This window comes from Notechis scutatus, chromosome 4 (genome assembly GCF_049901735.1).
Source record: "Notechis scutatus isolate UNSWTSFEM ecotype Mainland chromosome 4, rNotScu1.2, whole genome shotgun sequence".
NCBI classification, from domain to species: Eukaryota; Metazoa; Chordata; class Lepidosauria; order Squamata; family Elapidae; genus Notechis; species Notechis scutatus.
In genome coordinates, this window is record NC_142012.1 from 163784835 (window position 1) to 163856923 (window position 72089).

The 72089-nt window shown below is 39.5% G+C and overlaps 1 protein-coding gene across 1 annotated transcript; it reads left to right on the top strand.

Annotated features, from left to right (window-relative positions):
* Window positions 1-17589: 17589 nt before the first annotated feature.
* On the top strand, window positions 17590-56113 carry LOC148131012 (cytochrome P450 2J5-like). The gene is made up of 9 exons (XM_087965499.1): window positions 17590-17939; window positions 25764-25926; window positions 29886-30035; window positions 35867-36027; window positions 38466-38642; window positions 43953-44094; window positions 46782-46969; window positions 51329-51470; window positions 55330-56113. The coding sequence occupies exons 1-9, from the start codon at window positions 17769-17771 to the stop codon at window positions 55515-55517; spliced, it is 1482 nt and encodes a 493-aa protein (XP_087821625.1). The 5' UTR covers window positions 17590-17768; the 3' UTR covers window positions 55518-56113.
* Window positions 56114-72089: the final 15976 nt, after the last annotated feature.

The following is a 72089-nucleotide window of genomic DNA, read 5'->3' on the forward strand; positions in this document are numbered from 1 at the left end:
TTTTGTGTGGGCATATGTTGAGACAAAAGTCAATCATATTGTGGTCACTGCTGGAAAAGGGTTCTTTAGTTTGTATTCTGTAAATTAAATTGAAACTATTGCAGAAGATGAGATTGAGGCAGTTGTTTAGTCTAGTGTTGTTGGTTACTAGTTGTTCCAGTCCCAGATTTGTAACAGCATTGTAGAAGGTTGCGTGTATGGGTTCAGTTGTACATTCATTTAGGGTCCAGTCAATATGAGGTAGATTGAAGTCACCAAGAAAGATAAAAGCAGGATGCTGCCCATGTTAGTAGTGTATTTAGCTTGTTTACATGTTCGATGTCATAATCAGGTGCTCTGTAACATAGTAAAAATCGAAATGTGATATTTGAGGATAGTTCACAGGTGATGGTCTCAGGAAGAGCAAGCTCCTGGGTAACTTGGATGTTTTTTAGATGAAAGAACTTTTTATCGAAGATAGCAACACCACTTCCTCTACGAATTTCATGATCTGACCGGTAAACATGATAGTCTCTTACTGTGGTAATGGAGTCAGGGAGAGATGCATTGAGCCATGTTTCACAGACAAATATGATGTCAAATTTAGCCATATTTAGTAAGAGGAGAAATTCAGGTATTTTATTCGCAAGGCTTCTTGCATTGAGTAGCTTGCATTTAAGGCCAGCAGTAGTTGGAATTGAGGTAGTTAGGGGTGTGCGTGCCTAGTCTTGGGTGATGGTGGATTGGTTGAGGTAGGGTTGTGGTTGAAGATTAAAGCTGAGCTGCAGGTTGTGTGACTTACTTTTGATACAGGCAGCATGGTAGTCAATGTACAGGTCCTTCTCTTCATTGTCTAGACATTTTTTGAGTTCAGTGCGGAGTACATGGGAGCGGGCACATTGCTGTATGGTTAGGTCAGGGCGACAACGGAGGTTCTTATGGTTGGTGTTGGTTTTGGCAAGTGAATTTATAGTGTAAATGAATTTACGTTTGCTTGATTCATTTTTGCAAATGACCCTGCAGAAGCGTGGGGCCACAGAGCCGTCTCTGTTTTTGAGCTCTTGGCCAATGCGGGAAATGTCAAGTATTTCATCAAGGGAGATGGTTGGTGCTTGATAATCACTGATGATGTTTCGGACAGTTGTGATGTCATCATTATCATTGATGTCCTCTAGTCCAAATAAGATGGCGTTTGGACGTTTCTGTTTACGCTCAACAGCTTCTCTGATGAGGATTGGGATATCATTATTTGTCTGGCTTATGTTTTTTTGTGGATTGGGTTATGGATTGGGTTGTGGTTGTTATCTGGTGGCATAAATTTTTGTGTTAGCTTTTGAAGTTGGCAACGTGACCAGATTTGTTTTTCCACCAAAGTGATTTCTTTTTGGATTGAAGCTTCCTTATTGTTATGGGTAATTTGTTTTTTTCTGGTTTTGGGAGTTGTTATTGGTACATATAGTTTGATGACTCTTTTTGACTTCAAGTAAAAATATGTTGTAATGGTCTTCAACAATATTGCATCCAGTGAATAGAAGTTGCCAATCAAGAGATGAGAGATAATTGTCTATAAGATCATAGTTGCCTTTTTTGAAGTTATAATTGATTCCATGACTTTACAGGTGACGTAATACAGTGAGATAGGTCTGTAATTTTCTACTAGACTAGGGTCTCCCTTTTTAAAAATAGGTATGTGTTATGTCTCACCTGTATCCAAAGGTGAGATTACACAATTCCAGAGTTCAAATATTCAAGCAAAACAAAACCAGACCCAAAAGAGTTAACTGCTCTGTTTGCACAGTCCTTGGCAGTCTTCCTGGAATCTGTCTGGCAAGTCTGAATTGTCCTTAAATCACGATGGCCGCTTCAAACGTATTCTTCCGAATCCAAAAAGCACTAAAAATCCACTTTGCTTCGAGCGGGGGAGAGGCGTTAGCACGCTCCTTATAGGATACCCTGAAGGGGCGTGTCAGTCTCATTAATTAATCCTTGACTGGACGTCTCTTTTCTAATTGAGATTGACGTCTCAATTTTCTCCTAGTCCTAGCATCCAGCCAGCATCGGGCAGTTTCATCATCGCTTGAAGCCTCTGGCACACTTTCCTGATTAACAGTTAACATCTGAGGTGCAATCAGGGAGGGAGTTCCAGAAGAGGAAGACGCCTCTGAAACTTCTAATAAATCAGGCTCATCTCTCAGATTCAACTCCTCCTCCTCCCCCAGACTCCTCTCAACGTCGCTCAGCAATGCAGGCTCGAATCTCAATGCCAGATCTTCCTCCTCACTCGAGCCTACATCTGCTGACCGACCTGGTTCAAACCTCAGAGGCACAACAGGTATGACTGTGGCTAATGACCATAAGTCAAGCAGGGAGCTGGATTTGAAAGATACCTCATAGAGTGTGCTTAGATGTTTGGCTAGGGCAGTGGCAAGCTTTTTCAAAAAGTACCGTGTCTCTCCAACAATATGGCCTCCACCAATAGGAAGGCCCAGCATGATCTCTAGGCATGAGGTGAAATTAAGCCCCGCCCCCAAAATTTAGGCCTATTCAAACCATGCTTTTCCCCGCCACTTCTCACATCGTTCGTTAGAACTACACGAGGTGAAGAGAAATGGGGGGGAGGGGGAGAAAACTTGCTTTTAGGAGTGCCCTGCAGGTAGCCTAGGCGAGAATATCCCGATAGCCAATAGAAGCTCCCTGAAGGCAGAGTCCCCAGCCGCTTCAGGGCGTGGCGTGGCTACCCATGTCCCCTCGCAATTAGGGCAGTCTCTTTCGGGCAGTAGAAGCGGCCTCGCAGCGAGGGGAGTGTGTGTGTGCGCTTGCCCCAAGGCCGCTTCTACCGGCCAATCGAAGTGGCTGGTGACTGCATTTGGGGAGCTTCCATCACCCGAAAGAGACTGCCTAAAGGCGAGGGGACACGGGCAGCCACGCCTCGCCCTGAAGCGGCTGGGGACTCTGCCTTCAAGGGAGCTTTCGTCTGCCGAAAGAAGCGGCTTCGTGGTGAGGGGAGTGTGTGTGTGTGTGTGTGCAGTCACCCGAGGCCACTTCTACCGGCCGATCGAAGTGGCTGGTGACTGCATTTGGGGAGCTTCCATCATCCAAAAGAGACTGCCTAAAGGCGAGGGGACACGGGTAGCCACGCCATGCCCTGAAGTGGCTGGGGACTCTGCCTTCAAGGGAACTTTCTTCTGCTGATTGAAGTGGCCTCGTGGCAAGGGGAGTGTGTGTGTGCGCTCGCCCCGAGGCCGCTTCTACCGGCCAATAGAAGTGGCTGGTGACTGCATTTGGGGAGCTTCCATTGCCCGAAAGAGACTGCCTAAAGGTGAGGGGACACGGGCAGCCATGCCACGCCCTGAAGCAGCTGGGGACTCTGCCTTCAGGGAGCTTTCGTCGGCCGATAGAAGCGGCCTCGCGGTGAGGTACGTGCGTATGGGCCGCTCTAGGTGGGGGAGGAAATTAAGTCGTCCCCCGAAAAGACGGCCTAGCCGTTTTTTCAGGGGTCAAAAAAAAATAAGGCCCGGCCTTATTTTGTGAGAAACACGGTAGGCACATAATCCATCAGGGCCAATAGATAGGGATGGCTTTAGGTTACATAGTGCTGTTTCTTTTTTTCTTTTTAAATAAACTTTATTGAACTTTTATTACACTAAAAAGATAAAAAAAAATATCACTTAATAACAGCAATTTGTAGTGTTTATCATATACCAATGATTCGTGCTCTGTTTGCAGGTATTGATTTATGCGTAATTACATTCTTATTTTATCTATTACTTATATTTGATAACTATCTATCTTTAATCTATCTCCATTTTATCCAGCTATACCGTTGTTCCCACACCTTATAAAGTATTGAAGTTTCTTTATCGTTTAAACTCAGCATTAATTTGTCCATTTCAGCACAGTTCATAACTTTTTGTATAATCAATTTCTCTGAAGGTATGTCTGGTTGTTTCCAGCATTGGGCAAAAGCAATTCTGGGAGCAGTCAATATATGTAATAATAAGTATTTCGTGCTCTTTACATATTTTTTTTAAAGATTCCCCAATAGGAAGAGTTCCGGTTCTAGGTCTAGTTGTTCATTAGTGATTTCCTGTAACCAATCTTTGATTTTAAGCCAATATTTTCGAGCCTCTGGGCAAAACCACCACATATGGTAGTATGTTCCTTCTTTTTTTTTTTTTTTGCATTTCCAACATATGGGACTCATTTTGGGGTTTTAATTTAATAGTGCTGTTTCAATGTTAACCGCTGCAAAGTTAACATTGAAATGATACTATAGTCACTATATTCAGAATATTGATAAATATTTAATATTTGTCTGTATATGTTCCATTGCTCCTGCTATCTGCTATCCACCAAACAATGGGTCACAGACTAGCATTAGGGTTCAGCCCTGCTTTCAAACAATTTGAAAAATTCTTGAAAATTCAACAGTTGCCTCTTTAATAATAAAATGAGATTCACACCCAGTGCCCCTATGAGCCAATTTCTTCGTCCACTAGTTAAGCAATGGCCTTTTTTCAAATTGGATCTTGCCGCAGTCTGTCAACACTAAACGATCTTGCAAAAGATTTTCCAAATTATAATTCACAAGTTAGCTTTCAATAGCAAGCATATTCAATTTGGAATTTCTATGGCATTCCGTGGAATATTTTTGTGCTTCATGGAGACCTTGCTAGGGGGAATTCCAAGGATTGTCCTGTATTGTATTAATGTTTTTATTGGGGATTCTTTGGCTAAGAAACTTGGTGAGCAAGTAAAAACAATTTGACAATACAGGTGCCCAGGTAATAAAAGAAAAAAAAATGTGAATTTGGAGTGTTGGAGTGTTGAACTGATGAACTGAATTGAATTGGAAGACAAGATAAAAGCCATTCAAGATATGTGAAAACTGAAATACAAACCAGGTCATCAAACTTTCTTTCGCCTTCTAAATTTTTATCAGCATAACATAATAACAGAGTTGGAAGGGACCTTGGATCCAACCTGTTCAAGCAGAAACCCTATACAGGTAGTCCTTCGCTTACGATCACAATTAAGACCAAATTTTTTGTTGCTAACTGAGACAGTTGTTAAGTGAATTTTGCCCCCTTTTATGAGGGAGCTCAGCCTCTACACTCAGAATATCAGCACTTGGGTTGGTCTATTCCACAGCTGAATACTGCACCCATTCGGCTTAATAGCTGCCACACTAAGCAAGATCGATGCTAGACTAAATGATACAATGAGGATCATCAGTGGTTGCATAAAATCTATTCCTACTGTTCTGACCTAAGGCTTCCCAAGATCACGAAGCAGACTCTTCATCCCGATAAAACCCCTTTTATTTAGGTTAAGGTGAATTCCTCTCCAGCAAAGTCCCGGCAAACAGTCTTTCATGAGGTTTCATAACTACAGACCTTTATCAGGCTTGGAGAGTTGCCAATATTTTCCAAACGCCACGCTGTAGTAGAAATTACTTGGCAAGAGGTCAGGAACAGATCTTCACCCTAATGAATTGAACTGTCCCCTACAAACACCAATCCTGCTTTACTCCTCTTTATTCCCTATAGGAGGGGCCATTCACCATCCACCTGTGCCCTTATTCCTGAGTCGACCCTTGTCCTTAACTGTTCCCTTCTCCTGACAGCTCTGCACATGTGCACACTGGGAACAGGCTCCAGCTTTTCTTCTGCTCCACTGATCTCCGACTCTGAAGGATAATTGTCAGACGGCCCTGGCCCCATCTCTGCCTCTGATGCAGAGCACTCATCAGAGCCTTCCCCAGACTCCAAGACTGGCCCATGTTCCTCCCCAACCTCCTCACTGTCTGAATCTGCCGCCAGCTCTGCTAGCCACTGGTGGGCCACAAAACCTGTTTCTGGCTCCCTGTCTTGAGCCACATTGCACCACCAGCTTTACGAAGGCAGGAAGCTTTAGTAAAGGAGTACAACAAAATTATGAGAAATCCACTTCTTTTTGTGCATGCTGATCTTCCTCATCTATCAATTGGCAGGCTTAAATCCAGGAAGCCCTCTCTGGCACTCGCTCAACAGCTGTCTAACTTTGACATCGACACACAGTGGAAAGCCAAATGGGCTGCTGAACGCCCAGTTACAGGTAATTATGTAGTTGACTCTACACAAAAGGTGCATTGGGCAACTCTGAACAGGATTCGTACCTAACATGGTATCTGCCAGGACTCATTGTTTAAGTGGGGTCCTGTCTCTACCTCTCAGTGTGACTGTGGTGCTCCTCAACAAAATATCTATCACATTGTATCCAAATGTCCATCAAGAGTTTACACCGGCCCAATTTCTGATTTTTTTCAACATAGACCACCCTGTCCTTGAATAACTGGGTGGACTGGACATTAACATTTGATCCACTATGTCCACATATTTGCCATATGCTAAATAAATAAAATGCTCCATTTTATGATCTTTCTTGCCACAATTGTTAAGTGAATCACTGCAGTTGTTAAGTTAGTAACATGGTTGTTAAGTGAATCTGGCTTCCCCATTGACCTTGCTTGTCAGAAGGTCTCAAAAGGTAATCTGTAACATTTCAGACAAATCCCAAAGGTGCTTTTTCAAGAGGCCACTGGACTTCCACCATAAAGTTCAGTTGCCTCTTGAAAAAGCACTTTTGGGACAACCATGACCTGGATGACTGAGAATCTCCATAGAAATTTCAGACGAATGGTTGTCCAATCTCTTCTTATAAACCTCCAGTGTTAGAGCACCTAGAATTTCTGGAGGCAAGTGGTTTCGCTGACTGTTCCCACTGTCAGGAAATTTCTCCTTAATTACAGGTTGCTTCTCTCCTTGCTTAGTTTTCATCCATTGCTTCTTGTCCTGCCTTCAGGTGATTTGGAGAATAGGTTGACCCCCTCTTCTTTGGGGCAGCCCTTTAGATACTGGAATACTGCTATCATGTCACCCCTAGTCTTTCTTTCTATTAAATTAAACATATCCAGGAGAACATGCAGCTGTTCGTCATATATTTTAGCCTCCAATCCCCTATATCTTTTTGAAAAAGCCAACTTTTTGTGAAGCTTTGTGTTGCCTGCTGGACAACAGGATTATGTAGAACTGGACTCATGAACACATATTTCCCCAAGTTGTCAAGAAGTAGAAGTAAACCTCCAGTTTAAGCCTTATTTTTTTATATAATGAATAAAAAACGTTGTGTTTCACTGTTGGAAGTTCCATCAATCAATCAGAATAGAGCTGGAAGAGAACTTGGAGGCTTTCTAGTCCAACCCCCTGCTCATGCAGTAGACCCTACACCATTTCAGAAAAGTGGCTGTCCTTTCTCTTCTTAAAAACCTCCAGTGATGAAGCACCCACATTTTTTATGACGGCAAGCTATTCCACTGATTAATTGTTCTCATTGCTAAGAAGTTTCCCCTTAATTCCAGGTAAATTCTCAGCCACTTATACCTTGACAGGAGGAATACAACTCCCTCAAACTTGAAGTGCTGTGCTTACAAAGACAAAGTTGCATTGGTTATAAACTCAGGGATTAAGAAATTCCATTGCTATTTATATGGCATTTGAAATTTGCACAGATCATAAGTCTCTAGTGCGAATGTCAATATAAGATAAACCAACTCTTCCCATTTTAAAAGATGAACAGATGGCAGGTGCTTTCAATTCACACAGATTAAAATGTTTCATATACTTACAGTGTTGGAGATCCACCCATCATTAAACTGAGGGGAGTTTGGTTGTTCATGGTTGTGATTCTCATAAGAGGCTGCTTTTGTTCAACAGGTTTTATATCCCTTCCCACTCCATTCCTGGAGTTGTTTATGTAATAATAAGAGCTGGTTACATATGTTTAGTAGGAATTGGGCAGCTGCTAAAATAAAAGACACCATTGATGAATTGGGATCAGAGCAGGAAATTTCTTTCTCAGCATAGTAGAGTAAATACCGAAGGACACCTTGTATAAGATATCTCTCTTTCCGGTGCTAATTAAAAATGCAGCTGTCCTGTGACTTGTTCATTATATGATTATGAACTTTCATCACGAAAGTGGATTCCTGTAGTGAAACAGGGCTATAAATCTAAAACCAGAATATTTCATCAGGACTATATAAGTTGTGTCCAGGTGCTGTAAGAAGTAAATCCAGGTGTGGACTGTGGCGTGGAAAGGAAGTAGGATGTTATTAAGATGTAGCATTAGGTATAGTAGTTATAGTATCTTAAATATCGATTTATCATACATATAACCACCCATCTCACATTAAAAATTACCCTGGGCCATACCATATGCAAACAATTAAAAAAACAAATACATAAAACACTTGCAATTTAAAAAACAAACAAAAAGTCACATAAAGCAAGAAAGAATAACCACAGTAAGGGACCCATTGCAAAATCTACCCAGTCCCCTGGGCTCTCCAGGTCTGATAACATGTCCTGGTTTTGAGAGTCCTGTAGAATTAGTGTTGATGGGACTGTAGTCTTCTTCATGGTAATTCCTTGATTAAGCTATTGTTTATTGTTTGACTATTGTATATTGTTGGATTATTTGTCTGATTGGTTGTTCCTTGACTGGGGTATTGTTTATTGCTTGAATGTTGATCTAGTAGTCCCAAAGGTGATTTTTTTTCAAGAGGCAACTGGAATTTCTTATGCAATTGCCTCTTGAAAAAAACACTTTTGGGATAATCGTGACCTGGATGACTGAAAATCTCCATAGATATGTTGATCTACTATTAATCCCGGTCTTAATATCTGTTTATCTGGATGTTGATTGATGGTGCGGAGGTGTTTGAGTGTTTTTGATTGTCTCTTTTGAATGATATATACATGTTGTTTATCTCTATGTGGCTGTTGATTGCTAATTTGTCTGAATGCCAGGCTTCCAAGAATTCTTTGATGTTTTGGTCTTAGCTTGGTCTAAAATACTCATGGTTTCCCAGTTAAGTCTGTCAATGATGTTACATTTGCCATTTCGCATATCAACAATTCAAAGAAAGATTTAAGGTAGATAAAAAGAGTTACGGGTTTGACTTTGTTAAAAATGAATTGGGAATTCTACTGTGGGGGCAGCGATGAACATATTATTGCTAAGGTTTATAAAATGTTATTGAAATTGAATTTGGAAAGTGAACATGTAAAACATTGTATGATTCAGTGAGCAAGGCATTTTGGATATAATTTGATGCTTGAACAATGGGGAAATATGTGGACGAAAGGTTTAAAATTCACATTAAATTATAATTTAAAAGAAAAATTTTATAAGATGTTGTATTGCTGGTATTTAACACTGGATAAGGTTTATAAAATGTATAAAGATATCTCAAATAAATGCTGGAAATGTAAAAGTAAAGAAGGGACCTTTTATCATTTATGGTGGACAGGTGATAAAGCAAAGAAATTTTGGAGTAAGATTTATATTTTAATACTGAAAATTCTTAAAATGAAGATAAACATGAAACCAGAAATTTTCCTTCTGATTTAATGGAAAAAGACTTAGAAATGGAAAATGGAAAAAGAGTAAAAAAAATTGGAAACTTGATCTTATATATATCAACTGCAGCACAAAAATGGAAGGACATTTCGATTCCCACCATGGATGAATGGCTACAGAAGTTGACGGAGCTGGCAGAGATGGCTAAATTGACTGTTTTGATTTTTAAAAATGACAAAAGTACTTTTGTTGCCACATGGAGACCACTTCTGGACTTTGTGCCTGAGGTGGAAAAAAAATGAAACTTTGATTTTGGGTTTTATTGATTAGACTGATTTATTGTTATGGAAATGGCTAGTTTACATTGTTTTGGAAAAGTGAAAAGTTGAGTTATTCTACTGCAGGAGTCAGAAGGCAATGCTTTTTTTCCCTTTTCTCCCTCCCCCCCTCACTGTGTCCTAATATTTGCTTTCATATTTTTGTATTTTATTCTATTATCATGCTAATAAACAATAAAACATGTTTTTAAAAAGGTCTGTCAAAGTATTGTCCAATTAAGAAGTTTTCATTCTGTCTTCTTAGTTGATGTTCATGGATACAATCTGTTGATCTTCTACCTGTCTGTCTCTACCTGTCTTGTTGTAGTTGTTCTTATACTGTATGTTATAGATGAAGAGGAACTAAAGAGCCTATTAATGCGGGTGAAGGAGGAGAGTGCAAAAGTTGGCTTGCAACTCAACATTAAGAAAACTAAGATCATGGCATCTGGCTACTCAATTCCTGGCAAATAGATGGGGAAGAAATGGAGACAGTGACAGATTTTATTTTCCTGGGCTTCAAGATCACAGCAGATGGGGAATTTAGCCAAGAAATTAAAAGGTGCTTGCTCCTGGGGAAGAAAGCTATGGCAAATCTAGACAGCATACTAAAAAGCAGAGACATCACCCTGCCAACAAAAGCACATATACTCAAGGCTATGGTTTTCCCAGCTGCAACGTATGGCTGTGAAAGTTGGACCACAAGGAAGGCTGAGTGCCAAAGAATTGAGGCCTTTGAACTATGGTGCTGGAGAAGACTCCTGCGAGTCCCTTGGACTGCAAGGCAATCCAATCGGTCAGTCCTAGAGGAGATCAACCCTGATGCTCTTTAGAAAGCCAGATCCTGAAGATGAAACTAAAATACTAATGGCCACCTAATGAGAAGGAAGGACTCACTGGAGAAGAATCTAAAGCTGGGAACGATTGAGGGCAAAAGAAGAAGGGGACAGCAGAGAATGAGGTGGCTGGATGGAGTCACTGAAGCAATCGGTGTGAGCTTAAATGGACTCCGGGAGATAGTAGAGGACAGGAAGGCCTGGAGGAATGTTTCCATGGAGTCACGATGGGTCAGACACGACTTTGCAACTAACAACAACAACTAATGTAGATGACTCCTGGTTTTTTTCCCCTTCTGGAACTATTGGGTATTTTAGTTTAGTTTTGGAATATTTTGGAAGGCTTATGTTATCAATACTACCCATTCATCAAAAACATTTCAGAAATAACCAACAGACTATTACAATCCCATTTGTTTATATCCTTGAAAGCTCAGCTGTAGATGTTTATGCAGGTGAAGATTGAGGCCAGTGTTATGTCTGGGAGATCGGTTCCGAGTAGATCGGTCCTGGCTAGATCAGGTCGCATTGAGACGAAAGACTCAAAGTGTACATTCAGCTCTTTATTGGATATGCAGTTAGGTACAGGACCTGCGCTCAGCGCGGCTTTTCTTATAGAGCCGGCCGGCGGCTCGGCAGCCAATGACAGGGCTTTGAATCTCCCGCGATCGGCTCGGCCAATCGTGGGAGGTTCCTAGCGCACCAATCACGCCCGCTCAGTTGACCAATCAAATTGCGGCCTGTGCGGACCAATCGGATTGCGAGGTTTGGAGAATGCTAATATAGAACAGCCAGAATGAAGGATCAGAAGTTTAAGTTGATTTTAATGGTTTCTGGATGGATTAGGCCTTTCCTGGTCATAAATGAGCAATAAGATTCTTGATCTCCATCAATGTCACTGGTGTCTATATTGTCAGATTTTTCTGTCATTTGGCTAGAACATTCACTTTCCATAATGGTGTCCCTAAATAGTTCATAAAAGTGTTCCTCCCAGTCCATGCGGGGGAGGGATGGAAACCAGTACCTTAAACTCTATTGATTAACAAAATGATGAGGAGAAGAGAAAAAAGTAAATGTTGCTCTCATTATTTAGTGTAGCAAGAAACATACTAGTCCTTTGCCAACTAGTTCTGAAATATAACAAATGTAAACCTTTATCTTTTGAGCCAGATAACACCCAAGGAAATTATGTGCCTCGTGCACAGAATAATATTTTTTGTTTTGTTCTATTTCTCATTTTACAAATGAAAGATCGAACGGTGAGTCCAATGTCTCCTTGAAAGGCCCTATGAGATGTTTCATCAAGCAAGGAAAGAATGTATAGATCTAAAAAGTAAAAAAATTAAAATATTGTCAGTATCTGAAGGGGCCTTTGGAACATAGTTGTGGTTCATATGCTTTTCTTCCACAAACCTGGGCCATACTTTAGTATAGCAGAATTACCTAAGGGTTAATTTGAACTGAAAATCAGGACCAAGTTACACTAATGCACAAATTGGTTATGGACAGCCCTGGAGGCAAAGCCATACCTAATATGGGAGAGGTTGTGGCCTCTTTTTACAGACAGGTGCATATGAGAATATACAGTACATGTGTATGGATAAAGAAGCAAGATATTTGATTAGGTAAAGGCAACAGCTAGTATTCAATTGCACCATGTGCTAATGAGGTCAATATGGCTATTAAGGTGTAAGATAATGGTGTAGGATTACAAAGTAATCCTAATAGTTGCTTTGGAGAATGAAATGTGTTGCATATAAATTTAATAAACAAAAAATTAAAAAAACTAACTGGGGTTCTGAAAGTACAAGAAGGCTGTTTTCTATTAACAAATATATTTGAGGAATATAATTTCTATTGATTATCCAGAACTCTATTCATCTCCCAGTATCTCTTCCTAGCTTATTATCCTTAGCCTACCAAAAATTTTATGGCTGAGTTGATAGTTTTAGTTTCCCTAGGATAGTATTTTACATAGAGGAATAGCTAAGCCGGTGCGCTATTCTTCATTAGTAAATTACTCCATTTGGGTCCACCTGACATGAGACCATAAATTAATCACATATACTGGAGTTGTACAACACACAACTTAAAAAATATAGTTGGTTAGTCCATGATCCAACGTGGGGAAACTCAGTTCTTAGAAGAATGAAATTGTTTAAACCGAGTTGATAGATAGAGGTATAAGGCCAAAATTTATTATCTTATGCAATGGTAAATGTTTTTCTTTTGCTATATGTGGCATTCCCAAATTGCCTCCCTCCTCTTTATAAGCTACTGTCTGTCTGTCTGACTGTCTGTCTGTCCATTATCTATCTATCTATCTATCTATCTATCTATCTATCTATCTATCTATCTATCTATCATCATCTATGGCATATCCCCGAAAATAAGATCCACTGGAAAATAAGCCCTAGCATGATTTTTCAGGATGCTTGTAATAAGCCCTACTCCAAAAATAAGGCCCAGTTAAGATTGTCACCCTGATGGACACATTTAGTACCTTATTTCCCTGAAAATTAAGACCTAACCAGATAATAAGAACTGTGTCTTTTGGCCCAAAAAGTAATATAAAAAAGAAGAGAAGAGAAGAGAAGATTTGGAAGGGACTTGGAGGTCTTCTAGTCCAACCCCCTGCTTAGGCTGGAAACCCTACACCACTTCAGATAAATGGTTATCTAATTTCTTTTTTAAAACTTCCAACGTTGGAGCATTTACAACTTCTGGAGGCAAGTTGTTCCACTGATTAATTGTTCTGTCAGGAAATTTATCCTTAGTTCTAAGTTGCTTCTCTCCTTGAGTAGTTTCCACCCATTGCTTCTTGTTCTACTCTCAGAAGCTTTGGAAAATAGTTTGACTCTCTCCTCTTTGTGGCAGCTTCTGAGATATCGGAACACCCCTATCATGTCACCCCTAGCCCTTCTTTTCATAAGACTAGACATATCCAGTTGCAGCAACCGTTCTCTTTATGTTTTAGCCTCCAGTCCCATAATCATCTTTGTTGCTCTTCTCTGCACTCTTTCTAGAGTCTCAACATCTTTTTTACATCATGGCAACCAAAACTGAATACAGTATTCCAAGTGTGGCCTTACCAAGGCATTATAAAGTGATATTAACATTTCATATGATCTTGATTCTATCCCTCTGTTTATGCAACCTAGAACTGTGTTGGCATTTTTTGGTAGCTGCAGCACACTGCTGGCTCATATTTAAGTGATTGTCCACTAAGAATCCAAGATCCCTCTTACAGTTACTACTTTTGAGCCACGTATCACCTATGCTATACTTATGCATTTGTTTTTTCTTGCCTAAATGTAGAATGTTATTTTTTTCATCTCTGAATTTCATTTTGTTAGATAGCGCCAGTGTTCAAGTCTGTTAAGATCCTTCTATATCTTAAGCCTATCTTCTGGTGTGTTGGCTATTCCTGCTAGCTTGATGTCATCTGCAAATTTGATGACTTCCTTATCTACCCCTGTTTTGTTCTTGGAAACAAACACACCACAAAATGAGGCGAGGTGGCTGGCTTAGTTGCTCAGGCTTTATTTAAGCTTTGTGTGCTAACAATGCAGATTAAGCTCAGCTGTGAGGCAACAGCTGTTGGCCTCTTTCACAGCTCTTTTTATACCAAGCTGTCAAACCGGTAGCCAATCAGGTTGCAGCTGAGTGCCCCCTGCTGGATTCAGGCCAGAGGGAGAACTTAAAGAGACAGCAGATTAGTCTGGCGTGATCTGTTTTTGACAAACCCATGCTGGCTTTTGGTTATTATTTTGTTTGCTTCAAGGTGTTCACTGATTCATTGCTTAATTATCTTTTCCAGAATCTTTCCTGGTATTGACGTCAGGCTAATAGGTCTGTAGTTTCCTGGATCTATTTTTTTTTTCATGTTTTGAAGATGGAAACTATATCAGCCATTTTCCAGTCCTCTGGCAATTCCCCGGTGCTCCGGGATCTTTGAAAGATATAGTTCAGTGGTTCTGAGATCTCATCTGCCAGTTCCTTCAGAAGCTTGAGGTGTAATCTCTCTAGTCCTGGTGATTTGAACTTGTCTTGGGTAGACAAGTGTTCCCTTCCATTTTGTTCCCTGTTTTAACTTGTGTTCCTCATCTGTTTTTTGTTATTTTGCTATTTTTGATAGGTTGGACTGATTTTTCCCTTTGTGTAAAGACAGATGCAAAAAATGAGTTAAGTCATTCTGCTTTCTCCCAGTTGCTTGTCACCTTCTTGCCACTTTCTTCCAGCAATGGACCAATTGTTTCCTTGACTTTTTTCTTGTTTTTAACATATTGGAAGAAGCTTTTTTTTTTTTTTTTACTTTTGTCACAAGCCTTTGTTCATTGTGAGCCTTAGCTTTCCTCACTTCATCTTTGCAGACTCGGGTTATTTGCTGATATTCTGCCTTAGTTATGTGGCCCTCTTTCCACTTTTTATACTTGTCCTTTTTGACTTCAATTTGTCAGAAAGTTTTTTATGCAGCCATGCTGGTTTCTTTTGAGAACTGTTGTTTTCTTCTTCATTGGTATTCTGCTAGACTGGGCTTTTATAATCTCACTTTTCAAAATTTCCCAAGCTTCTTGAGTTGTTTTCCCCTTGAGGATTCTCATGAATGGAATCCTCCCCAAGTTCTCTCTAAGTTTATTGAAATTAGCTCTCTTTAAATCCAAGACTCTAATTTGACTTTGTTCTATTGCTTGTGCTTGCATTATGTTCCAATATTGCATGATCACTACCCCTCAAGGTTCCTGTAGCTTCAACACCTTCTATCATTTCATCTCTGTTAGTGAGAATTAAGTCCAATGTGGCTGATCCCCTTGTTCCCTTCTCTATTTTTGGGGAAACAAAGTTGTCTGCTAAATTTGTCAGGAACCTGTTTGATCTTCCACTTGGTGCAGAGTTTGTCTCCCAGTTGATGTCAGGGTAGTTAAAATCTCCCATTACTGTTGTGGTGTGCTTCCTACATACCTTAATTCATCTAGCAAAAAGTTCATCTACTTCCTCTATTTGGTTGGGTGGCCTATAGTATACACTTATGGCAATGTAATTTTTCCCCTTTTTACATTGACCCAAATGCATTCCAGGCAGTTTTCATCATTGTTGTGCTCTATTTCTGTAGAGATGTAGTTACTTCTTATATATAGTGCAACTCCACCTCCTCTTTTATTTGGTCTATTTCTTTTAAGTAATTTAAATCCCTCTAGCTGTACTTTCCATTTGTGGGTTTCATCCCACCAAGTTTCCATAATGGCAGCAATATCGTATCTGCCCTCATTTACTTGAATTTCTAATTCACCCTGTTCATTCCTCATACTCTGTGCATAGGTGTATATTCCTTATGCTCTGTGCATTGATATATTCCCCATAATCTGAGCGCTGGTGTATAAGACCTGGTCTTATTTTCGGGAAAACATAGTATCTATTTATCTATCTTCAGATCATTCATTGTTGATCTACTGCACTGATTCAGAGAGAATTCTGAAAGAGAATAAAGGTCTGATTGTGTAGTAAAAAGGTCCCCAACCCCTGAGCAAGCACCCACCACTCACAAACACAGCTCCATTCACATTAGCAGCTCTTTTTGCATGAGCGGCAGGTGCTTGAGAGTAGAGCTTCACAAGTGCCTGCCACTCATGTGAGTGGAACCATGCACATGAGCAGCAGGCACTTGTGCTCACATGTGAAGCTTCAGTCATGCAAGCTCTGGGAGCTTGCAGCTTCCACTCGCACAGAACTATCCCCCCTTCCCATCCCCAATACTGGCCAACAAGCTGGAAAGTTTGAGGGCCATAGTATATGGATGCACTCTGTTAAGCTTGATTTAGAGTTTCCCACAATTGCATGTAGGCATCAATGCAGAGCTATGCAGCAAAGGGATTGATGGGTAAGTGTAGGTTGTAGATGGCTGCAGGCAGGCTGCTGCATACACCTCCCAAATCCCAATTGCGTGGTCTGTCAAGGTGTGCATCCTGCACATTAATTGATCTAACTTCCTGTTATGTGCTTTGCAGTTTGAGTGCCCCCTAGCCAGAAAGAACATTCACAAATTTATAAATTCAAAAGCTATGCAACTATTTCTGAATGACAAGTGCATATGTTCCCTGATCTGCAGCACAGAGAAATCTAATCCAGCATTTAGGTCCCTTCCAACTCTATTCTATTCTAAATTTAGTTTTCCGTATATCCATGAACACCAACTAGCAGTCACATGACACGATGAAAACTCCTTCTATTCACAACATATGAGTGGGCTAAATTATATGTTTAACAAAAAAAAACACCTTTTAGCATCTTAGACTATACCAAACCCCTAAATTCTAGGTAATTCCTAGAAGCTTCATATTCAGACAAATCAGCCATTTTTCTGTCCTGTCTCATCACAGAGGTGGATTTGTGGCTGTGCAGATGCAGATAGATAATTCCACAAAACATCCATAACAAAGTACATTTATTGGTACATCAGGTATCTTCATAACTTACATTTGTGATGAAGCTCTTCTATAATGACCAATCCTTTGTATATCAGCATTGCAGGTAAAAAATTGTTATTTTCCTAACCCATCACGTAGCGATAGAAAGAAAGCTGTTATCAGTCCATGAGTGCAGGCAAGAATGGGGGGAAACCCCCCTCAACCCCTCAAGGGTCAATTTAGTGACCAATCAGGATTACAGATGTAACCACGTGACATGAACTACATTTCCCAGGATACCTTTAACTACATTTACCATGATGCATTCCCTTAAGGGGACAGCTCAGAATTCCTAAGTAACTAACCAATTCCCATAGACTGGCTGGGACAGCACAGCCATCAATAGACACACAGAGATAAACAAATGTACATATCATACTAGAGAAATACTAAAAAAAAAAAAAAAGCTAAGAAGAAAATAAAAAGTTCACACTACATTCTTCCCAGCATCCAACATCCAAATAAGCAAGGGTTACCACATGACAAACAAATAGAAAACAATGCCTAATTAAGTTAGTGACGCAGAGAAAACCCAACCCCCATCATAACTGGCAGGGCAAGTCATTACATATAAAAAGAGAGCAAACGCTATACTCATGATGTTGATCAACTAGATAATGAAATATTTGCAACCCTGAGCTACAGATAGAGGTTGACATACAGAAAAAAAGAAGTGGCAACAACTATAAGGCAATCAAGTGGTGAGAGAGAATCCAGTTCCTCTCAGTATATTAGAAAGAATCCAAGAATCGACAAGGAGAAAAGACGGCATGATAGAAATATCAGTAATTTTACTTTTTCCGCTGCTTTCTCTACTTATTCTGTTCTCCCTGAAACAGTGGTGGTCCCGGAGACACTTCCCACCTGGTCCTCCTTCTCTTCCAGTCTTTGGAAATGCATGGGCTGTCCAGACAAGAAATAATGAAGACATTATGAAGAAGGTATTTATTTCTCAGTATAGATTCAATAATTAATTAATTGAATCATTACTGGAGGCAATTTTACTTTATTTTCTTTCTCCTGTGATTATCTCCCAAGTTGGTTTGTTAGTAAAAGATTCTGACACTGTATTAGTATTGTAATAACTTGATGAATGAGAACAATGCTGATCAAAGCTTCTCAGCTTTTTAGATTTGGGTTGCGATCCAGAAATGCAGAATCCATTTGAATTCTAGAAAACAGTTCCTAATTTTAAAGGTAATTTGAGAATGGATTTTAAGATGTGGTAAACCAGAAGCTGGAAAGCCATCTTTTGGGGATTCCCTTAATTTATATTCATGAACTTAGCATCATGTTCAGCAGCTCCTTCCAATGCTACACATTTATTAGAGAGATATAAACATGATCTTGTTTCTATTGGCTAAACATTCCCCAGGTTAAAAAAAGTAGCTTGCTACAATCAAACTAAGGCTAAATATGTAGCAAAGCAAATTACAAACTTTATTTTATTTATTTATGTATTGGAATTTGACAAACAAAAATGTGAACAAGAATAAGAGAATAAAAATACAATGACAGGGACGATAGGCACATTAGTGCACTTATGCATGCCCCCTCTACAGACCACTTAAGTATGAAGTAAGGTCCATGGAAGTCAATTTGTGACTGAAACTGTGAAAATTTGTAGCTAAGACAACTGAATCAGGTAGGGCATTCCAAACTTTGACAACTCTACTACAGAAATTATATTTTTACAGCCAAGTTTAGAACAATTTACATTGAGTTTAAAGCGGTTGTTTGTGTGCGTATTATTGCGATTAAAACAGAAAAAGTCATTTACAGGTAAAACACTAGTACGTATAATTTTGTATGCAATAACTAAGTCTGACCACAAGTGACACAGTTCTAAGGTATCCAAACTGAGAATTTTGAGCCTTAGCAGCATAAAGAATTCTATTGTGTACAGAAGAGTGCAAGACTTTTCTCGTGAAGTATTTCTGAACACACTCGATGGTACTGGTGTCAGTATTTATTTAATTCTTTATTTAGTGTCTCCTGTAAAATAGGATAACAGTAACTCACAGATAAACAAAAGTGTGCTAAGGAAATTAAATGGAATGAAAACCTCTCTTTATCATGATTAAAACTGTAAGCTAATGAAAGCGATGGAGCACTCCTCTAAGCTGCGTCAGGAAGCTTTAGTTGGTCTGGGACTTACACATCTGATATCGTTCAAGAATTCCCTGCACTTAAAGCCTTATGAATAAATGTTATATATTTAGCTTGTGAATGTATACAGATGAAATTTGTCTCTCTGAACCAGCATTGCTTGTAGGTGAGCTCTGACCTCTGTTTATATTGGATTACTCCACAAAATTGCATTTATCGGTGCTGATAAATTAACTCTTCATGCTTCTCTTTATTCAAATATTTCCAAATGATGATCGATATGGTTTTCTAATCATTGCATTTTCATGCCTTTTCTAATTTCTTTGAGACTTTGATGTCTTTGTAGAAAGGCTGTACCTTCTTTGTACAGTATTTACACATTTACTGATAATTTACCACAAATGATACGTAAGAGCTTCAAAAAAATACTAATGCTAAATACTCAAAACTTCAGAGGTTTTCTCTTTCTGTTCCTCCTTACAGTCAAGAAAGTAATTGTTTTAATTTAACAGATTAGCCAGACATAGAATTACTTACTGTCTACTCATTGAATTCAAGACTTCAAGAAGTTCCAGAAAAACAAGCATCAGAAAAATAGCAAATCTTCCACAAAAAAAAAAATGCTGTCAATGGTAAAAATATAATTCCAGTAAGGAAGTTGTCAGTAGCTTCGTACATTAAACTAAGGTTCTCTCCACATATGGTTATAACACGAGACATCATAACTTTCCGCCTTAGCAATGTAATGGATTTTGTGAGAGGCTGTGTAAGCTAAGGTAATGAAGATAATTAATGTTTTATTTCTTCATCTTAGAGCCATAAGCAGAATTGTGTAATGTTTCTTTGACAGCTATGTCGTGGGTAGATTTCTTATTGGGCACTCCCCAGTGGTCGGTTTCCAAATTGTTTCCTACCGGTTCTAGGAGTGATTCTATATGTGTGCGCTTAAGCGCATAGAACTGCTTCATGCACGCTCTCAGTGCTCAAAGGCCGACCTCTATGTGAGCTGAGTGAGGTGAGCTGCGCTGTTTTTTAGCTTAGCTGAGGAGCAGCAATCCACTCTGCCCACGCGAATCAGCTAAGCCAAAAAACAAGGGAATATAGGAGAGGAAACAGTGGGGGCGGGGGGAGGGGGCAACCAAAGGTGGTTTTTGCCAGTTCTCTGAACTGGTCAAAATTTCTGCTACCGGTCAGAACTGGTCTGAACCTGCTGAATACCACCTCTGGTACTCCCATAATGTCCCATTTCCATGATCCTCAGTGTTGCCCTTTCCTCCTCAAGATAGGGGTGCATTGTATTTTGTCCTATGTCTCAGATGAAAAACAGAATATTATTTTTTGCCTATTTTTCCTATGTCCATATGGAAGGAAATCTGGTTTAATTCCTTGAGTACTTAGGTGGTTTAAAGTGAGGGATAGTGAGGGCAGTGTGAGCGCAGCCAATTTATGAGCAGGAACGAAAAGTGGCAGTGGCAGTGTGTGGAAATACATAGAGGGTGGATTAAATCAGCCTACATTAGGTGTTGGTACCTCATGAGTCAGCATGAAACCACTCAGAAGCTGACCCTCTTGAAGCATTTACAGAATACAGAATAAAACAGTTGGAAGGGCCATCTAGTAGGCCTCTGCTCAAGCAGGAGGCCCTATACCATTTCTGACAAGCGGCTGTTCACTCTCTTCTTGAAAATGGAAAAAAATTCTCAAATTTTTCACTTGCTTCTCACAAGCGTATAATAAGACAAATCAAGGCTCTAGTACAATACAGAACATCCTTGACTTACGACCACAATTGAGCGTTGCTAAGAAAGACAGCTATTAAGTCAGCTTTGCCCCATTTTACAACCTTTCTTGCCACAGTTGTTAAGTGAATCACCCCAGTTGCTAAGTTAGTAACACGGTTGTTAAATGAATGTGGCTTCCCCATTGACTTTGCTTGTCAGAAGGTCTCAAAAGTTGATCATGTGACCCTGGGACATTGCAACCATCATAAATATATGCTGGTTAGCAAACATCTGAATTTTCATCACATGATCAATTCTATTACATCTTCAACAACACTTTCAACTTGTTCCTGATTTTATTAAGCTCACCTTCCCAGGTGTTAAGTATATATGACCTTTCCCTAATTTTAGCTATTGATTTATATTTTTCCCATTCCCAAATCCAAAAATTGCTATGCAAATCAATTCTTAAAACAGTCTTCCATACCTGCAGATATATCAAATATGATCTTGTATATATTGGAGTTTCTATCTTATTTTTCCTGAAATTTGAAAATCTAGTAAGTGTATTTATTCACTGTTCTTTGACAGATGGTATTGATATAAAATGTAAAATCTGATATATCTGCATCCAAAACTCTAAGTATTGTCTTACTTGTATTTGTTCTATAGATAAAAATGTGGAATCTGAAAAAGAATTTTGTTTAGTTCTATATTGTTCCTTTCTATTCAGTTTCTTAAATTAATTTTGTTTAGGTTAAATTAGTTCATCTTTATTGAAGAAGTAAGAATGGAATATAAAACAAATTGAAAGTAAAGGTGCTGACATCAATTTATTTTATTTTACCATGGCTTCTACACCATAACCACAGGGGTGGGATTCAAATTTTTTAACAACCGGTTCTGTGGGCATGGCTTGGTGGGCATGGCTTGGTGATCATGTGCCTGGGTGGGCATGGCTAGGTGGTCATGTGACTGGGTGGGCATGGCCAACTCGACATCACTCATGTTGAGAGATGCTGCTTCTCCTTGTCTGGCCTCTGGTGACCATGGGAATGTTGCAATGGTTGTAAGTGTGAAAAACAGTCATGTCACTTTTTTTCAGTGCCATTGTAACTTTGAATGGTTACTAAATGAATCAAGGATTACCTGTACACAAATGCAAAAAGCTTCTTTGCTTGCAAAAAGCTCCCTAAATGCCAATCATTAGATTAAAAAGACCTGCAAGCCAGAGTTACAAGTCAGGCAGGGTGCCAGAGCACCTTGAAGAATTAAAATAGTTAAAATGCAATGATAACTATCAGCATCCAACTCTTGCTCATAAAGTGAAACCCTTTAGCGGAGAGGTCATCTAAACCTGTCATTGTACATCATGTATACAACGAAATTGGTTTAGCCTCTACTGGTGCTGTCCATACAAGAATACAAGACAACATGAGTAATATAAAGAATAATCCTTATACATTTAGTTAGTGGGGGGGAAACTAGTCATACATTTCCATATGTACGTCATATTCTGTGCAACATGTATATTACTCTGGTGTATGAACTTATATCATGGTATATGCATATTATACACTACACTGGCACCAGTTAAATTCGTCATATTAATCTATTTGTGGTGCTATATTGCATTTAGGAGTCTGACAGCCCATGGATAAAAGCTCTTTTTAAACCTGTTTGTCTGGCTGGCTATACTTGTGTCTTCTGCCCAATGGTAAAAGTGAAAAGAGAAACTGGCCAGAGTGTGAATCTTCCTTATTCTGCTGAAACAGCAAAACCTGGTGAGGTCATCCAGTGGTGTTAGGGGGCAACCAATGGTTTTGTGTGCCAAATTAATCACTCTCTGTAGTGCCTTCCTGTCCACGGCTATTAAACCAGCGTACCATACTGTTATAAAGTATGTGAGGTCATTTCTGTTATGGACTGATAGAAAGAAGTCAACAGCCATTGTTCCACCTGATTTCTGAAGTCTCTGTTGAGCCTTACTAACCAACAGGGACATGTTGTTTTTCAATTAGGTCTTGACTAATGAGCAGTTCCAATAATTTAAAAGAAAAAACCCTCTCCACATGCCCCCCGTTGATATACAGTGGGGCAAGTTCCTCTGTTTGCTTCTGGAAACTGTATTAATTATTGCTTCCAGAATTATATGAATTATCTTGAGCCTTGGATATATACCCAGTGATGGTAGTCACCAAACCAACTTCCTCACCCCAAGGAGATCAAGTTTCCAGATATCCATCCAGATTGGCCTCTCACTTTATGTAACACTTCAGAATACAAAGTTTGTTCTAGTCCAGTTGCTTGCCGACTGTTAATGCTCAAAAACAGTTCACACTCCCTGATCTGATGGACTGATAAAAGCAGTAAAATTATGGCACACCCTTCCAGCCTGAAGCCAGTTACTATTTCACAAGCATGAACAACCTTCAGATAAGAAATAAAAACAGTTCATAGCTTCTGACAATAAGGCCCCAGAGCCTGAGAAAAAAAGCCAAAACCTCAAGACTTTCTGGAAAGAAAACAGCAATGAGGCCATCCAATATTCAGGAAGTGTAGCATGTTATGCTGTATAGGATGCACCAATACTTTTTATTTTTATTTTATTTTATTTGGTTTGTCAATTGCTTACAAGATAATAGGTATAAGTAAAAAACATAGTTATGAATACATGGATACATATAAGAAAAATAAAAAAATAAAAGAAACAATAGGACAGGGACAGTAGGCACGTTCGTGTGCTTATGCAGACCTCTTAGGAAAGGGGTGAGGTCAATAGTAGACAGTCTAAGGTTAAAGTTTTTGGGGTTTGGGGAAGAAACCACAGAGTCAGGTAGAGTATTCCAGACATTGACTGTTGCTGAAGTCGTATTTCCTGCAATCAAGTTTGGTGCGATTAACCTTGAGTTTGTATCTATTGTTTGCTCTTGTGTTGTTATGGTTGAAGCTGAAGTATTCATTGACAAGTAGGACATTGCAATGTATGATTTTATGTACTATACTTAGATTGGACCGAAGAATACAGAAAGAATAAATAAAATAAAATAAAATAAAATAAAATAAAATAAAATAAAATAAAATAAAATAAAATAAAATAAAATAAAATAAAATAAAATAAAATAAAATAAAATAAAATAAAAAATAAAATAAAATAAAATAAAATAAAATAAAATAAAATAAAATAAAATAAAATAAAATAAAATAAAATAATAAAATAAAATAAAATAAAATAAAATAAAATAAAATAAAATAAAATAAAATAATAATAAAATAAAATAAAATAAAATAAATAAAATAAAATAAAATAAAATAAAATAAAATAAATAAAATAAAATAAAATAAAATAAAATAAAATAAAATAAAATAAAATAAAATAAAATAAAAAAATAAAATAAAATAAAATAAAAATAAAATAAAATAAAATAAAATAAAATAAAATAAAATAAAATAAAATAAAATAAAATAAAATAAAATAAATAAAATAAAATAAAATAAAATACAAGAGTTCCAACTGGGAATGAATGTGAATGACTTTGTCTGTCTACAAACACCCCTGCGTGGCCCTGAGCGTCATTATCTGAGCTCTTCTGTCCCAGGAGAGTTCAGGTGATCCTGAAGCCTGGCAACATTCTACAGATGCAATAAGGATGGTGAAATAATAGTGTTTTACTACTCTTAGCTCCATGAGGTAGCCTTTAATAGCAGTTCTAAATTGTGTCTGGTTCTATTCACCCTTTTGTTTTCCTCCAGCAACACTCTATGCTCCTCTTGGCCCTTTTCAGAATCTGCAGCTCCTCTGTGAACTACAGGGGAGTGTTAGAAGTGAGATGAGTCAAGAGAGGCCACACAGGCTTGATCCTACCCAAAGCCTTGGTTCTAGGATGTAACCAGAGCTTCAGCAAGACCGTGCAGCAAGGGACATCCCTCAGTTCCCTCTTGAGCCCATTTTGGGTCCATCAGTCATCAGGGTGAACTGCTTAAATGGGCCCAGCCTCCCTGCAAAGGGAAGCGGCATACGAGAATATCAAGGACACCAGAGCCATTACAAGGCAGATCACAACAGATTCCCCCACCAGATCACGTTGTCATTGCTTGGACAAGAACATCTTATCTGGCTTGTGATCACTGTCCAAAGTCAGGAGCAAGATGATTTGGGATAGGCATATGGCCTTCATGGTGGCCATGAACGCCTGGACCACTTCTGAGGCCAAACCCAGAAATGACAGATTAAAATCCCCCAGGACCATAAGCCTGGGTGTAGTGTATTTAAATAGAGACTTCTAGGGCGATGTTCCTATTGGTTAACAGAAGCCACGATACGATTGGTTAGTAACGTTAATACCTGATTGGCCGCCGATAGCGGCGGGAAGTTTAACTAAATGTCATTGGTTGCGAGCCATGGAGCAGCCGCTATAAAAAGGGCTGCTGCGGGTCGACTGCAGTTGAAGTTACTGTTATTATTAAAGAGCTGGATTCAACTCCGGTCTGCGAGTCTCTTTACTGGCAACAGAACACTGGGGAACTCCAATGCCGATCCTGAGATGGTCTCCAGCAGCTCAGGCAAAAAGGTAGTCATGCAGCAGCAGGGAGATTGGTACAGTGGCAACAATCCTGACTGATCCGATGAGCCCAGCTTTAGAAACATGGTTAATTGTCCATCCTTTCACTAAGCCTACCAAGATATGGAAATATACCTTTGGAACTACATAGATGTTTAAAAAAAAATCTACTTCTTTTCCCCTTAATATTCCATTTTTATTTCCTAATAAAGTGGCAGAATTTTAAGGAAAAAACAAAATGATTAACGGTGGGGGAGTTGAATATGAAAATAATTATCTGAATTGAGGAATAGAAAAAAAGCTGATGGCGACAAAGTAATCTTTATTTTATTTTATTGTAAATTTTTCTTCCCATTTCTGTTTTGCTTCACAGCTGGCCAAGAAATATGGAAATATATACACATTGTGGTTGGGGAATCAATCTGTAGTGGTGCTGTCTGGATTCAAAGCTGTAAAAGAAGGTTTGGTTGGATATGGAGAAGAATTTAGCGGTCGGATTGTAAGTGCTTTCTTTTCATCTCAAGGAAAAGGAAGGGGTAAGTTGCAGAAAGTAAGGAATTACAGCATTCTGTTTATGCCAGTCCTACTAGAAAGGCTGCAGGAATTTGATATGTCTAGTCTAGTAAAAAGAAGGACTAGGGTTGATATGACAGCAGTGTCCAATATTTGAGGGGCTACCACAAAGATGAGGGGGATAATCTATTTTTTAAAGCACCAGAAGGCAAGCAAGAAACAATGAATGGAAATTAGTCAAGGAGAGAAGCAACCTAGAACTAAGGAGAAATTTCCTAACAATGAGAACAATCAACCAGCGGAATGGCTTGCCTTCAGAAGTTATGAGTGCCCCATTGCTGGGGGCTTTTAAGAAGAGACTGGACAGCCATTTGTCTCAAATGGTATAAGGTCTCTTACTTGAGCAGGGGGTTGGACTAGAAGACCTCCAACATCCCTTCTAACTCTGTTATTCTGATTCTGACAGACAAATCAGATCAGAATCAACTCCACACTAAGAGCAAAGCTATAATCTATTGAGATGGAATAAATAATAGACTCTTGTAAATCTGATTATACTATGCTTCCCTCGTTTTTACACTTCTATTTCTGAATATTATCTTAATGATCTCATTATCTTAAAGAACTTAATGAATGTTTGCCTTATTCTTGCACAGTTCTCTCAGGGTCACTTCTATTACTGTCTATAGCCATGATGGCAAACCTACGGCACGCATGCCATAGGTGGCACACAGAGCCATTTGTGCCGGCATGTGAGCCGCAGGCAAACTTACCTCACTGCGTATGTGCACGCCTCACAGCTGATTTTCGGCTAGTTTGAGGCCTTTTTCGGCCTCCCAGGGCTTGAAAAAAGCCTCTGCAGGCCGAATAGGCCCATTTCATCACTTCCTGTAATACCGGTAGTGACAAAATGGGCCTATTCGGCCTGCAGAGGCTTTTTTCAAGCCTCTGGAAGGCTGAAAAAGGCCTCAAACCAGCTGAAAATCAGCTGTAAGGCACAGTGCAGGTAAGGGGGGGGCACGGCAGGGGTGTCGGGGGGATTGCACATGCATGCACGGGGGGGGAGCGCATTGCCTTCTTGGTGCTGACATGTGAGCACGTGCGGACCAGCGCACACACAATTTTTGGCACAGGAGCCCAAAAAGGTTAGCCATCACTGGTCTATAGTTTGTCAGAGTTTTACTAGGCTCCCATAAAAGAAAGTGAACTGTCTCACTGTAAGTGGAAACGTGCCTCCTCCACTCCCCAGAAAATTCTAGAATGGCAATTGTGTGAATTCCCCCAGCTTTGTCAGTAGGTACCACAATTACTAGCAGGTAATTTTTATTACAGTCACCCCAATTACTAAATGTAAAACTTTCTTTCAATTTATTGATTTTAACTTATTTGTGGTATCCTGTCAACATGTTTTGCCTGGTTGTTAAATTCGCCCATTTTCCAGCTTCACACAATATCCTGAACCAGAAACTAAAGAAATTATTATAAGCCAGATACAGTATGTACACATACACAAACAGCTGACTAAATACCAAACAAGCCAATACCATTTGTGTAAATGAAACTGCTTGGTTATTTGATGAGATGGATTATAGCTATTTAGGTGTTAACTATTTAGGTGTTGTCCAATCTGGCTCTTTTACAATGTATAAACCATGCCTAAACATCTAGAGGAAATGTGGGTGGATCTGAGAATGAAAAACAAAGATATTTTTTTTAAAAAAAAAATTTTTTATTGGTTTTTAAAAACAAACAAAACATAAAACAAAAACAAAGATTAACAAGAGTTTGCAAGGTTTGTTGAAAGAAAAGAAACAGGCAAGCCAACTCTATGGCATAGTGGCAGATAAATTACTTTGTGTGGATTGTTGCCTAATCTAAACTTATGCCAGTTTAACAAGTCTGTTCCCAGTAGGCAACAAGATGAGTAACAGCAAGTATTTTGTTTGTTTCTTGCTTTGAGGGCTTAAAAACGAGAACATTTGTCTCTAGTGGTTTCTGGCCATAATTATTTCTGCAACTGTCTGAATACGGAGTACATATTATCCTCTATCTTAATTCTTATAAATGACAAATCAGATAAAACTTAAAAAATGAGTGATTATGTAATAACATGATATGTGCTGTAACGCTTATTAGGTAACTCTAGAGATTGGAATTGAAGGAATTTGTAGAGACAAAATCACAGAATCATAGGGCTGGAGATCTTCTAGTCCAGTGGCCGCCAACCTTTTTTGTGCCATGGCCCAGTACCGGCATCACAAAATCATCCACGGCCCAGTACCGGCATCAGCACGCATGGCAAGGTGAGCCGAGCAACCGGCCAGCCAGCCATCCCCCGCTTCTCCCCACCACCTTCAACTCCTCCTTTGTACCTGTGTCGATGGGCTTCGGGACGGCTTCGGGACGGTCGCTCGGCTCGCCTTGCCATGCGTGCTGAAAGAATCCTCGTGCCTTAGTTTTGTTCGAAGCCGCCCCCCCTCGATGAAACTAAGGCGCGAGGATTCTTTCAGCACCCAAACGCCACTTTCTACCCGGAAAAGCTCACCGGAAGCACTTTTTCATCAAAACAAGATGGCGGCGCCCAGAAAACCAGCAGCCCGGTAGAAATTGTTCCACGGACCGGTACCGGTCCGGGGACCGGTGGTTGGGGACCCCTGTTCTAGTCTACTCCCAGCCCTTATATCATTCCACACAAATGGTTGCTCAATCTTTTCTTGATGGTGCAACTACAATTCCAGGAAGCAAGTTATTCGATTGGTTAATCGCTCTCCCTGTCAGGAAGTTTTCCCTTAGTTCCAGGTTGGATCTTCCCTAAATCAAGGGCTTCCTATATAATCTAACATGTATTGAACATTTTAGCATTAATGTCTTTTCCATTGTCTGGGCAAAATAGAAAGTCTAATTCTTTTTTCCATTCAGTTATTATTCAGCACTAATACAATGTTATAAAGACAAAAATTGTAGGTTATATTACATCAAAACCTTTAGCAATTGCACTATGTGCTTCCGAGAATGAAAAAGTAATACATTCCAACTAGTTATCAACAGATGCAATTGCAAATGCTGACACTGAGTTACATCAGACAAATATGTGACTGGAAAAGGATAGCAAAGGTATCATTTTCATCTATTAATGGATCTAAAATATAAACATTGCTTACACCTACCTTTTCCCTATAATAAATTTTAATTCAGAGAACTGGATCATCCAAGAGTATTAACTTGATCATTTCATTTATCAAGTTAATGTTGACTCTTAGTGACCATATAGATTTCCTCTAGGGAAGTATCAACTTAGTTTGACAAAAACCAATGGATTCTCTGTGGCCTTATTTAATACCAAGATATTAGTTAATAATAGAAAGATAAATCTATGACCTCGAAGACCTGCTATTATTGCATCTTCTGAAAGAGTTGTCTGTACATGCAGATTAGGCATGGGTGATTATAGCAAAACATGGTTATCTTTTATTGAAACTTACATACGTACATCTGTGTAAGTGTCATGGTGGTGCAGTAGTTAGAATACAACATTCCAGGCTAATTCTGTTGATCACCAGCAGTTCGATCTTGACCAGCTCAAGGTTGACTCAGCCTTCCATCCTACCAAAGTCAGTAACATAAGGGTCCAGATTGTTGGGAGCAATATGCTGACTCTATAAACCACTTGGCTGGAAAGCCCTATGAAGTGATATATAAATCTAAGGCAGGGGTATCAAACTCATGTCATCACATGATGATGTATCGGGACTTTTTCCCCCTTCACTAAACCGGCATGGGCATGGCCAGCACATGATGCATCTGGCCCATGGCCTGGGAGTTTGACAGCCCTAGTCTAAGATCTATTGCTATTATATAAGCATATATGATCTGCCATAAGGATGTTTTCTTCTACAATGCTAATTTGTCCTTTTTTAAAAAAAAAATGAACAAAAATGAATGGAGTCATTAATAATTTCTCCTTGATTTATTTTGTATACAGGTATTGTGTTTGCAAATGGTCACATCTGGAAGAAGCAGCGACAGATTGGTAATACTTCTTTGCGGTTGTTTGGACCAGGGAATAAAAAGATTGAGCATCATATTAAAGAAGAAGCCCAGCAACTTATAGAAATCTTTACACGTACAAAAGGTAGGTAACATTACCAACGAGAGAGCTCAGGGGGTAACTAAGGCTTATTGGGTCTCTGTCAAATAAAGTAAGATTGACTCCATAAAGCATAGCCAGTAAGAAGAGCTGGCACAGAGGGCAATAATAACAGAAGCAACTAAACCAAAGAATTTGTTTTGTTTTGTTTTGTTTTGCACTTTTAAATGCAACCTTAGTCCCAGAGGATGAATAGTGAACAATCATAATAAGTGACCCATCAGTGTAAGAAGCCAAGCCAAATCTATAAAAATTAAACAGCAGCTGTAGTACTATCTTATTATCTTCCGTACAAGCAAACAAAAAAGGCCATGAAATCAGTTCCTCCTCCTGTTTCCTTCTTTGTTTTCTGACTAGGCTGTGTAATCTGCGGACTGGACTGTCCATCTTGCACTGTGTGTTATACAGACTGAGAACCAATACCCTTAGTGAAATTCAGTTGTGTCAGTGACTGGGGGCCAGCAAACACCAACCTTGGCTCTGTCCAGGTAGAGATCATGGAAGCAGAGTTGCAACTAATGCTTGAACAATTACTAATTCCTGAAGCAACACTGATGATATCACCTAGTTTGGGTAATGAAATATCTGCAAGAAAACAACCAAGCTCAGAGAGCACCGTGAACCTTTCTTTCTTTCTTTCTTTCTTTCTTTCTTTCTTTCTTTCTTTCTTTCTTTCTTTCTTTCTTTCTTTCTTTCTTTCTTTCTTTCTTTCTTTCTTTCTTTCTTTCTTTCTTTCTTTCTTTCTTTCTTTCTTTTTTCCATATGGTGATAATCTTTATCCTATAGAGTTGTTAGTCTTGCTTAGGGCAAATCCATATCTCTTTGAAACAGTGTCCCACTAATTGTTATTTGAACTTATGCCTCCTTTTGCATTTATGTTTTCTCACTGCTGAGGTTTAAAATAGTGTTTTACCTATTATTCTGACCCAAGATACTATGTGCAAGAAAAGAAGGGTGTGTTGATGTATATTGGGGAAGAGGCCTGAAAGGGGATGCAACTTGTTCTGTTGATTTGCCAGTTCCTTTAGTCTGATCCAATAATTTTTATCCATCCCTGCCCCACACTTCACACTAGAATAACAGAATTGGAAGGGCCTTTGGAGGTCTTCTAGTCCAACCCGCTGCTTAGGCAGGAAACCCTATACTATTTCAGACAAATGGTTGTCCAACATTTTTTTTAAAACTTCCAGTGTTGGAACATTCACAACTTCTGGAGGCAAGTTGTTCCACTGATTAATTGTCAGGAAACTTCTCCGTAGTTCTAGGTTGCTTCTCTCCTTGATTGATTTCCATCCATTGCTTCTTATCCTGCCCATGTTGGTCTTAGGGAACGGTCAGCTTCCACATTCATTCTCACTGCTAAACTGTTTCTGAAATCCAGCTCCTCGGGTGTCTATGGAGATTCTCAATTATCCAGGTCATGGTTGTCCCAAAAAATGCTTTTCTTGGAGAAAGTCCCATTGCCTTTTGGAAAAGCACTTTTTATCCACTCCTTTAGTAGCACTTTTCCACTGGCTGCATCTGGTTGTACAAAGCTGGTTGACCATTAGAAGGCAACCATGGCCTCTGTAGAGAACTGCCTTGCAGCTCTTAAAGTAACCCATTCTTTGCTTGGAGTGATGTGTCAAAGGAATGAAGATCTATAGTGTTCCTCTAAAGAATATTCTAAGCCTTAGTAGAGCTATGTCCCATCTGGTCGGTTAATACTTCCTGGGAAGTAATGTATGGTTGGATCCATGCAGTGGTAATCAGTTGTTTAAAGCTATAAAATTCAATGACTCTCAACACTGTTTGTGTGTGGCATTTATGAAGCTTGGTTTCGTACCTCTGCAATAGAATGGCGAGCTCATTTTCCATCACAATTCACACAACGACTGATTACCAATATCTATTAACAGTTAATTTGATAACTTTGAGTGTCAAAATACATCCCTAAAATTGAGATTGGCTTATCTGTGGGTGGATGTATTGATGAGTATATATGATAACACTTTTAAAAAGTACACGTAAAACGTAGGTACAGTGGAACTTCTGGTCACAAATGCTTCTGACCGCAACCAAATCAGGTTCCGACCAAAAAATCCACAACATTTTTGAATCGGGTTACAATTCAAAAATCGGGTAGCGAACAAACAGGGCTGTGGCAGATTCCCTTTCCACGCCAATTTCCCCTTCTGCACCATTTTTTTTGTAGGCGCATGCACAGTGTCAACTAAAAAGATACTCCTTTGGTCTTTTTAGCTGCCAGAAAAAGGGAGTGGGAGGAAACAGTGCATTCCTTAAGTGCCTGGATAATCGCCCAGGCAGCCCAAAGTTGTCAGAGTGCAAGAAAATTATTGGAGAGCATGATTGATGACTCTTGGGGATGGATGTGTCCCATTGCAGAATACACATCCAGGAAGTGGGGGGAAGACCAGGGTCAAGGGGGAAATGAATGATATATTTTAGTATCTGCTGCACCCAGCTAACACCAACATGGCCACTTCTAATAAATCAATTTTCTTTTCTCTGAGATGCGGCTAGAGACTTATGATTTGAATGGGGGTGGATTAGTTGGAGTCCTGACACGCAGACAGTCTTGTTTCTGGTCACGACCAAATCGGGTTGCGACCAAAGTTACGAATTGCGGTCGTGACTGGAGGTTCCACTGTATTCTGTATATAATTGAGTATAAGCCTATCTGAGGAGAAGCAGACCTTTATCAAAATGCCATGTAAATTGTGCCACTATGGATAAAGGCAATTGTGAAAGAAATAGAAGAGGACAAGCTGCAGCAAGCTGAAAAAAATGATGACATCATCAATGCAATTATGCAAAAATGCAGTTATGCGTGTCAGTTGGAAGAAAGGTCCTTCATATCCTGTATACTATTTATCAGGTCTGGAATTTTAACTGAAGGAATACCTATCACAGACCTTGGAAGGTTGAAGGTAAAAGCTGAACAGTGGGGACAGAGAATTAATGGATTCAGAACATTTCTGTCCCCAGCAACCTAAAACTAATAAGGATACCAGTGCAGGCAAAATAGATGTTTGTGCAGGTAAGATTATCAACCTTGATGCCAACCAAAACCAAGCATTTAATAGTGAGTGCCATACCATGTGCACTAATCAAACAGGTGGCAAGAAAGTAGGGGCAGGCAGGCACAACACAGGTTATGTAGACAGTAAACACAGTGTCAGACATAAAGATCTGAAGTGCCTATATACAAATGCACAAAGTCTGGGGAACAAACAGGGTGAACTCGAACTACGAATACATGAAGGTAAATATGATATAGTTGGAATAACAGAAACTTGGTGGGATGAAACCCATGACTGGAACATACTGGTAGAAGGATACAAACTATTCAAAAAAAACAGACCCCATAAAAGAGGAGGTGGGGTTGCACTGTATGTAAAGGACCACTATATTGCTACAGAAATGCATGAAACCAAAGATGAAAACCTCCTAAAATGCATATGGGTCAATATAAAAGAAAAAAAGAATGACATGGCCATAGGTGTATATTATAGGCCACCCAATCAAGCAGAAAATATAGATGTCCTTTTTGCCAGCCAATTAACAAACATATGCAGGGGGGGAAAAACAATAGTAATGGGAGACTTCAATTATCCTGATATCAATTGGAAAACTAATTCTGCACCAAGTGAGAAATCAAATAAGTTCCTAACCAACCTAGCTGACAACTTTGTTGTCCAAAAGGTAGAGGGTGAAACTAGAGGGACAGCCATACTGGACTTAATTCTTACAAACAAAGAAGGAGCGATAGAGGGAGTTGAAACTGCAGGAACCTTGGGTGAGAGTGACCATGTCATACTAGAATTCAACATAACACAAACACAAGCAACAGAACATAATGACACCAGAGTCTTGGATTTTAAAAGAGCTGATTTCAATAAACTCAGAGAGAACTTGGGAAAGATTCCATGGATGAAAATCCTAAAGGGGAGAACAACTCAAGAATCTTGGGAAACTCTAAAAAGTATGATCATAGAAGCCCAGACCAGCACAATACCACTGAGAAAGAAAAACAAGAAATCCAAGAAGAAACCAGCATGGCTGCACAAAGATCTCTCTGGCAAATTGAAAGGAAAAAAAAGACAAGTACAAAAAACAGAAAGAAGGACATACAACTAAGGCAGAATATCAGCAGATAGCCAGAATCTGCAAAGATGAAGTCAGGATAGCAAAGGCTCAGAATGAACAAAGACTTGCAACAAAAGTCAAAGATAATAAAAAAAGTTTCTTCCAACATATAAATAACAAGGAAAAAAATCAAGGAAACAGTCGGTCCACTAAAGAAAGAATATGGCAAGGAAGTAACAGGAAACAGAGAGAAGGCAGAACTGCTTAACTCATTCTTTGCCTCTGTCTTCATGCAAAAAGAAACTATAGCCCAACCCACCAAAAACATAACTGTAAAAGACAGACCAGAAATAAAAGTTAAAATAAGCAAAAGAATAGTAAGAGAACACCTGTCTGATCTTGATGAAAACAAATCACCGGGGCCTGATGGATTACATCCCAGAGTTTTAAAGGAGCTGGCAGAGGTCATCTCAGAACCACTGCACCATATCTTTCAAAAATCCTGGAGCACCGGGGAACTACCAGAGGACTGGAAAAGAGCTGATGTGGTTCCCATCTTCAAAAAGGGGGGAAAAAACAGACCCAGGAAACTATAGACCAATCAGCCTAACCCGGGAAGATTCTGGAAAAGATAATAAAAAAACAGATCTGCCAACATCTAGAAACAAGTAACATAATAACTAGCAGTCAGCACGGGTTTGTTAAAAACAGATCATGCTAAACCAATCTTATTTCATTCTTCAACAAAGTGACTAAATAAGTAGATCAGCAAAATACTGTGAACATAATATATTTAGATTTCAGCTTGGCATTCGACAAAGTAGACCACAACCTACTTCTTAGTAAGCTAGAAAAAAGTGGAATAGATAGCACCACCACTAGATGGACTCGCAACTGGCTGGCAAGCTGTACTCAATGAGTAGTCCTAAATGGATCTAAGTCTACATGGAGGGAAATAAGCAGTGGGATGCCACAAGGTTCCGTCTTAGGCCCAGTACTCTTCAATATCTTCATTAACGACTTGGATGAGGGAATAGAAGGGGAACTTACCAAATTTGCAGATAATACTAAGCTGGCAGGAAAAGCTAACACCCAAGAAGATAGGCTCAAGATCCAGATGGATCTTGACAGACTAGAACACTGGGCCGTATCTAATAAAATGAAATTCAATGTAGAGAAAAGTAAAGTCCTACACTTAGGCAAGAAAAACCAAAAGTACACATATAGACTGGGTGAAACCAGGCTCAATAGCAGGAACTGTGAGAGGGATCTTGGAGTCTTTGTGGACATCCAGGTAACGCCTGCTGCATCCAGGTAACGCCTACATAGTCACTCCTAATAAATCAATGTTTTTACTCTGAGAAATGCGGCTAGAGACATGATTTGAATGGGGGTGGATTTGTTGGAGCCCTGACACCTGATTTATTCCACATTTGTAATAAGGGTGGGCACCATATTTACAATGGCACGATTTCCTGCCAGCTCCATGATGGGAAGGGTGTAGCAAACATCTAGGTGGATATGACCTTAGTAACTTTGGCGCGTGTGTGATAAGTTGCTTTGCAAGTCACCATTCATGGTCTCTATCTGAAAATTGATGCATTTTATGTGATTTTCTATAAAAATAAAGAAATTGCCTTGGGACTCCAGTTGTCCCTGAGTTCTCATCACAAGTTCTCAGTATTAACAGGGGAAGCTCAATTAATGATATATATTTTCATCTTCAGGGCAGCCATTTGATCCTTCATTGCCATTGATCTATTCAGTCTCTAATGTGATGTGTGCTTTTAACTTGGGGCACCAGTTTGCACACGAAGATCAAAACTTCCGGAAGTTGGTTGAAAACATATTATGCACTGTAAGAATGACAGGTCGTGCTTTTCATCTGGTGAGTGATTTTTTTTAATACTAGAGCAGGGGTGCCCAACCTTTTCTATACCCCGCACCCCTTCTACGCTTCTAATATATTCTTGCACCCCTTACAAAAGTAAATAATTATATGCATATAATCATGCATATACACTACAATTTCGAAACTTCTAAAACCCAAGGTTTTTGCAAAAAAACCCACCCCAGGAATATCGTCTCACACCCTCTCGGGATGTGAGCACCCCAGGTTGGGAACCTTGCCTAGAGTCACTTCTGACAAGATGGCAGCATACAAGCTTAATAAATAAATAGATGATAGACAGAAAGATAAGATAAGATAAGACAAGACAAGACAAGACAAGACAAGACAAGACAAGACAAGACAAGACAAGACAAGACAAGACAAGACAAGAAATTTAATTGACATACTTGCTACTGACAACTGTTCAATTAGTGAACCTAAAACAAGGAAACACTCTCGGGAGAATTGAATTCCCAAAAGTAAAACTTTATTGGATTGATCATGTTGGTACTGAAAAAAAACGAAATCAGCTCTGGTTTCCTGCTCAGATGCTTGCCCAGTTAAACAATATTGTGTCTTTCTCGCTTCCCCTGGATGATCACATTGTCCAATTATGAGAATGTCTTTTGTTATGAGAACAGTCCATCTCTTTCCCAGGCACCTGCAGCGGTGACTTTGCTGGCTCCAAGCCTCTCGCAATCCCTGCATACATTTTTCCACATTAGATTTCCCCCTTCCCGCCCCACAGTTTATTGGCAGGTTGAAAAGCATTAGGTTTTGAACAAAGCAACGCGATTCAGTCTTGACCGTTATTATACTGACCCTTTGAAAAAAATGAATAGTCCCACCTGCAGTGGTCCAGTCCCTCTTCAAGAAAGAAGTCATTGCTAGATCTGGTTGGCTGATAATTTCGATCCTGTCTCCAACCTTTCTTTCTTAGCTAAGTTTGTTGAAAAATGTGGTTGTGCGACAGCACCAAAATCCTGGGTATGAATCACATTACAGATAATCCTCGACTTACAAGAGTTCATTTAGTGACCGTTCAAAGTTGCAACAGCACTGGAAAAAAGTGACTGATGATCATTTTTCACACTTATAACTGTTGCGGCATCCCTGTGGTCACATGGTTAACATTTAGGTGCTTGGTAACTGACTCTCATTTATGACAATTGCAGTGCCCCTGAGTCATTTAGTCCCATTTTCCAACCTTCTAACAAGCCAAGTCAATGAGGAAGCTTGATTCACTTAACAACTGTGCTACTAATATAACAACTGCAGTGATTCGCTTAACAAGCATGGCGAGAAAGGACTAAAACGGGGCAAAATTCACTAAACATTCATTTAATTTCAGGCTCAGTTGTGGTCATTAAGTCGAGGATTACCTGTATTTGGATCCCTTTCAGGGAGGCATCAGACCTGGACACAGTATGAAGATGGAATGGTCATGCTTATTGGTGACTTGTAGTGGAACTGGGATGGAGGTGGTGCATTATGGTCCTCGTGGATGTCTTGGTGGCCTTCAGTACTGTCTATCCTGAATCATAACTCAAATTCACTGGAGATACAAATCCTTTGAGTAAATAAGTAACCCTTATTCTGGATATGCATTATACTTCATAGAGCAGCTATGAAGCCAATATGTATCTCTACCTTCTCACTATCTCTCCTCTCTCTCTCTCTCCCGATCTCTATTCCCCCCTCTCTCTCTTGCACCCTCCCTCCCTTCACACTAACCCTTTTGCAGAGGGAAAATTATTTATTCTAACTATTCATAATACCCGTGTTTTCCACAAAATAAGACCCAGCCTTATTTTCTTTTGGGGACCAAAGTAAGCACTAGGGCTTATTTTTAGGGGGTGTCTTTTTTCCATGTACGGGAGGCCCACTTCTTCTGCTTGCTCGCAGCAGGGCAGGAGGCCACGTGGGGCACCAGTGTCACTGCCATGAGGTGAGGATGGAGCTGCCCCACACACCCCACACCAGCTTACTTCAGGGCTCCCACAGCCAGGCCACCCATGCCCCAACACCTGAAGTGGCGGCTCCAACAGCCCTCTCCAGCAGGACCCTGCATGGCCTCCAGTCCACTTCTTCTGCTTGCTCGCATCTGCAATGGAGCAGGAGGCCAATTAACATGCTGGTGCCATGGTCAAGAGGCAGTTGTTGCATCATGGGCGGCCTGGCTGCAGGAGCCCAGAGGTAAGCTGGTGCAGGGCACATATGGCATGCCGCCACCTCTCGCCTCACCTTGTGTCAGCGGCACCACGAGCAACCAGATGGAATGGGTGGCTGGCCCGCCGACTGTGCAGGCACTTAAGTAGGGCTTATTTTTTATAAGGTGCAGGCGTAAAACATGCTAGGTCTTATTTTTGGGATAAGTCTTATTTTGGGGAAACGGGGTAGTAAGACATGATGGATTTATTTATTTGTTTATTTAGGTTTATGAGGCAATCCCTTGGTTGATGAAACATCTTCCTGGACCTCACCAGAAGGCTATAGAGTCTGCCGAGTTTATCCTTTCATTTGTAAGGCAAGAAGTAGAAAGCCACAAGCAATATCAATCTCTGCATGACCCACAGGATTTCATTGATTTCTATCTACTACAAATGGAAAAGGTATTTTGCCTATTTACATACACATTTATTTTTTGTTTATCATATCAAATTATGCCACCCATTTTTCCTTAGGATCCATGACATGATGGGATATGTATTTGGAAATTTGTATTCATGGAATGCATTTAGAATTTTCTTATTATTTGGGGACTGGAGATTGTTGTGGATGACAGGTGAAGGCAGTTACCCCCATTTAAATCATGAGTCCTGAGCCAAACTTCCAAAACTCAAAAAGGATTTATTGGGAACTAAACTGTCTGGCATTGCCTGGATGTAGCCAACTCTGAGACACATAATTCATTGTCACCCTTGACCCTGGTTTTCTTCCACCCCCTGGGTGTATCATAATCCATATTCTCCAATAGGGCACATCCATAGCCAAGAGTCAACAATCATGCTCTCCAGTTAAAATTTTACGTGTCAGAAACTTCAGTCACCTAGTTACTATCTTTGAAAACATTTATAGAATGCAGTTTCAGTTTGCAAGCGGCTGCACAGCTCCCCCTCCCTTTCTGTTGACAACTCTAGAAAGACCATAGAAATATTTTATGAGTTGACATGAAGGCTGTGGAAATTCAAATACAGGGCATAAAAAAATCAAGGCTCACTATAGGGTTTATTAGACATAATGGAGGGGCTCTTCTCCAGGATCTGTGACAATTTGCCACGGCCAACTCACCATGGCCAACTTGCCACAGCTGCAGGACAACTTGCCATGGTCATCTCACCACAGGATTGCTCACTGCTGGACAAGAGTTACACTAATACCAAAGAAATGGTGGAACACAATCATTAAAGAAAGGATGCAAAAGGAAGGACAGAATGAAATGTGAATAGCAAAAATTAAAATAATTTTTACTTATTTTAAATAATTAAATAGAATTATTAAATTGTCTCACAGCGAGTTGGCTGTGGTGAGTTGTCCTGCAGCAAGTTGGACATGACGGGTTGGCTGTAGCAAGTTGGCCATGGCAAGTTGGCCATGGTGAGTTGGCCATAGCAAGTTAGTTGTGGCAAGTTGTCCCATTCACCTCCTCCAAAAGAATACATGTAGTTCTCAATTTACAGCACGTTCATTTAGTGGCCATTCAAAGTAACAATGGCACTGGGGAAAAAAATGTTTTATGAGTGTTTTTCACACTCATGACCTTTGTAGCCTCTCCGTGGTCATGTGATCAAACTTCAGACACTTGGCAACTGGCATATATTTGCGATGGTTGCAGTGTCCCACAGTGATATGATCACCCTTTGCGACTTTCTGACAAGCAAAGTCAGTAGGGAAGCCTGAGTCACTAAAGTGGGTCAAAATTCACTTAACAAATGTTTTGCTTTGTAATCAAAATTTTGGGCTCCTTTGTGGTAGTAAATTGAGGAGACATACAATCGTATATGCATTTCAGAAAGGAGCGGGAAATGATTCATATGTACACATTGCAAAGTAATAAAGTAATAGATCTCAGATTGCTTCATGCCCTTTTGTTTTCTACAGAGAACAATGGTCTTAGAAGAAATAGCTGCATCTTAAGATTCAAGGGTTGCTATGGTAATGTTCTGATAAAGCTTGCATTCTTATGTCTCTATTCCAGTGGTGGCTAACCTTTTTGGACTCCTGTGCCAAAAATTGTGCATGCGCTTGCACGCTCGCACTTATGTGCCAGCACCCAGAAGGCAATGCGTGCCCCCCCACATCCCCTATGCATGCGTGCACAATCCCCACTCCCTTCCCACCCACCCCCACCCCCTTACTTTCACTGTGCCTCACAGCTGATTTTCGGCTAGTTTGAGGCCTTTTTCGGCCTCCCAGAGGCTTCTGCAGTCTTTTCAGGCCAAAAAGTAGGCCTGTTTTGTCACTTCCGGTATCTCTGGAAAAACAGGCAGTAACAAAACGGGCCTAGTTGAAAAGCCTGCAGAAGCCTTCCTGAAACCTCTGGGAGGCCGAAAAAGGCCTCAAACCAGCCAAAAATCAGCTGTGAGGCACAGGCATGTGCAGTGATGTAAGTTTGCCTGCAGCTCATGTGCTGGCACAAATGGCTCTGTGTGCCACCTGTGGCACGCGTGCCATAGGTTCACCTTCACGGTTCTATTCTATTAAACCTTCCCATTCATCTGAAAACTGATTTTCCTCATGAGGCATAGGACATAAGACCATTAGCTGTGTGATAGAAGATTAGAGAGAACAAAAAAAAGCCCACAACCCTTGTTGACAATGCTAGAGCTGGGAACTAGCTCCTTGTTTAACAAGACTAGTTTAGCAATTGTTCGAAGTTACAATGGTACTAAAATATGTGGTACTTAATGCTGGTTGTTAGGAATGATAGTCACGTAACAGTTGGGTTGGCAATATATAAACCAGGATAGTTATTTAATACTGTTGTATCTTTAAGAAAGTGCTGTAATTGTGATTGGCTGAGGTTCCTCCAATGGCCATAAGATGGAGCCAGAAACCTGGTTTGTTCTCTTCTTGCATTTTACCTATTGCCTTTTGCCTGATCGTCATTCTGCTTGGATTGCTGTGAGTCTTGCAACTGTTAGCAAATTCCGTTTACTGAACTTTGTTTATGATACTGAACTTCGTTTTTGGATTATCCCTGGACTGATTGTATTGAATACTACCTGTATGATTTGGACTGTTTGTTGGACTTTGTTTACCCGTTTACTGGAAGTAAAACCTACATTTTACTATTCAGTGTATCTGTGTGCTGGTTGTGTGTTATTCAACACCACTCTCACTACATTTCCCTGTGCACTCATTCTCCTAACGGGGAATACCTCAACACTGGTCCTCATGTTCTGGTTGGTTCAACGTGCCTCTGATCATATGATCACCATTTGCAATTTTCTCTGCTGGCTTCCAGAAAGCAGTGGGGAAGCTGTCAGGAAGTTCCAAATGGTGACAACTCAAAGTGCTGGAACCACCTTCCCTAAACAGCACAATTACATGACATTATGCTTTATGACTGCATCATTTAGTGGTGAAAATTCTGGACCCAATTATTGTTCCTAACCAAGGACTACCTGCACACAGAGACAGCCTCCAAGTTGTTGCTCCTCTGATGCAGGCTGGCTGAGCAATTATGGGAGTTGAAGTCCACAAGTCTTAAATTTGCCATGGTTGGAGAACACTGCTCTAATGTATAAAAATCTTCTAATTGCTGATGTGCATTCCTGTAGTTCTTGCTCCTTGCTCTGTACTTGATATTTGATATTTGAACTGGTTCATGAAATTCTCCAGTGCTGAAATCCTGTTACAGCTAATTTTTATGGCACTATCTTTGCATTTTCTTATTGTTATAGACCTTACAAGGGAATAGACTTTTTGTCTTCTTTTACGATCAGAAAGTTTTACAATATGGCAATTAAGTCTTGCAAACTTTATTTGCAAGGATTGGATAAAAATTAATGCTTGCCTTATTATAAGTCACCAACATATGGTAGCATTCCTCTTTTTAGAAGCTCTGATGTGTTCTCAAGCATTTGTTCTTTCACTTCAGGCAATCATTTCTATGAAAAAAGGTTGTGTTTCTATTTTTGTGAAATGGAAGCCTCTGGTGAGTACTTATCAGTGCACTAAACAGAGGTGGATTCCACCAGTTCAGACCGGTTCTATAGAACTGGTTGTTATGATTCTGTGGATTTGTGTGCATGCCTGACATTGCTGACTGCATTCTCCCTGCCCAGTAACTCCTTAAGGTATTTCTCCCCCCCCCCCGACGATCAGCTGTGCCGGGATTCCCCTCTCTGTCTTACGGCTTTGCCCAGGAGGCTTCCCCGAGGCCCAGGAGGCCCAAAAATGGAGCGTAGGGGAGTGCTGTGCGGCCCCCACCAAGCTCTGTTTTTTTGCCTTCCTGGGCCCCAAGGAAGCCTTCTGGAAGCAAAAACACCTCCAGGAGGCTCCCCTGAGGCCCAGGAGGCAAAAAAACCTGGGGGGGGGGTTGCACCACGCCCACCCAGTCACGTGGCCACACCCACCTAGCCACACCCACAAAACTGGTTGTTTAAAAATTTGAATTCCACCCCTGTCACTAAGCAATGCACCATGACTGAACTTTTCATTGTCAAAGGAGTCCCTCTATTGAAAACGCTACTCCTTTATGATCATGACTGCACTGATGAAAGTATTGTACAGTGTAAATATGGTGAAGAGCTGTTTATGTGGACACATAGACAAACACTTGTTCAGATATGGAACAGAAAAGAGCACTTTTCAATGGTCTTTGGCAGGAATGGGTTGGAGGTAGTGCATTTTTATTGCTGTTCTTGACCTCTTTGTTGCCTTCAATGCCATCAACCATAGCATGTTTTGGGTTGGCTTTGGGAGCTAAGGGTTGAGGGCATAGTTTTGTGCTGGTTCCCCTCCTTCATCTGAGGCCAGTCCCAAATGTTGTTGATAGGGAACAGGAGGCCTGCCCCAATATGTGGGGGTGCCATAGGGCTCAGTACTATCTCCACTCCTTTTTAACATCTACATGAAGCCATTGGGTGAGATCTTCATCACTATGGGATGAGGTATCATCAATATGTAGATACTATCCAATTGCACATCTTTGTCCTTGTGGATGCCCTTTGGCAATGTTTGGAGACTGATGAGGTCTGGCTGGAAAACCACAGGCTGTTTTGTGTCTGGAGGTTTACCATTTTTGATCTTATATGGGACTGCCCCAGACATATTCAATAAATAATCTGGGAGTCCTCCTGAACTCACTATTCCTGCTTGGGGAGTTGACAGTTGTGGCTTTGCTCAACTTCATGTTGTACTCCAGTTGCACCCTTTCCTGGGTTTAGAGGCTCTTCTTTCTGACACTCATGCCCTAGTAACCTCACAAATAGACTACTGCAATGCACTTTACACTGGGTTATCCTTGAAAAGTATCCTGAAGCTCCAGCTGGTGCAGAATGAATTTGGCATGAGGAGATTTGGGCATCTCTGACACTGTCATGCCCCTGGTGGAAATGGGCTTTGAGGGAGAGGAGGAACCACCAACAGGGAGCGGAAGTGTGGCTCTGGAGGTTGTGGAGGAGACTGGGGAAGGGCAGAGGCCGGCTGGGCAGTCAGAGGAGGACCCAGGCCCATCCCCTCTCCATCCTAGGGCATGCAGGGAGGAGAGGATAAGGGAGAGATGTGGTCTACTGGGGAGGAGAGGGCCTTGATCCTCTTCATGGGCTGCAGCTGTGGCAACTGGATAAGAGGATGGACATGTGTACGGGCGAGTGCTGGAAACAAAGCATGGAAATATTTGTGGGTAATAACATTAAACATATTGAAGGAAGCCTAAAATTTATTGTAAGTTGAATTTCTCATTTTAAACATAGAACAAGGATGACCGCAACTCTGTCTATAGTGAAGAGAACCTGGCTTGCTGTCTGCTTGAATTGTTTATTGCTGGAGCAGAAACAACCTATTCTAGCCTGATGTGGGCAGTGCTTCTCTTGGTAAATCATCCCGACATCCAAGGTGAGACAACTCTGGGAAGTGGGAACAATGAACAGAGTGGAAAATACACAGGAATTCTTTGACATCTCAATAACTACTGATATATTCACAATAATATTATATGGAAATTTAGAACCCAAAATAAAGATTATTAGTTTGCAAATTAAAAGAAACCCAATGATATAAATATAAAAAAAATATTAAACAACACTGCTGTAGTAATTTGTATAGGTAGTCCTCAACCACAATTCACAATTGAACCCAAAATTTATGTTGTTAAATGAGACAAGTTAAGTGAATTTTTGCCCCATTTTATGACATTTCTTGCCACAGTTGTTAAATGAATCACTGAAGTTGTTAAGTTAGCAACCCAGTTATTAAGGGAATCTGGCTTCCCCATTGACTTTGCTTGTCATAAGATTACAAACAGTTATCACATGACCCTGGGACACAGCAACCATCATAAATATAAACCAGTTGTCAAGCATCTGAGTTTTGATCACATGACCATGGGGATGCTGCTGAGGTTGTAACTGTGAAAAATGGTCATAAGTCACTTTATTCAGTGCCATTGTAACTTTGGATGGTCACTAAATGAACTGTTGGAAGTCAAGGACTACTTGTGTTATTAATTCTATGTAGTAGTATGGAATGATGATCAGGGGATTGACTAATTTTTCAATATATTGAATAAGTTTAAGTTTTCATGCATTCCGCTGTTATAGACTCAAATCTGCACTTAATTCTGAAAATGATGGAGGAAACATACTTGTAGTAGTTTTTCTAAGCCTACTCTACCTCCTGAAGTTTTTGTTCATAAATAAACTTATAGGAAATAATTTAACAAAACCAGATATCTGTAAGAGATTATTCAATCATAAATGGCAAGGAACAGAGTGACATCGCAGCAATACCAGTCACAAGGGATTGGAGCTGTCCATCCCTGTGCTGGCTTCTTCTTGTTTATGGGCTTTTTAATCAGCCAAAGCCACCCTGGAGGGGCAGTGAAGCAAAAGAGAGGGGTCCTGAGAGGTTCCAGGGGAGAATGCTACTCTTTTTTAGAGCCCCAGGACTTTCTAAGCCCTCTGTGCCATGGCAAGAAGAAGATGCAGCCAAGATGGCTGCTACACAGCTGGAGACAGCTTCGTAACCAAGAAAAGTGCTGGAGCAGAGCTGGTGAACAGTGTCTGGGACTGGGTGAGAAAAATCTTTTGCATGTAAAGTGTAACCCCCCCAACAAAGAAGATTCAGAAAAAGAGACACTCAGAACTATTGTTCAAGTGGTAGCGGCCTAACATTGTGAGTATTTTAATGTTTAAAACTTTAAGATTTTAAAATGGAAAAGAAAGGAAGAAAATAGAAAATCCGCTTAAAACACAGAAAATTGGAAAGTTAAATTGGACAGATGTTGGCTTTGGATAGGCATTGTAAAATGCTGGAACCATTTTAATTTTATATTAATATTTTGAAGAATTTGCAGAATTTGGAAGACAAGATAAAGTGAAAACTGATGCAAGAGCACCACCTGCTATCAAAGGAAGGCACAATATATTCCCAAAATACAGGAAAGGAAATTTAAAAGACCCCTGAAAGTCTTTTACAAAGACTTTATTATTAAAAAGACCCCTGAAAGTTTCAATATAGACTGAATTGTAAGGAAGTTCTATAAAGGTTCCACTTTTGGATTATTCAGAAAACAAACTGATTAACCAGAGGATATAAAGACTCTTGGACATCGAATTCGTTGTTTAAGAAGTAGATTTAGTTTGAATAAAAGATTGTTGGATTTTTGGACAAAAAGAAATAAAATAAATAAAAACAAAGATGATTGGACTTTGGGAAGAAATTGTGACAGAAATTTAGGATATGAAGGACACTTTGACAAGAAGATGTGAAGAAATTTTGAATAAAATATAGAGCATAGATGAGCTGGAAACTAGGACACAAATGACAAAGAGAAAACAGGTCCCATATTCCAGAGCTGCAGTAGTCATAGGACTGGCCCTTTGGTCATGCTGCAGCAGCTGCTCCTCCACCCGGGTGCACCAGCCTGCCATGGACTGGAAGAGCTGATCTGGAATAACCAAAGGGCCAGTCTTCTGACTACTGCAGCTCTGGAATATGGGGCTGACTTTCCCACCAAGGTCCGCAAGCCACCCTGGGGTGGATTTCTCTCCCCTGCTGTTGGTTTTACCTTCCAGTTCCAGCTCGCATGGCTCTACTCAGGGTAAGTTTTGCACTCAGCTGAAGGGTGGGGCCAGCAGGTGGGCGGGCCATGTGGGCGTCTATTCCCGCGCAGCCTGGATTAATTGCTTTGGGGGGAATGCTTTGTGTACAGACATCTCTGTAGACCACCAGTGGTCCTCGGCCCACCAGTTGGCGACCACTGTATTAAACACTACAAATATGATTAATAATATTTTATCTGTAGCAAAAAAGGGATATTTAGAATATGGAAATTGACACAAAAATAAGATACTGAAATGGTAAATAATCAAATAATATATGTGTATTAATATGAAAATTTATAACATTGTCAACTGTATTGAATATGAACAATATTGTCATATTTTTCTTAAAATGTAAGACACTCTGGTGCCACACTGTCCACACAATGATATGCAAACAAGAAAAAATAAAATATTTATACAAAAAAAAATCATAAATGGCATCATTCAAAATAGATTTGCCTTTCCCTCCCCTCACAGAAAAAGTCCACAAGGAGATTGAAGATGTCTTTGGTGCTTCAGGATCAATTTCCTATGATGATCGGCACAAGCTGCCCTACACCAATGCTGTGATACATGAGACCCAGCGAACAAAATATGTTTTATTTATACCAATACCTAGACAAAGCCTAAAAGATGTGAAAATGCGGGGTTTCTACATTCCAAAGGTAGAGAAAGGAGAAGCCCAACATGGCAATTGCGGAGATGTAGTTGGAAAGACAGAGGCCATATGTCATAGTGGTCAAAGCTATTAAACTAACAGTGGGGAAATTTGGTTTCTAGACCTCACATGACCATGAAAAAGAAAGAGGTAGAATATCCAGGAGAGATCATATAGAATATCAGTGAATAATAATAATAATAATAATAATAATAATAATAATAATAATAATAATAATAATAATAATAATAATAATAATAATAATAGGCTTTACTTGTGGAAAACTGACAAAGAAGATTGTAAATATAATGATGCAACTGCAGGACACTAATTGTGAGCCAGTTGCCAGGCACCAGAATCATGATCATGTGATTACAGGGATGCTTCAACAGCAACAATTCTGAGGACCTGTCATAATTTCTTCTTGTTCAGTGCCATCATCACTTTGAACTTGCTAACCTAAGGATTACCTGTATTGCTCTGTAGAAGAGATTATTTATCCATAATGCATGTATAGCTTACTAACCTTTGCATTGCAAATCCTCCATATGTATATGAGACGGCATCATTCTGCTTTAAATCACTATCATCTATGAACATTTCATTTATATTGCTATTTGGAACAATGGTTTGTTCCATACTTAACAATCAAAATAAAGTGGACAACAAGTACCCCTAAATCTAAGGAGAGGGAGCAGTGGCTCTATACAAGAAACCATCCCCTCCTCCAGTAATTCTTAGCAAACAGTCATTTGTGGGGGTTTCCAAATTATTAACCAGAGATGTCATCAAACCATCTACAGATATTGGTTGCTAAGGACCCCTCTTTCTTTAAAACAATATCCCTGGCATTCAATAAGTTTCAGTTATGACCAAATCATGACAATATGTGCTACCTAGCCATTTCCAAGTGTTATTGTTTCAATTCCCTGTCTCTGAAGAAAAATATTAGAAGACGGCAAAACTACATAGCCACGTGGAAGTTTGGCATAGACCCAAATCCATTTCCTGCCATTCTTGTGGCTGTTGGCAAGTTTGTAGAGATATGGGGTAGTATATCTTCATGTCTGTGACTCTCCTACGGTAATATTTACTCATTCAAATACTTTTGGGCATTTCAGCCTCATGTCGGACTGTTATTGCTAAAACCTAAAGACCTATTGGTGGCCCCCTGATGGCAATTTATGGTGGCAGCAGAATAAGTAGATGATACTCCACAACCAATGAGGACAAATAGAAGCCCAGCTCTGGTGGCCTAGAGGTCAAGCTCTTGCCTCGCAATCAGGAGGCTGTGAGTTCAATCCTGGGTAGAGGCTAATATTTGGAATAGACTCTCCTGCTTGAGCAGGGGGTTGGACTGGATGACCTCCAAGGTCCCTTCCAACTCTGTTGTTCCATGATTAACTATAAAAAGGAGGAATAGCCAATAGACTATGGATGACCATAGCTCTCTTAGGTTCGGCCCTTAATTTCTGAGTTTTTTCTGTAATGTTTTTAGGAATTTACTTTTCAAATGGTTCAGATTTCCCAGTTTAAACCCATTCAAAGAAAATGTCTATGGAGCTTCTCAGTCATCCAAGTCATTGCTATCCCAAAGGTGCTTTTTTAAGAGGCAACTGGACTTTCTTTGTTTTTCTTTGAAGAAGTTTCACTTCTCATCTTCAAAGAAAAACCAGAAAGTTGGCTTCCAGTTTGAAGTCTCTTCGGCAACAGACAGAAATCCATGATCGTGCGCAGTTTCATCTGGGCTCGCCGCTGGAGTGCCCTGAGCCGGCTGGTTTCGGGGCTAAGCCACCCCGTAGAGGTGGTGAAGAGGGGGTAGACTGCCAGCAGGGTTGAGGAGAGCCGCATCTCTCCTCCTCGGCTGGCCATTATTCCCTTTCCCGAAGGCGGTTGCAGCGGTGGTCAGAAATGGCCACCACAAAGAAGAACTCGACTGGAAAAGAATGTGCAGGAGGAAGATAAGAAGTGAAAGTTTTGGCTGACCGGGTTAAATTGTAAAAGCAATAACTAAGGTACCCTGGAATTTAAACTTACAAAAAAAAACATCGCTCCCAAAGAAGAGTCAGAAGCAGCGAAGGAAAGTGAAAAGGGAAAGGTTTGGTTTTTTTTTCTTCTCTCCCCTTCCCTATACTGACAACTAAGAGACTTAAATAAGAAATCGGAAAAATCCGCTTTGACATCAACAGGCAATTAAACTGAAAATAAAGCAAAATGTCAAAGGGATAATAAAGATTTCTGGACACTAAAAAAATTTTTTCATAAGCAGGAAGGGAGAGAAAAAGAATAAGGGCAGGATCTAGAAGAGGGAGGAGACTGCCTGGAATTAAAAAGAATCTACAGTAAAACTTCAACAAGACTTCTAAAAGATACATTTTAACTGAAACTTTGTAACTAAACAGTAACCCCAGGAAGAGAAAGTGAAAAAAAAAAGAGCAAAAAGAAACAGCTTCTGTGTATTTGGATTATTTGGTGATCTTTGGATTCTTGGTTATTACATTTGAATGACTAAAATTAATCGGGTGGTTGTTTAAAAATTTATACAATGGCACTACTTCTGGATGAATTGAAAATGGAACTTAAAAAGTACAAAGAAGATGCACAAGAAGGGAAGGGTTCTTTTGGCTTCGTTTTTCAATTCTTAGAAATGGAGATTTGGAACTATGAGAAACAATAAGAAACGTCTGCAAAACAAGAAGACTGGGACAAAGAAGAAGCCATCTTTAATGAACAAGTAATTTTATGTGGGGAAGAAAAAGGAAAGGGGGGAAAGAGAATGGAGAATTTAAGACTTAAAAAAACAACCAAAGAAAAGAAAAACAATTCAAAAAATAAGTATAATACTGGAAAGCAACAGAAAAGGGGAATACAGAAGAGAGAAATGGAGGTAGAGAGGCAGGGGAGTAAAAAGGGGAGAGAGAAGAAGAGAGGGAAGAAGGAAGGAAAAGAAGTTACAAAGGACCGGAGCAAGATATAGAGAAACAGGACCTATTTAGAGATAATGGGTGAAAATCTAACTGAAAAAGGGATTCTGTAAAGGTACATAAGATTGTATTGTTATATTAGTAATAGAAATAACTTTAGAAAATTGGAAACAATGTATGATTAAAATGAGGGATAAAATAGTTAGTGTAATTTAGTTAAATGTTTGTGAATAAAATAAGTGAAATAAAATAAATGAGAAAATTGAATTAGGAAGGAACGGGAACATTTTAATTAGTTAATGTTTTATAAAATATAAGTGAAGAGGGGGGGAATTAATTATGGAAAGCTTATAATTGTTCCCATAGAAGTATGATATTTAATTGAAAAGTAATGTTAAAGATGTTAAGATTTTAATGAATATTAATATTAATGATAGAATTGAATTGGAATGGAATGTGTTGTTTTAATCACATACATTTATATATTTTTTCTTTTTTTAAGAATATAGTGTGCATTTTAAGAATGCACCAAGCAGAATCCGAATGGAAGTTATGTATTATATTGAATGTTATAACTTTAGGGTATATACTGAAGCCTAAATAAAAGTTAAATGGATAAACTTAAAAGATATAAAGGCGTCATACTCCAATCAGTAACTACAGGAGAAATTTTGTTTAATGAGAAAAGATAATAGATAATTGAAACAGGACAGACAAAAAATATAAATATAATGATTTGAATTGAGATGAGATAATTAAAATAAAATTGAGAAAATTAAAAGAGGGGAGAAACTATGCAGAAAATGTAAAACAGTAATAAGATATGGAATAGAACATAAAAATGAGCATGAAGTTGAATTTGTGTCTGTACGGAGAAATGTAAACCGGGATTATGCTACTTTCAAAAAAGATGTTTTATTTGTATTTTTTTTTCTTTGTGAAAACTCAAATAAAATTTACAAAAAAAAAGAAAGAAAGAAAGAAAAACCAGAAAGTCCAGTTGCCTATTCAAAAAGCACCTTTGGGACATTCAAAGAAAATCATATATAAGTTATTTTTGCACATATTGTTTGGATTGCAATTCTTGAGCAGACATATCTCCATAACTCCCCTGCTCCAGTTCTTTCCTCCTGCAAGAATATAGCTTGGGAGGACATGCCCTACATTACCATCTTTGATTGGCAGATTCATCACACCCTGGTAGGGAAGAGTAACAAATGTGAAACTAGCCCTTTCTTTTAATGGATGAACAAAAACCTTCATTCTGTAGATTAGTTGTTGCATTAAAAGGGAATTTGGAAAAGCTGAGAGAGAGAAAAAGAAGGAGGGAGAGTGATGGTGGTCTATTGCCAACAAATGCTTCCTCTACAAAAATTTTCTACTTTCGTGTATTATGAAACAGCTCACGTTAATTTTTCCTTTCTGTTCCGCTGTTATTGAAGGGGACCGTTATTGTGAGTGATTTACGCTCTGTTCTTCTGGATCCTGAAGAATGGGAGACACCTGAAGAATTCAACCCAAATCACTTTTTAGACAAAGATGGGAAATTTCAGACTCGAGAAGCATTTATGCCATTTGGCGCAGGTAAATCCAACTATTCAAGGCAGTGTGTGATTTATAGGCAATTTGTAATGTTTTCCCGGAAATTTAAAACCACTCTTTTCCATTTCATTGACTGCCAAAACCTGAAACTATTGTCTGATCTTAATCTCTGTTTCTTCTAGTTTGAGATGTGATTGAAGTTTCTATTAGCTTTACATTGTGGACATGTGAATAGCTTGCTGCAAAGAATGACATTACCTGGACAATACATGTACTGGGTGAAATCATTGTGGCCAGAATCTAGAGCAAAGTTGACCTGTTCCAAATAGAATCCAAAAACCATGATTGCTTGGTCTGAAAAAGACTCCTGGAGTGTGTTATTCCACTGTATTTGATCTAATTTAACCAATGTTGCTTTATCCTGTGATTCAGAATGTTAAATGTTAATATCTTTTGAATTCATTTGTCTAGGCCAGTACAACAGCAGAAACTGCTAGACTAACCCAGCAGACTGGATTACACTGGTGCTTTTGTGGCTCACAAGTGGTGGCCTGGTAAACTGCCCAATTATCTGAGTGCCTCTGATGAACTCTGATCCTAGAAAGAGTGCAGAGAAGAGCAACAAAGATGATAAAGTGTCTGGAGGCTAAATCCCATGATGAATGGTTAAGAGCAGTGGCCCCCAACCTTTTTTGTGCCACGGCCCGGTACCGGCATCACAAAATGATCCGCGGCCCGGTACCGGCATCAGCACGCATGGCAAGGCGAGCCGAGCGACCGGCCAGCCAGCCGTCCCCCGCTTCTCCCCGCCACCTTCAACTCCTCCTTTGTACCTTTATCGATGGGCTTTGGGGTGGCTTCGGGACGGTCGCTCGGCTCGCCTTGCCTTGGGTGCTGAAAGAATCCTCACGCCTTAGTTTTGTTCGAAGCCGCCCCCCCTCCCTTCGATGAAACTAAGGCGCAAGGATTCCTTCAGGACCCAAACGCCACTTTCCAACCGGAAAAGCTCACCGGAAGCACTTTCTCATCAAAACAAGATGGCGGCGCCCAGCAAACCGGCGGCCCGGTAGAAAATGTTCCACGGACCGGTACTGGTCCGGGGCCCGGTGGTTGGGGACCCCTGGTTAAGAGAACTGGGCATGTCTAGCCTGATGAAGAGAAGAATTAGGGGGAACATGATAGCTGTATTCTGATATTTGAGGGACTGTCACAGAGAAACACCTGAGGGTAGGACAAGAAGCAATAAGCAGAAGCTCGTTGAAGAGAGAGCCAACTTGGAACTAAGGAGAAACTTCCTGACAATGAAAACAATTAATCAAGGGAATAGCTTGCCTCCTAGAGTTGTGTGTGTTCCATCAACGGAGGTTTTCAAGAAAAGATGGACAACCATTTATCCAGGTGACCGGAAAAGAAGATCTCCAATGTCCCTTCAGCCCATGATTTTATGATTTGTTGCTTCTTAAAACAGCCCCTTTTTCGTTTGAAAGGAAACTTTCTCACCAATCTAAAACTCTTTTTTACCTACAAATAATAATTTTCCCCCCTTACATTTGTTTCTACTTGGTTTGTGAGTTTAATGTCATTAAAAAAAATCTTAGATTAGGAGCCGATGATGAGAGGGTCAGGAGAAAAAGCAGGTGCCTCTTCCTGAATCTGAATTTGTGACAAATGTTGGAAGGGCTGATCTAGAGAAACTAGCAAATTGGTATCTTCCCAGAGCCTACCAATCCAAGAACAGTATGAGATGGAAATATGTAATAATATATCTCAAGACCAAATAGCTTGTGTTGGTGACTCACAGAAAGCCATTGTCTCTCAAGAAAAGCAAAATACCAACATATTTTGATCTGATGACCAGATCTTTCATATCCCACCTCTGCTAGCTAATATTGCCTTCCCTTCAGTAGCACGACTGAATGAGGATTATTTTATATAGCAATTCAGTGGAAACTCAGGAAAAGCTGTAGTCTAGCACATCTCTTTCCCTTTGCATCTCTCTAAACTGCCTAAAACCATAGAAATACAGTAAGTGATCGGAAAAGACTTCAAAGATCTTCAACTCCAATACCCTATCCAAAAATGGGATCTTCAAATGATCCAACTCAAAGTGCTACCCAACTTTTTCTTGAAAACTGATGGATTATCCATGACTCCAGGAGGCAGGCTGTTCAACTGTTAAATAGCTCTTGGAATCAGGAAATTATTCCTTGTTTTTAGTTTGGATCTTTTTGTGTAAAACGTCTGCCAGGTTTCTTGTCCAATCCTGAGGAATTTTGAAGAATCCACATCCCGGACAGGCCTTCAAATATTAGATGATTGCTAATGGAATGATGGTCTCTCTCAGCTTTTTCTTCTTTATGCTAATTACAATCAGTTCCTTTAAGTTTTTTTTTTTTCATGGAATTAACCTCCAAATTTCTCATCATTTTTCCCCCTGCCCTTCTTCCAGTTCCTCAGTATCTTTCTTGTATTGTGGCAACCAAAACTGGAAATAATGGTCCAGATGTGGTTTGACCTGTTCAGTGTAGAGTGGAAATATTACTTCCCATGATCTTGACATCACACCTCTCCCGATGCAGCTCAGGTTTGCACTGGCTTTTTGGCAGCTGCAGTACACAGCTGGTATGTAAACGTGGGCGTACAAAATTTTAAAAGACGCAAAAGTAGCCTGAGGGGTAAATGAAAAAAAAAAAAAAAAAGGAGGACGGGGGGGGGGTTTGTGCGGGGCCCCCGGCGCCCAGGAGGGGGGGGGGGGGGGGAGGGGAGGGGAGAGGTGGGGTTTGGAGTTTGGGGGGGGGGGGGGGGAAGGGGGGGGGGGGGGAGGGTATTATGACATTCACTATTTTATGTTGGAAGTTTTTCCTTAAAAAAAATTTGGGGGGGTATGTATTGTGCCGTTTGGGTGGACCAGAATACCCAAATTCTTCATAAAAGTACTGCTACAAAGTTAGTTCTTTTTCCAGTTCTTATTGTGAGGTAGTTGAAGACTTTAAGGGTTCTTGTTTGTAATCCAATATAAGAGGTTTACTTGGTCTGCTCCCAAAACTTCAGCTGTCTGATATAAATTGAGTGAATTGGCAGTTGGTCAACTTGAAGGAAAACTATGAGGTATGGGGACAGTTCTCCCTCATCACAGTTGCTTTGCTGAACAATAGGACTAGCTGAGACCACAGAGGCTCCTAGAAATAAATGGCTTAGATCTTTTGAGGGGTTTGTATAATTTTGCAATAAAATATGCATCAATTAATCACACATACAAAGCCAAATTTGACAGTGTTGTGTACTGCATTTGCAAAGTTTTTGAACCAAAATTTCCAGACAGCAAACATTTCAGCCTCCCAGATTTATAGAAGAGAAAATGTGTCCTATGTTATTTGGACCATTTAAACATTTTATTTTATTTGTTTTTTTTTTATTTATTTGATTTGTAATACCTTACAAGATAATAGGTATAAGTATAAACATAGTTATGAATACATGAAATGGATACATATAAGAAAAACAAAAAGAAACAATAGGACAGGGACGGTAAGCACGTTGGTGCGCTTATGCATGCCCCCTACAGACCTCTTAGGAAAGGGGTGAAGTCAATAGTAAACAGTCTAAGGTTAAAGTTTTTGGGATTTGGGGAAAAAACCACAGAGTCAGGTAGGGTATTCCAGACATTGACCACTCTGTTGCTGAAGTCGTATTTCCTGCAATCAAGTTTACTGAGATACCATGAGCATGTCTTGGGGGGGAGAATGTCCTGCTTTGAAATGCTTTCTCCAATTCAGCAAAACGTCAGGATATCCTTAACAAATGCTCATCACTTGTTTACTACAGATTCATCTTGGAGCCAAAGTGGTATTTCAGTACAGATTATTTTCCATTTTCTGTCCTTCCCATGTCTCTTCCACAGGGCAACGTGTCTGTTTAGGAGAAAAGTTGTCAAGAATTGAGATGTTCATCATACTAACCAACCTGCTGAGGACTTTCCATTTCCAGCCGCCCGAAGGAGTGAAAAAGCTTGATGAGAAACCTATAATAAGTATGGGATTAACTCCACATCCTTTTAAAATCTGTGCTGTTCCATATTACACATCATAAAATCCATTAATTGAGTATTAGTATCTTTCATTTTAACAACACTTGAACTTTTTCCCTTAATATTTATACCCTGTTTTGAAACTCATTCATTTTGTTATATGCTGAAACTACTTTATCCAAATGGCTGCTTACATACAATCAACTAAGCTCCTTCAGGTTTGCCTTTGGTTATGCTTTCTGTAAAAAATAAATATCTTGATTTCAATATACACACTTTCAGTTGTGGGGTAAATCAATTTTCAGTTGAATGGCACAGTTTAAAACAAACTGAAACAGAAAGAATTGGCCTTGCAATGTCTAGCTCACAGGAACCTGTTGTAAGTTTATCTCAGAACATTTCCTGAATCTCAAGATGTAAATGTTTCTTTCTTCACTAAGGTTTTTTTTTTCAGAGTAGGAAGTAACCAGAAACATAGTATGTTGTTATGAATGTGTATTATTTGCACATAAATATTTGTACAAAATTTTCTCCATCTTTCTGAACTGTATAAATATGTGCATTTCTTTGATGGCAAGGTATCTCACTTTGCTAACTCTGTTATTCTATGAAGACATTCCCACCTCCCAATGCATTTAATAAACATGGGCCTTGATCATTACTTTGTGGTCCGTCGTTTTCATTCCACATACTTATGTGTGTACTTTCTTCTCAGAGGTGTAGTCTGACCATGCAGCGTAGAGTGAAACTATCACTTCTCATGATCTCAACATCATACCTCTGTTCATCCAGCCCAAGATGAGAAATATTTTAAAATTACAGGAATAAACAGGAGTAACCCTCACTATACTGACTGCCATGAATAGCTGACAATATAAAAAACCTGGATGCTCTGCCACTGAAAGTCAACACAATGAAACAACAAGACTATGATTAAATAAAAAGATCAAACGAATAACAATAGTTTCAGCAATTAGCCTTAGCATCAATAAGTGATTGACAGCTTCTGCCTTTTCTGATCTAGTATATTTTATGATCTAAGATAACAGTAAAGGAATCAGAAGACAAAAATATATTCTGCAGACTTGCACTTAATAGGCTACCAATGAAGTACTAGGAGAAGATATTCAGATACCATATTTTTATAATTACAAAACTCTGGTTTTCCCTGTCGCACTCTGGAAGTGAAACTCTGGCCTTTGAAGAAGCAGGATAGAAAGAATATTGCTGGTTCTGATATTTTGTGTGATGAGTAGGAAAAGGACAACCAGTAACAAAGTACATGGGCACAATTAGAGAGAAAAGGGATCACCATTGGAGGATCTGAAGTGCCAGATTGGGGACAGATCAGAATAACAGAATAACAGAGTTGGAAGGGATCCTGGAGGTCTTCTAGTCCAACCTCCTGCTTAGGCAGGAAATCCTAAACCATTTGGGACGAATGGTTATCCAAATGGTTCTCCAGATCACTCTGGAGAAGCTCTGTATATCTGGTTACCAAGAATCAACCTTAATTTGATGGCACATCATAATGATAATTGATCTTTAGACTTACATATATATTATACTTTGTGTGTGTGTGTGTGTGTGTGTGTGTGTGTGTGTGTGTGTGTGATCTACACATATATTAAAATGCTATAAGAAGTAAGAGATGCCTATGTGAAATTGTTCCCAATTTCAGAATGTAAAAATAAGGTATCATTACCTTTAGCCTTGCTTGTATGGGCTAAGACCAAATATATATAAGATACATCCAACATTCAGTATGAGCACAGGATTGAACCAAAACATGAGGGAAATAGTCTTCAAATATTTGTGGTCAGTGTTGACTATAAACAGCTTGCTATATAAATGTAAATAGCCACCAACGACAACAGTAACTGCATCCACATTTGATTCAACTTTACTGGCATAAGCCCATCCTACTCAATCTATAGCCCTTGGTTGATGGACATGGCATCTACAATAATTTATATATTCAAGCACAGTATTGAGACCACTCATTTGCACCATCCAATAGTTGCCATATGTGTGGGAATAAACTTTGACCTGAGCTTGAGCAATGATTAATATAATGCTTTATACATACATGCCTGTCTAAAGGTTACTAAGGTAATGCAAAGAAAAGAGAACAATAAGGACAAATACAAACAAGGAGGCAACTTAAACAACTGCAAACAAGCCTTTACTATATCTAATTATTAAGCCACGATGTAATTATGCTGACTATGTACTAAATCTCAATAAAAGGAAGCACTAGAAATTATTCTGGGCTTCCATCCCAAGTACACACGTTTGTGTCTCATTCTTTCCATGGGAGACCACCACACATATGTGTCCAAAGAGTGATCAACTGCAATATATCAAACTAAGAATACTTTGAAGTTGGAATTTGAGCTTCTCCCTGACATCCCAGAATTCATATCCAAGTATGCCTTTTCTCCCTTCATCCCAGAATTCCTCATAGCTATCTTTCTTCAATGACCACACAGAACAACAAAGCTTTATAAAGGAAATCATCATTGCTGACGTAGCCAAGGCCTCCTGGTGAGGGCCTGGGAGGTATGTCATTATTTCTGGAAAGAAACTATACATCTAATAGAAAAGGAAAACCATTCCAAACACATTAAAACATGGCAGACAGAGCTTAGTATCAGATCTCAAAAACCCTCCAGAAAAGCTTGTAGAAATTGTTAAATTAGTAATATAGTGATATTAAAAGACAGATAGATTATTATAAAGCTATAAAGAGCTGTGGTGGTGCAGTGGTTAGAATGCAGTACTGGAGGCTACCTCTGCTGTAGCATGCACACAGATTAGATTTTCCTTTCTGTTCTGTTTTTGAAGGGAACTGCTATTTTTCCAGACCTGTGTTTTGTTCTGCTTGATTCTGAACAATGGTAGACACCTGAAGAATTCAACCCAAATCACTTTTTAGACAAAGGTGGGAATTTTCAGACTCAAGAAGCATTTATGCCATTTGGCGCAGGTAAATCGAACTATTCAAGGCAGTTTGTGATTTATAGGCAATTTGTAACATTTTCCAGGAAATTTAAAACCACTCTTTTTCTTTTCATTGACTGCCAAAACCTGAAATTATTGTCTCATCTTAATCTCTGTTTCTTCTAGTTTGAGATGTGATTGAATAGGTTTCTTTCCTGAGTGGTTTCAAGGCTGTTGATCTCTGATTTCAGATAACTTAAAACCTTCAATTCTCTCACCGACACTGTTTAACATTTACATGAATGGTAGCACAGAGGCAACACAGAGACGATACCAAGACATACGAGGGCTATCCACAAAATATATTACGTGTTCATCTGTAGCAAGAAGGGGCGGAGCTAGCGTGGCTATCTTTGGTCTGTGCGTCCGCCGCTCAGTCTGCATCTAGTCGTGCTAGTGGGAGGTTTGTATCATTGCCCGTTATTTCACAGCAAATGTTTGAAATGTGTGCTGCAATTGAAAATCCCGTGAGTTGTGAGGTGCGATCAGTGATAAGGTTTTTGTTAGCAAAAAACCATAAACCGATTGAAATTTTTCGGCAACCGTGTGAAGTGTACGGGGACAACATCATCACTGAAGGTGGAGTGCGCCAATGGTGCATTAATTTTAAAAATGGCCGAACTACGGCACTTGAGAAGTCCTGAATGCTTTCAAGTGGGAGATTTTTCCTCATCCGCCCTACAGTCCCGATCTTGCACCAAGCAACTACCACTTGTTTCCGAGGATGAAGACCTGGCTTGGAACACAGCGCTTTGACGCCTGAGATTTGAGCCAGTCAGTCACGCCCGCCCGCAGTTCCGCGTCATCAAAGCATATATATGGCATATATGTGGCATATATATGGCATATATATGTATACACACACATCCATCCATCCATCCATTTGGATTGCAATGGATGGATAACTGCTACAACTCACATCACAGACTGTATTATAATGGTTTCAATCTTAAGCCAATTATTTACTATTGAAATTTCCATTGTGCTGTAACTACATTAAAAACTTTAAAAAAAAAAACAGCACCACATATTATGGTACATATAGAAATATAGGCATTAGCAGAAACAACAAAAATAAAAAATGGATGCAAAATGGAATCAAAACTTGAAAGAAAGTTAAATAACAACAATGGAAAAAATAATGGAATATGGCTATGTTATGACTGTTGGAATTAGGGGTTGTATAGCGCAGATTATTTCTCACCTCATTCAAAGACAGTTAAAATTTAAAAGGAAAATATCTTCATCTGGTTCAACATAGTTATCTAGGTGATATCATATTGATTGAGATTATTTTATTTTATATACACAGTATATTTAACAATCCAATGGTGTTGGATTGTAGAGAGTTCTCTACGAAAATCATCCTTCATGTTCGAATACTCGTGTCTGAATATAGCTTTGTTCTAGATTCATTTGCCATTCCGATAATGACAACTTGCTAAGTTGTAAGCTGCCAGCCCCATTTTATCTTTATCTAAAAACTTATGAACACCCAGGTATGGGGTCAATAGCAGCTATTCTATTAATTTAAACTTCATGATTTGAATAAAAATTTGAAATATAGTTTATTTTTTTAATGAAGATGATGACGGGGATGATCTGATTTTGTGAACTGAAGCTTTTTTATGAGATTATTTATAGTAAGAGAATTATTATTTATTTATAGTAAGAGAAAACAAAATATATTTGTTGGTAATCTTTACTATAATATCAATTTGTAGTAAAGGACTTTATTTATATCGAATGGTTAACTACAAAAGTCAAAATCCTAAGAAATACATTCATTCAACTTTCTTTACATTGTTGTTATTGTTTTGATTTAGAACATTTTGCAAATCTAGCTGTTTGTAAGAAAATGAGGTAATTCAGTAATAAATGTTTGGGGTCAATGCAGTCAAAGTGTAATTATACCAGAAATGAGAAAGCAGCAGGCACTGCACATTTAAAGAGAAAAATGTTATTTTTCTTTCCACCACTGCCTCTCCTAACTTTCTCTCCAATCACCATTCACATTTGGTGACTTGACAGATAACTTTGTGGAAGTATAGACTTTAAGAAGGGAAGGAGGGAGGGAACAGAGGTGGGATTCAAATTTTTAACAACCGGTTCTGTGGGCATGGCTTAGGTGGTGGGTGTGGCTTGGTGGTCATGTGACTGGGTGGACATGGCTTGTGGCCATGTTATTGGCTGGGTGTGGCCAACTCAATATCACTCACATCGAGGCATGCATCTCCTCACCTGGCCTCTCATGACTGTGGGGATGCTGCAACAGTCGTAAGTGTGAAAAATGGTCGTAAGTCACTTTTTTCAGTGCCACTGTAACTTTGAATGGTCACTCCGTACAAGCAAAGTACCAGCAAAGGAGGGGGAAAAAACTCCAGAAAAGTTCCAGAGACAGGGAGTCTAGTCCTGCCAAGAATGTAATAAGGGTTAACGAGAGGCTGTTTCTGTAAGCAACACCAGAATGTTTCCTTCCTGCCTTCCTTACAGGATTAGGCCAGTAATTTCTTCTAACAACCGGTTCTCCGAACTGCTTAGAATGTTGGCAAGATCTTTCTGTTTTGTTTTATTGTTTTCTGTGTTTTATAGTCCATCTTATCGTTAATTATTCCATTAAAGTCCCCCAACATACATATATTGTCATATTCTAGGTCAATTATTGTCCTGTGTAGTTTTTTATAAAATCCTTCTTGATTGTCATTTGGAGCATAAATTGCAATTAAAAGTAATTTCACATTATTGTCTATTATCTCCACCATCTACTATTGACCTCACCCCTTTCCTAAGAGGTCTGTAGGGGGCGTGCATAAGCGCACCATCGTGCCTACCGTCCCTGTCCTATTGTTTCTCTTATTCTTTTATTTTTCTTATATGTACCCATTTCATGTATTCACAACTATGTATACACTTATACTTATTATCTTGTAAACAATTGGCAAATCAAATAAATAAATAAAATAAATAAATAAAAATAAAAAGACTCTTCCATCATCGTCCGTGTAAATTTGTTTTGCTGGAATTGTATCTTTAATGTATAAGACTACTCCTCTTTTCTTAACTCGTGTCAGTGAAGTAAATATTTTCCCTAATTTTGGCTGCACCAGTAGTTGTTCATATTGTTTTTTATTAAAGGGATTTATAACTTTGTAAGATAATCAGTGACTTGACTTCTGGGTCAATCAGATTTTAGGGCAGGTTTTAAAGGCAGGGTTTTAAAGAGAGGTTTAAAAGTAATTGATCATTATGTTTTATCTCCTGTGACTTCAACAACAGAGACTACACACATATGTTAATCAGTTCATTAAATTTTATGCATTGCCACTATTATTATGATAATAACTATTCTTATTTCTCATGTATTCCACATACTGCTGGTATCCTTGTTTACAATTCTTCCTTTTCCTCGACTGTTGGTACACTATCTCAGAAAAATATTCCATGCATCTAGTGAAACAATCTATGGGAAATTATGCTACAACAATTAGGGAAGATATTTACAGTTTTTTACTTCTAATAGACACCAAAGTTTTATGCAGGATGTGTTATGAAATAAAATCATATTAATTAACAGTAATACCTGTTTTTTTAAAAACATCTGTCAACTTGATATTTTAGTGCACAGATTTCAACTCTTACAGAGAATGGGCAAAAGTAGAATCTGAACTTCATGAGCTACATATTAAATCAGTTTGCTTAACCAATTCACAAAATACAGTATGATATACTCCTGTACCTTACCATTCTAGGTAATTAACAAATAAGTACAACAAAGAGAAGCAGCCAAATAATTTCTCAATTTACTTCCAAAGAAACCATCTTAAAACCTCAGTTTGAAAGTAAAAAATAATTAAGTAAACTGATAAATAGCCAAAACATTACCAATTGGATTCTGAGCCCCCAGAGAGGGGCGTGGAAACTACTTCCAATGGCTTCCAGATCAGCAAGAATAATGTCGCCTGCCTCGGGTTCCCACTTCATGGACTGTGGGCACACAGAATAACTCCTCTCAGTTGAAGGGCACATACAAGTGGGTACACACTCATAAGGGCTTTTGGGTCTATAGGTTTTTATTCAAAATGCAGCAACCTCACTTCTTCTGATTGTTTTGTTGTTGTTTGCTAGTGCATTAACCTAGCAAAGCAAAACAGGTTTTCATTCCTGGCAATGCTTTCATCAAGTCATCTGAACTAAACAAGCCAAATTCTTTTCTCTCTCCTCTCCATTCTTTCCTACTGATAAAGAGCCACAAAGCACCAATTCAAACCATAAATCAACATTGAACCAACAAGTAATATAGTTGCCAACAATTGTGAAGCAATATTCCTTTTCAACAAGCAGAACAAGGATTCCTTTTTCTGATAAAGTCTAACTTTTCATGTTTGCAGTCCAGAACATAGGCTAAATCTGACCAGTTTGTACTTCTATTCTGAATTCCTAGTTTGTACTTAGAAATAAAGAGCCTTATTGCATTGGCTGACCCTTTTTCCCCTTTGGGCTGCAAGTTGCTTTCTCTGGTTGGCTGGATATGATGTCCCTCAGTTTCTTGGCTCAGGATAGGATACATCTATCCCATGTGGAGATACATACATACATACATACATACATACATACATACATACATGTTTTATTTGTAATTTTCCTTTAACAACTATACATATTTTGTAGACAGTGTATTGACTGAGTCAATATACTTTTTACACAGTGCTAACAATAATAATACAATTAAATATATATAATCTTTATCTTCCAACTTTTAATGTTAAGATACATATTGTAATTATAATAGATTCTTTTATATATCAGTGTATATATAATACTATTTTCCCAGTTTATACTCAATTTTTTCCATTTGTTGGGTTTCCTGTACATTCACATCTTGTCTTTAAACAATACCATTCTTTTTTTATGATTCTTTATCACTTTTTCCATAAATACATTTAAACATCAATAACATTTCTTCATAGAATGTATTTGTTGTCCTCTACTAAATCACTAATATTTTAACATTTTAAAAATTGCTCAATGTGCCACCATAATTCCAATATCTCAATTTTCTAGAAACATCAATAAGGCCAATTATTAATAAGGTTTAATCAGTCCCGGGATTATATCTCTAAGTCCCCTGAATTTATAGTCCTTGAAAGCTATAAGTTTCTATATATTTTTACACACTGTTAATAATAATATTAATATTATTATTATTATTATAATAATAATAATAATAATAATAATAATAATAATAATAATAATAATAATAATAATAATAATAAGTCACCAGATATCAGGACTTGAGAATCGAACTGCAGAAACTCTGGCATAAACCAGTGCAAGTGGTTCCAGTGGTAATCGGCACACTGGGTGCTGTGCCTAAAGACCTAGGCAAGCACTTAAAAACAATTGGCGCTGACAAGATCACCATTGGTCAGCTGCAGAAGGCCACCTTACTGGGATCTGCTCACATAATCCGCCGATACATCACACAGTCCTAAACACTTGGGAAGTGTTTGACTAGTGATTTGTGATATGAAACCCAGCATGTTTATCTCGTCTGCTGTGTATACTGTCATTTTTTTGTGTAATAATAATCATCATCATCATCATCATCATCATCATACATTTAAATATATCTAATCATAGTCTTCCATCTCCTAACCTTAATATGCTTGTGGTTATAATAAATTCTACTATATGTCAATATGTGTACTACTATATTCCCAATTTGTACTTTCTATTTTTTTCTATTAATTTTGAATACAGTCACTGTATTGCAAGATATTTTATCTATATCCATCATCTCTTAAACTTTTTAGAATTTCATCATTTATTGACTTTTTGATAACTCTTTTATATTTCTCTCTTGGAATCTTAAATTTTTTTCTAACATTTTTGCACAGATTGAATGCTCCCTCTGCATTACCCCTTGTCTCCTTCTGCTGTATCATTTGAATACCCATCCATAACTCTTTCATTATTTTGGGGAGATCTTGTTTTTCTATGTTCTATTGTAAACTCTTAAATGATTATTTATTTGATTCTTAATACTTATTGTTACTCTCTCTTCAATGTCTTTGTCTTCTTGTAACTTATTTTGTTTTGTCTTCTCCATCGCTCCTTCTAATTTCTCATCAGTCTTCTGAATATTATGTTCATCTTTTTCCTCCATTTGCTGAGGATCTTCTACACTCAAATCTTTATCTTTGAACAAACAGCCAATTTTCTTTAGAGGCCATACTGTCTGCCACCTAAAGTACTGTCATTGCTTCTCCTTCTTTCCAGCTATCCTTTATTTACATCACCAGCTTTCTCTTCCTTTATCAGCTCAACAATAACATTCTTTTCTTATGGTATAGTGTACAAAAACATGTTATCTCTTCCATGCTCAAATAGAAAGAACAATAAATTTATCTGGATGTATATGTGATAAGTTAATCTAGAGACATTGACAATTATATGCTATCTCCCATACATATACAAATAACATGCAAAACTTATAATGTGTACCCCAAACCCAGTTGTCCTTAGAATACAAACAAAGGACCATTATCTCTTATTACACATGGAGTGGCTGAATGTTATGCGTCTATTTATATTTTCTAACACTATAAATAGAACTGTTATCTTTTTTCACAATATACTTTTTCCCACTTTTGAACCTATGAAATCTTCTTCTATCTTCTCTGGAACAATTACAAATTATGAACTACCAATCTATTAGTTTACCATTCTATTAGTCAAGAGTTGCCCAGGGCTAGGATAAAAGTGAGCCAGCAAATATTAAAAAGTTAATGTGATGTTGCAGCGCATTGGTTGGGATGGGTCCAGGATAATTCGCCAACTTGCTGTGGGGAAATCACCATCATGGCCAGCTTACAGTGAGACAACACACCATAGGACAATTCAACACGGTATTGTCATTCAGTTCCTTTATTATTTGTGACCACATTTGTGTTGAAATTATTTTAACTTTTGTATTTCTGGATTGACTTTTTATTTTATTATTATTAGCCATGGTTCTGTTGAAATTAATTTAACTTTTGTATTTCTTGAATTGTCCTATCGGTGAGTTGCCTGTGGCAAGTTGGCCGCGGTGAATTGTCTTCCAAAAAGTTGACCATGGTGAGTTGTCCCATTCCAGGTTGGGATACATAGTGGTTTTGAAAAGTTTGGTCTGTTTTATTTATTATTTAATATTATTGTAAGCCATCTACAATTATCTAGGGGAATTTTTTCCAATGTAGCTATTATATCATTGGTTGATGCTTGTAAAAAGGAATAGGCCAAGAATCGCAGTGTGGTTTCTCTTGAGTAGCCTCTTGCTGTTGGCTAATCTCAGGGAGAAATCCTTGGTGTACTGAGAACTTCCATAAGATTAAGCAAGAGAAGAGGTGCATATAGAATATAGATGAAGAGAAATGAAAAATAAATTAATCACTTATTCAAACATGCATAATATCTAAATCTACACTGTAATGGTTAGAGCAATGACAGAATGACATATGTATATTTCTCTATCCTTATTGCACCAGAAGCTGGCCATCCAGCAGCCTTCTTCAAAGTTGCCAACTCCTTCTTGGGGAATGCTAGGATGGAAGAACTATCATCTAATGTATGTGCCCAATTAATGCAACACTTCATTGTTTAGCAAGTTGCTGTAATAGTGACTCCTTGTAGCCACAATCTGACATAATGCCTGAAGCAAAGTTTGGGGTTGAAGCATGTGAGAATTCCTTTGGACTCTGGACTCTGATGAAGTCAAAAGAGTCCATTGGTTCCTCTGGTCAACGACCTGCATTGTGATCTGGCTATGCACCACCCTTATTTTATTAGGGGCATGATATTCCCATCATTTTACTCTTACCTGATTAATCCGTACTAGTTGGTGACAATGGGCGAAGAGAAATTGACTTGATGAGTCCTCATTTGCACAATCCTGAAGAGGAAATCTACCTCTTTAGTAGATATTCAGCTACATCTGTTTAACCTGGCACAATCCAGTTATGCTGTGTAAGTTTTGAACCTGTGTCTGGATGCTATTTCTGCACTGGGATTGAAAATCAAATTTTGTGGTCAAATAAATTTGAATTTCTGTTTATACAGAAGGGATCATTGTAAATAACTCTCAAAAATGTGGTGCCTCTTCCCAACCGCAAAGAAAGAAGTAGCAACTTGGAGGTCTTTCTAGTTTCATGGTTTATTGATAGGTTAATGGAAGTTGTGGCCAGTGAGTCTATGCCCAGAATTGAGTGTTGAGCTAATTATGACCCAGTTGGTGTAACACGTTAGTCTTTAATGGAATATGGATTTGATTGAAAAACTGGGAAGGACATCTCAGAAGGGGTATCCAAGTCCTGAGAAAGAGACTCAACACTACTTGCCTTTAATTATGTTTGATTCAAGTTAAAGTAGAAAGGAGCATTAACAGGCTTTCCAAATTCTGTTATCATAACTGGTCTATTGATATTGGAATTTTTAGGCCCAGAGAAATGTTGTGCATTATGATCATCATTGCCATCTTAGGTTTCTATTGATGATGTTTAGTTGGTTTTAATCTTCTGTGTTCTACCTAGGTCATGGATATGTGATTGGTAGCTATACTTAAACAAATAAACATACTGTTTCCTGACTTGGACAACTGAAAACCTGCCACAAATCACAGTGACTAAAGCTCTTATCACCATCCACTTGGATTATTGCAACATGTTCTATGTTAAGTTCCATCTGCAGATTACTTGGAAACAGCACAGCATACTTCTCTGGGTCAATTAGAGGCCTTCTGCCTACATCCTGATTGCACTTTGTGGTTTAATATGTTGCTCAAGCCAGGCTTTAGTTACTTCATGTGTTGCACAAATCCAGGACAGGGATTAATTTAACATCAACTTCAATGTACAGTATTAAGACTCCTGGGTGTGCTGGGATGTAGGGTACTTATGTAAGCAAACAGTCAGGTTATAACTTATTTTTTTTAGCCCAAAACAATGTAATGACAAATCATGTCCACATGGTTGCCAGAAAACCTCAAGGTTGTGTAGGAAGTCAGCACCCACCCCTCTCCTAGAAAAATGAAATATCCTGGGAAATATTTAAAAAGCAGAATATTTCCTCTAAAAAGAGTAGAAACTCAGAAGCAGAAGCTCACCCCCAACTTTGTTAATGGGTGGGCCATTAAGGCCTGGGCCAGAATATTTTACATAACAAAGATCTCCAGGTAAAGTTATAGCAAATGCTCAAAAGCCTTTTCAGTGCATCATCATCCAGCAAGGCTCAACCAAGCCTGAAACTCAGGACAGCCTACAGAGTTGCCCCTGCGTGGCCTCATGGGAGTCTGACAACCAATCAGAATACAAGCTCCAATTCAAATCCCAACAAAGGTTACCTCAGCCCTTTCTTGATCTTTTCCTTCACCTTGAAGCATGTGATCATCCTTCCTTTTCACTCTGGAGCTTCAAGCTTCACTCTTTCTGACTAATTTACATTCACTCGCTAATAAGATGGATGAAATACTTCTTTTAAATAGATGCAATTCTGATTTTTACAACTCAGCAGCTCTCAGCAGCAAAGCACAAGTGAGCATAAAGTGGCAGCTGACACCTTGTTTCTTGTTGGATTAAATAGTGCAAAAGACATACCTTTCTGAAAGTCATCTCTGTTATGGAAGTATCAAATCAGCGCCACATGCTTCCTATCAAAGGAAGTGGAAAAGGCCCTGGTGGGTAGCATTTGCATGACCAGATCAGATACAGATAGGAAAGCATCCAGCGTGGAATCCAAAGAATCAGAAAGAACAGTGGCTTCAAAATCCTCCTGCCTTCTCACTCTCCAGCCCTATATAATCTGTTGTAGAGCTTGTGCCTGGAATGCTTTTCTCTGTTGGTTCTTCACTTTCAGAGATGGTGCTTCTTATATTTTTGCTACCAGAGTTTTCTGTATTCTCTCCTCATTAAGAATCTTCTGCTGTCTCAGTCACTGGACCATGACTGTCTCTGGAACATTACTTTTATTGCTTTATAAAGCAAATAGAACAAAGTATACCAGTTCTAGAACAATCAGGTGATTAATCTTAAAAGTCACAATTGTTCAATACCATCTTTGCAGAGGAGTATCTAATTAGAGATGTATTACACTATGTTACAGATCCTTTTATGTCCAGAATCTTCCAGTATTCATCATCCCAGACAACTTGATTCAATACCTCAATTTGTGTGGGGGACAGGGAGGGAATAATAATACAATCCTAAATTGCATAAACAGAGGGATACAATCGAGATCAAGTGAGGTACTAATACCACTCTATAAAGCCTTAGTAAGACCATACCTAGAGTATTGCATCCAGTTTTGGTCACCACGCTATAAAAAAAGATGTTGAGACTCTAGAAAGAGTGCAGAGAAAAGCAACCAGGATGATTAGGGGACTGAAGACTAAAACATATGAAGAACAGTTACAGGAACTGGGGCTGGCTAGTGTAGTGAAGAGAAGGAGCAGGGGAGACATGATAGCAGTGTTCCAATATTTGAGGGGCTGCCACAGAGAGGAGGAGGAGGTCAAGCTATTTTCTAAAGTGCCTGTAGGCCAGACAAGGAACAATGGGTGGAAACTGAACAAGGAGAGATTTAACCTGGAAATAAGGAGAAACTTTCTGACAGTGAGAACAATCAACCCAATGGAACAGAAGTTGCCCTCGGAAGTTGTGGGAGCGCCATCACTTGAGACTTTCAAGAAGAGATTGGACTGCCATTTGTCAGAAATGGTGTAGGGTCTCCCGTTTGGGCGGGGAGTTGGACTAGATGCCCTACGTGGTCCCTTCCAAGTCTGATTATCTGTTAATCTGTTAAATAACTTCTGCAGCTGTTTATTCCCTCCTGCCACCAACTTCTAAGGAAGACAAAGGGGAAAAAGAAAAAGAAAATAGAAAAAGGGCGATTTCCAATTTTCTTCAATATACTTATAAATATAAAATACAGTATATTAGGCTCTTGATCTAAAAATCAATATTGCACAGTGTTTCTGTAATCATTATTTCTAATCATCAGATCCCAAAATTAACAGATTAACAGAATTGGAAGGGACCTTGTAGGTCATCTAGTCCAACCCCATGCAGGTTGGACCAAGCAGGTGGCCCTACACCATTTCTGACAAATGGCAGTCCAATCTCTTCTTGAAAGCCTCCAAGGATGAAGCTCCCACAACTTCCGAAGGCAACTTCTGTTCCATGGGTTGTATGTTAATTAATGCAATATTTATTTGGGTTTTCAGCAAAAATCCAAAAATGGTTTTTATGGAGCTAGAAAAAGTCTTTCCCTTAATCAAGGTTCTTAATTTTGCCATCTCGGCCAATTCCATTAACCAACATCCATTCTTCCATTGTGGGAATCTATAAGTCTTTCCACCTCTGTGCATATAAAAGTCTCAGTGCTGTTATTTTATTGTATTTTTATTTTATTTATTTGTATCCCAAATAACAAGCCTAAAGAGGCAGGGATACAACTATATGTTGCAGATGCAAGTGATGATGTCACCCTGAGGGAGAAAATCCCACTTTATCACCAGCAATAATAATTTAATTCCTGAAAGGGATGGGTTTTTAATAGGTTTAAGGAGGTGTGAGAGGATACTGTGTTCTTTTATAATAAGCTCTTGAAAGTTACTTAGAATGCTGAATCACAAAGTTTGAGAACAGCACAATAAGCAAGGGCTGCATATGTTGACGCCCAAAGAAAATTGACACACCAACTTCAGGTATGGGTTTATGATCTCCTTTTCCCTCCCCAATAGGGCGGCACAACGTGGTTAAGACGCTGGGCTTCTCAGCTGGAAAGGTTTAAGACCTGGGTGCCAAACAACGGGGTGAGCTCCCATCCTTGCCACAGCTCCTGCCAAGCTAGCAGTTTGAAAATATGAAAATGCAAGTAGATAAATAGGTACCACTTCTTTTTTAATAAATTTTATTAAACATTTTCCACCAATTTAAAAACCTCCAACAACATTACAGCATCGTCAACATTCATATTCATGTATTAATCACTATGTTACTTTTATGTCTATTGTCTAACCAGATATACCAGACATCCCAGACCAAATAGCACTCCATATCATTTCTAAGGGTCAGCCTGTGCATCTCTGCACAATCCAGAATCTTTCTAATCACTGTCCCCTCAGATGGTATATTTTACTGTTTCCAGTACTGTGCATACACAATCCTGACCACAGTTATTATATGTAAAATGATACATATGTCTGTCTTAGTATGATCTCCCCTTAATATTCCTAAAAGAAACAGTTCCAATTTTAGATCCTTTTTCTGAGAGTCTATAAGATTTTTGGCTAATATCTTAGTTTTATTTTTCTTTATTTTATTTTGGTTGATCTTCTCTGTACTTTCTCTAGAGCAGGGGTGGGCAAACTTTTTGGCTCGGAGGCCGCATTGACTTTTAAAATTTGACAGACGGGCCGGGTCAGCACAAAAATTTTTGGGAATCGCCCCCCTTTCCCCCCTTTTCTCCTCCTTCCCCTCCCCGGAGGCCCCCTGAGTCAGGAGTTGCTACTGCCGGCGCGGCTCCGTGCGGCTCCAGTCCCGCGTTGCCTCGGGAAGGGAAAGGCAAAAGGAAGAGCCGCGGCGGTGCTTTGCAAGGGCAGCAGCAGCACCGGAGGCTCAGGCTCAGCAGCTCCTGGTGTTGCCTTTTCCTTCCCAAGGCAACGCAGGACTGGAGCCGCGCGGAGCTGCGCCGGCGGTAGCAACTCCTGACACCTGAGCCGGACACCTGAGCGGAGCCCGGGCGGAACTGCCTGTTGCTGCTGCCGGAGCATCACCGGTCGCCTCCTCCAAGCAGCCCGCCCACCCGCCGGGCTTCCCCGCCCGTGCAGCTCGGGGCCAGGCGCGAGTGCCCGCGAGTTAAAGGAAGCCGAAATTGCTGGGAAGTTGCTCGGGTTTCCGGGGCTTCCAGGGCTTTGCAAAGGCAAAGTTTGCAGGCTGGAGCATCTGGCCCCGAGCCGCACGGCAGCCCGCTCCAAGCAGCCCGCCCTGCCCACTGGGCGGAACCCTTCCCGCTCCTCGGCGGGAAGACGCTCCAGCCTGCAAACTTTGCCTTTGCAAAGCCCTGGAAGCTCCGGAAACCCGAGCAACTCCCAGCAACTTTCGGCTTCGTTAACTCGCGGGCGCTTAACTTCCCCTAGTGGAGGGGAAGCCCGGAGCCTCCTCCAAGCAGCCTGCCTGCCCGCCCGCCGGCTTCCCTTCCGCCCGTACGGCTCGGGCCAGGCGCGGCGCCCGTGAGTTAAAAGGAAGCCGAAAGTTGCTGGGAAGTTGCTCAGGTGCTGGGAGCAGGCTTTTAAAGTGCCGCCCGAGCAAAGTTTAAGCAGCCCGCCCGCCCGCTGGGCAGAACCCTTCCGCTCCTCAGCGGGAAGACGCTCCAGCCTGCAAACTTTGCCTTTGCAAAGTTTAAGCCTGGAAGCCCCGGAAATCCGAGCAACTTCCCAGCAACTTTCGGCTTCGTTTTAACTCGCGGGCACTCGCGCCGCCCGAGCCACACGGCAGCCCGCTCCAAGCAGCCCACCCTGCCCACCGGGTGGAACCCTTCCCGCTCCTCGGCGGGAAGACGCTCCAGCCTGCAAACTTTGCCTTTGCAAAGCCCTG

Excerpts from the sequence above, each read along its gene's own strand:
- LOC148131012 (XM_087965499.1), top strand. The coding sequence starts at position 17,769 with ATGATAGAAATATCAGTAATTTTACTTTTTCCGCTGCTTTCTCTACTT. Across the intron at positions 30,036-35,866 it reads AATCTTTACACGTACAAAAG|GGCAGCCATTTGATCCTTCA; the intron begins GTAGGTAACATT and ends TTTCATCTTCAG. Across the intron at positions 38,643-43,952 it reads ATCTACTACAAATGGAAAAG|AACAAGGATGACCGCAACTC; the intron begins GTATTTTGCCTA and ends TTTTAAACATAG.